Raw genomic sequence first — 72,089 nt, forward strand, 5'->3', positions numbered from 1 at the left:
TCACTCAGTCGTGTCTGACACTTTGTGACCCCATGGACTACACAGTCCATGGAACCCTCCAGGCCAGGATACTGGAGTGGGTAGCCTTTCCCTTCTCCAGGGGATCTTCCCAACCCAGGGATTGAACCCAGGTCTCCTGCATTGCAGGTGAATTCTTTACCAACTGAGCTATCAGGGCAGACCCTTGCCACTAAAACCCTAATTGAAATTTTGTTGATGCTCTCTTAAGTGGCATTCTCGATTAATTGAAGTTAAAAGTATTCTAAATGATGCCCAGTCCTATATTCTATTAGTTATCTATTGCTACAATGTGCTATGGCCAACAACTCAGTGGATTAACACAACATTTATTCTTGCTCATTTGTCTGTGGGTTGCCTGAGAGTCAACTGATCTAGGCTGTGTTCAGCTGACCTTAATTCTGAAAATGTAGATTGACTCTAGCTCAGCTCCATACATCTCTCATTCTCCTTGGACTACCCAGGGCTTGTCATCTTATGGAAATGACAATGGTAAAGATGGCAAGACCAACTGTGCAATTCTAATTCAAGCCTTCCCATGTTGGGTCTACTAATATCCCAATGGTCCACAACCAAGCCCAACATCAATAAAGCAGAGAAATACAGTCTTTGCTGCTGCTAAGTCGCTTCAATCGTGTCCGATTCTGTGCGACCCCATAGATGGCAGCCCACCAGGCTCCCCCATCCCTGGGATTCTCCAGGCAAGAACACTGGAGTGGGTTGCCATTTCCTTCTCCAATGCATGAAAGGAAAAGTGAAAGTGAAGTCGCTCATGTCTGATTCTTAGCGACCCCATGGACTGCAGCTTACCAAGCTCCTCCGTCCATGGAATTTTCCAGGCAAGAGTACTGGTAGTCTCTACTGAACTGCAAAGCACATGGCAAAGGGTGTGACTAGAGAGTGGAATAAAGAATTGGAAACAATAATGAAATCTACACCAACCTGCACCCCATTCTTATCCCTCAGTCAAATCAAAATGTTAGCTAATGGCTGTGTGTGTATATGCATGCTAAGTCATTGCAGTCGTGTCCGACTCCTTGCAACCCTATGGACTGTTGCCCTCCAGACTCCTCTGCTAGCTAGTGATGATGTAATAGTTTTTGGTTCATAGCTATTGAAGTCTTGTCAGAAGAGATCTTAGACACACTGTTTTCAGGTAAAGAAGTGAATCTCTATTATGTCTCCATGATGAGGCAATGATAGAATCATAAAGTGATCAGGTTGTTATGGATGTTAAAGGCCCCTGTTGACATATTTAAGATCATTTAGAAATCAAAGCAGAGTAACTGTTGTTTGTGCATCTAAAATGGAGCTGGGTGTTCATTGTGGGGGATGTGGTTTCAGACACATTCCTGCATCACTGAGAACTTGAATTTTCTGAACAGTATCAAAGTCAAGGGTACCATCAGCGATTTTAAAAATAATATCTGCTAGCAGCTGCACACCACCACACAGGACCCTCCCTCTGCCACTTTTTAATTATTTGGAAAGCAAACCAGTCCTTGCTTAACAAGCACCTTACTTCTTGCCAGCTCTAATCATAACTCTAGACAAACAATTCATGTAATTGTGGGTTTTTACCTTTACAATCCTGCTCCATTTTGTGGTCCAGCTGAACACAATTCAAGTGCTTTCCCGGATTTGTGTTTCCAGGGCTGCCGATCTAACAATTCCCAAGTAAACACTTTAAATTTTGTGTTTTTTTTTTTTTTTTTTTGCTTTTTGCCTCAACCAGTTCTCTTGGAATCCTTGATTAACACCCTTTAGTAAATCCTATTGCTTGATTGATAAGGAAACTAAAGCATTAAAATGTGAATGACTTGGTCAAGGCTGCATATCTTGAAAATGGCAGAACAATGAATATAATCGGTATATTATGGATGTATTTCAATACATCAATATAGCAATAGAATGTACATTGATTGACTCCCAGATACAGGCCTCTGACCCTTGTCTATTTTATTAACATTATATTGGGGCAGGAAGTTTTCTGTATTCCTCAAATCATTTCTTCCTTCCTCCATATCATGCCAGATAGAAGACTGGATATGTGTTTTGGACACCTCTGTCCAACTGCCCACACTATACCACTCAAAGTCCTGCTGATCCAGGTTAGAAACCTTCTAGGATTCAAGATAGCTGAGGACCCAAGCTGATATGGCAAAGTTCTGCCTAACGAGTCCTCTTGAGCAGCACAAGGTGTCTGTGCTCTATTTACAAATGTGTTGGCAATTACAGTCGTTATAATAAAATCCTATGTGAGAGACACATTTTTAAAAATCTTTACAAATCTTCACAGGACACTCCCAGTAACAACAGCTTCTGTTTTTCCTTTCTAATTAAAGATGAACAGAGTTAATCCTTTGCAAAATTTAGTGTGGGAAACAATTGACCTTTTAAGGAAATTCCCTGGATGGGCAGACAAGACAATAGTAAAGTGAAAGTCTCCCAGTCGTGTCCGACTCTTTGGGACCCCATGGACTATCCAGTCCAGGGAATTCTCCAGGCCAGAATACTGGAGTGGGTAGTATTTCCCTTCTCCAGGGGATCTTCCCAATCTGGGATCAAACCCAGGTCTCCCACATTGCACGTAGATTCTTAACCAGCTGAGCCACAAGGGAAGCCCAAGAATACTGGAGCGGGTAGCCTATCCCTTCTTTAGTGTGTTTGAGGACAAGGGGAAGATTTTGCTGAGTTTAATCAGGGGAGGGTTACGATCTGATTCACACCCACTTCAGGGCTTGTCCAGTTCTTCCTGACATTGAAGAACAGGATTCCTCCTTCCCAGACCTATGAGGGTCCAGAGAGCTGTTGGCCTTGAATGTCACATTCACAGAGAAACTCCAGTGGACAGTTCAATGTTTGTATAGACTTAGACATACAATCCATCAATTTCCCATCAATATTCTTCCATGTTAAAAGCATTAGTTTACTAACATCATTTAAAATATACCATAATTTGTGAAACCCTATTTAGCCTTTTCTTCATATTTGAATACATTCAGAGCTTCAAAAGATAGAGGGGACTGAACCTTCCCTGACTCTTGAAACCCCTCTAAACATCCTACCCCTTACCTTCTCTCCTAATCTGGCTGTACTTGGCCTCTCATCCTTATTTTTCTCTTGACCCTGGTATAGATGCTGACTTCCAGCACATTTAATATCACTCTGTTGGTATTTCCTGCCTTTAACATGTGTCATAACCACAATTCTACTTCTGGTTTCTAACAGTGTTTCTAAGACAGTTTTTCTTTGAAATCTCACCTTTTTTCTTTGCTATCTCACATCTCTTCTCACTTCTCTGCCTGGCTATGTCCCGAGCACTCCCACTCATCTTTCTTCTGATTCAAAAAACTCATTCACTCTAGGACCTAAAGTTCGTAAGTATGTTTAAAAAGTATCAGATTCACATAATGTCTAAAACTTTTAGGTGGAAAAAATGCTACCTTGGCAATTCACCTGTGTCCAAAAGGAGCTTACATTTTAAAATCTGATGTTTTGACAGGGGAAAAATTAAGATTTGAAAAATATTCTTTTAAATGTAGATAGTTGATTCATACACAGCTAGAAGGCCAGGGTAGGAAGTGATGATTTGGGGGTGACTGAACTCAGGGCAGTGCTGAGGTTCTCCCTAGAGCAGGCATCCTAAACTCTAGGTTCCAAGGGGTCTGTGCTTGCTGAAAATGCAGATTCCTAAGCCCACTGCCAGAAATGTTAATTCAGTGGATCTAAATAGTCAGAAAATGCTGACCGAGATATAGGGACCCTATATATATAGCTGGGTAAATGTATAACTCCTAATAGCCTAGATCATGGGCTAGATCCTGATTCTGAGTATAATGGACTGTATGACCTCGGCAGGGAGGATGAACTTCCCTGTCCCTGATTTCCTAGTCTGTAAAAGAAGCCTAGTAGCCATGAGACACAGAATGTGAGGGGGATAATATTTTGGAAAATATCTGATTTTCTCTTCTGCATTTCTGAGAGTGTTAATTACTCCCTACCTCTCTGGATTGACCCAGGTGTGTTTGTCTATACCTACAATGTATCTATATTTATAAATCTAAAATCTCTGGTAAATCTAAAATCTCTGTTTATATTAAAGCTCTTTTGTTGGAGGTGAAATGGGGGTGGGATAAGGGTGGTAGGGGAGGAGATTATTTTTTTCCAGAAAGTGAAGAGAACAAAGGAATTTATATTTAGACTCTGACATTTAAAATAAGATTATGTGGCAAGACAATGGCTATGAGAAAGTATTTCTACTTTATCCACTCTCACCCCACTCTCTCCCCACACCTCACAGGGGCATAAGAAAAATCAAGGATGGAAGTTTCAATTATCAAAAGTTCTCTCATTTAGAAACTAGCCCTTCTGCTTACAGTAGCTGGACCATGAAACTTGGCACCCTAAGGTAGAATGAGGCTATATGGCAGGGGAAGTTAAAATCCCCCTTCTTTGGCTGAAGGGATGATAGAATGATAGAAAGAGGAGAGAGAACAAGAAGGACTTGGGTGAGTGAGGAGAAGGGACTGCAGAATGATAGAAAGAGGAGAGAGAACAAGAAGGACTTGGGTGAGTGAGGAGAAGGGACTGCATAAATGCTGAGGGCAGAGGGGGAGGTCTTCTCTTGTGTCCCCCTCAATATCTAATAACCTGCTGCTGCTGCTAAGTCGCTTCAGTCGTGTCCGACTCTGTGCGACCCCATAGATGGCAGCCTACTAGGCTCCTCTGTCCCTGGGATTCTCCAGGCAAGAACACTGGAGTGGGTTGCCATTTCCTTCTCCAATGCATGAAAGTGAAAAGTGAAAGTGAAGTCGCTCAGACATGCCTGACTCTTAACGACCCCATGGACTGCAGCCTACCAAGCTCCTCCATCCATGGGATTTTCCAGGCAAGAGTACTGGAGTGGGTTGCCGTTGCCTTCTCCGATCTAATAACCTACTCCCCACAATTCCCAGTAACGGAGACAATAGATGAGGACCTGATTAATTAATCAGTGTTCCCCAAGTGGCAACACTTTTCAACAGACTTCTTGATGATTTTAATGTGCATTTGGTTAAGAACCACTGGACTAAGAATTAAACAGAATGAACATGTATGTTCCCCTACCCTGCTTCTTCATAGGAAGCCCTCATGAAAATAAACTGATTAAACAGAGGTAAATTAAAGAAGTTAGTTCTCAGAACACCCGAGCACAGTGCAGATTCATTTGTCACACAAACATACAGGTGGAAATACTCTATGATTATAAAGAGCTCTCTTCTGGAAATTATTATTTTTTAAATTTTATTTATTTATTTAATTGAAGGATAATTGCTTTACAGAATTGTGTTGGTTTCTGCCAAACATCAACATGAATCAGTGATAGATATACATATGTCTCCTCCCTCTTGGAGCCAAGTTAAAGCCCTGAGTAGAAAAGTAGTGCTGTAGTTAAGACGCTGATGCTTTAGACAGCATCACCAACTCGGTGAGTTTGAGCAAACTGCTGGAGACAGTGGAGGACAGAGGAGCACGGTGGCGTGCTACAGTCCATGGGGTCACAAAGAGTACGACACGACTTAGTGAGTGAACAACAGTAACAACAGTTAAGACTCCAGGAACCTGGGAAAGGAAACTAGACCAAGGTTTTAGCTAAAATGACTACAGAAGAGTTGCGTGTTCTCTCTCTAGTAGAATAAAGTGAATTTTCCCCCTAAATGAAAGTGAGATAAGCCAGTTCAACAAAAGCACTTTCTTTTTTAAAAATTTTTATTTATTTATTTTAAAAACCAAAAACATTTTGTATTGGGGTGTACATGGCAAATACTGTGCTACTCCAGTATTCCTGCCTGCCTGAAAATCCCATGGACAGAGGAGCCTTGTGGGCTACAATCCATGGGTCCCAAAAGCTGGACATGACTTAGCAACTAAACCACCACATAGCCGATTAGCAATGTTGTGATAGTTTCTGGTGAACAGTGAAGGGACTCAGCCGTACATATACATGTATCCATTTGCCCTCGAAACTCCTTCTATCCAAGCTGGCACATAACATTGAGCAGAGTTTCATGTGAAAATCACTTTCTTAAGTAGCTGATTTCTCTGGAGTCAGAATAAATGAGGTTAGAATCCTGGGTCTGCCCTTAGTGTGTGACATTGGAAATTTTACCTAATTCCTCTAAAGTTCAGCATTTTAGTGACTAAAACAGGCCTTATTATATGGTCTCCCTTCACAGGGTTGTTATGAGGGAAGGTAACGCGTATCATGTGTTTAGGGCTAGGGTAGGAATTATGAATTATTCCTATGAATAATTATGAATTATTATTATTAGGGTAGGGCTGTTATGAATCCCTTTAGCTAAGAATTCTTAAAAGCAGAGAGACCTCAGCCACATGGTTTGAACCTACTGAATAAGAATGCCCAGAGGTATATTTTTAAAAGCCACAGAAGGAATTCCTGTGCACATAGAAGGATTGTTCTGGGGCAGGGGATCTCAGATTTCAGCATACATCAGCATTACCTGGAGGGTTTGCTGGGCCTGCTCCCAGAATTTCTGGTTCAGGACGGCTGGGGTGGGGCGCCTGAGAAGGTGCATTTCTGACAAACTCCCAGATGGCTCCAATCCTGCTGGGGACCACACTTTGAGAGCTTAGTCAGCCAACTAGGCTGCTTAGAAGTTAGCCTAGTTGGACTATTGTGTCTAAGACTGAAGTGTTGTGTTTCTTCAAATCTTGCTCTTGTTCTATTTGTAGATTTACACATTTTTAGAGTGAGTAGTTAATAGCTGGCTTTGAAATTCTAATAAAAGTTATATGAAAGATTAGTATTGATTATGCCATCTATTCCATTTTACTTTCTGTTCCTGTCTAATATTAGCTTAATTATCTATTAAGATGTCAATAATTTATTCAGAGGGTTTCATAACAGAATAGTGGGTCACCTAGGGGAACTTTTAAAAAATTCCTGGGTCTTACCTCTGGTACTTCTGATTCAAAGGATGTGGGGAGGGACCTAGGCACTGAGGTTTTTAAAACCTTCCAGATAATTCCAATATGCAGCCAGGTTTAAGAATCATAGACTGTATAGTAGTTAAAATGATTTGCTGATCCTGTTAGGCTGGGGCTTTCCAGGTGGCTCAGTGGTAAAGAATTTGCCTGCCAAGCAGGAAATGCAGGTTTGATACCTGGGTGGAGAAAATCCCGTGGAGGAGGAAATGGCAATCCATTCCAGTATTCTTGCCTGGAAAATCCCATGGACAGATGAGCCTGGCAGGCTATAGTTCATAGGGTGGCAAAGAATCAGACACAACTGAGTGACCTGTTACTCTGACAAATTGACACCTTCCCATGGCCTCTTGCAGTCTTGTTAGCAAGCTTACCCACCAGGGCTGGAGCTACCACCCAGTCTCTTATCCATGCCACATCCACAGCATAGGCTCTGCTCTTCACATAATGAAGTCTAGAGGTTGATTTTCACTGGGACAAGTAGTGATTTGTCAATGGTGAATGTTAGAAATGGTATCTCTTTGTTGGAATGAGTTGAAATTAAGGTACATAAGTGGGGTAACCTATTTTAGAAGTAGTCACCTTGCTCCACAAAGAAAATATAAGAATCTAGTGAAGCAACTAGGCTAGAGGTTAATACTCTTTCTTTAAAGTTCTGGATAATAAATCTTTTTGTGGGCCAAAAGCAAATCAAGTTATGTCTGCACCTCAGAGATGTGTTGTGTGTGGAGCAGCAGGAGGAAGTCATGAAAGCACCATGTACTATCTCATCCCAACTATTCCATCCCTTCGTTTCTGTGTGATGCTCACTCCCGCAATGCAGAACTGCCCTAAGTGATACACAAATAAGCAAAGCTACTTGAGTTTTTATCATTGTCATGTTCACAAAAGTATATTCATCTTTTGATTTCTTTTCAACCATTAAAAAATGTAAAAGTCGGGGCTTCCCTGACAGTCCAGTGGTTAAGACTCCATGCTACTACTGCAAGGGGCACAGGTTCAATCCCTGGTCAGGGAACTAAGAGCCTACATGCCACAGATAAATAAATTAAATCAGGAAAAGAGCCCCCCATCCCACCCCAAAATGTAAAAGTTAACAAGAAAAAAATTAAAATCATTCTAAACTTTGGGGGTCATACAAAAAGAAGCAGTCGATCAGATTTGACCTGCAAGCAGTAGTTTGCCAGCCAATGCTCTAGACTGAAACCTTACAAACCCCATCTCCTGCATGGCAGGCAGATTCTTTACCGTCTGAAACACCAGGGAAGCCATTAAGGACAACATCTTCGGCTAAATTCCTAACTCTATGTTCTATGTCTAGCTGTGAATTAAGATTCTGATTGCCTGGTGCCAACTAAAAACATAACAGAATCCAGCCAATGAAATATAGTCACTGCTGCCTTCAACAAACCTTTCGTGTAGGGTGACAGTCTGTGAATCTAAAATTTTAGAGGTCAGTTGTTCTCAACTTTGGTTGTCTGCTGGAATCATGGGAGGAGATTAAAACCCCCCATGTCTGAATCAATTACATCAGGGCCCAGAAATCAGTATTTACATCTCCTCAGGTAGTGCTCGCTTGGGCAGCTCGCTTGGGCAATTCTCAGGTATTTCAGTGGATAGACAAGCCTGAGAACACTTTTATCAAGAGAGGGAAAGGACTGGGCTTCCTCAAGCTGCAGAATAGGCAATATGGTTATTTCTGTTTGCTAATTAATGTTTGTTTAGTAGTATCTTCATATGTAGGAGAAATTGGTCTGAGCCTTACTTTCATTATAAAAGGATGACGAGGTTTCTAGGGGAGTAGCTTACATGCACATACACCTCAAGTATAGCAAACTAAGCCATCAAAAAATGAAAAGGAGATACCAACGGAAGGGGAGAAAATATTTGCAAATGATGCGACTGAAAATACGATGCTGTATTGTATATTTGAAAGTTGCCTGGAGTGTAGGTCTCAAAAATTCTATGTGTGGTATGGATGTTAACTAGACTTATTGCAGTGATCATTTTGCAGTATTTCAATATTGCAATCATTTCAACAAATATCGAATTGTCATGTTGTATACCTAAAACAATTACCGTGTCAATTTTACCTCAATTTTTAAAAAAATGAGCCAGATATTGCAGGTATGGAAACCTATGCATAAAAAAGGTTACACATTTCCAGGAGAGGAGCTGGAAACCTGTTTGTCTGATGGAACCACAGGCTGTTTACCCACTAGGGTCTGCCGTGTCAAGAATGGGCACTCAAGTCTAATACTCCTGCTCACCATACTGCCTATCTTTCTGAAAGTATTGCAAGAGGCCCTAGAAACAAATCTGTTCCAATATTCTTTATTTATGAGCAGAAATACATCCAGAGAGGTAAAATGACTTTTCTAAAATGACCAAGAGAGTTCGTGTTAGAAAGGCCATGTGTTAGAAATGATATCTAGTGTCTTCAAACAGAACCCAGGCAAAGGGCCATTCATAGCCTGGATTTTCCAAGGTTCACGAAAAGAAAGAAAAATGTAGCAATCAAATTTTTTCCTTGGAACCAAAACATGGGGATTGAGGGGAAAGAACTCCTTTGAAAAAATTTGTATATATGATATTCCAAGTGTGTCTAAATGCATTAAAGGTGAGGTGTTGTTTTATACCCCCTACCATTTTTCCAGGGGACCCTAACTGATGGTCCACAAGCTAAACCTAGATGTGCTTTGATTTCTTCTCCAGAGCTCTCCTGGCAATAACTGTCCAGAGTTGAGAGGGAGGGACCCCTTTTTAGTTGATACATGCATGCTCAGTTCACCAGCCCCCATTTTTGTGTTACTCAACTTTAATTATCTGTGTGACCTTGGCAGAATCTTTTCCTCTCCCTATAGGCCAGAATCTTCATCCTTTGAACTGGGATGGGGGTACTGATTATATTGTATTTCGTTGGTCACCTGCCTCCTCTCCCTAGAAGGTAAGCTCTAGGAGGTCAGGGATTGTAGTCTGCTGTTCAATGATGTCTACCACAGCACCCATGCCTGCAGTGTCATGTGTGTTAAACAAACATTTAAGGAGAGAATAAATAATCCTAAAAAAAAAAAGAACTTAGGCAAAGGGGTTAGAAAAACCTTATTTATTTATTTTTTAATTGGAGTATTGTTGCTTTGCAATGTTGTGTTCATTTCTGCTGCACAGCAAAGTGAATCAGCTGTATGTATACATATATCCCCTTTTTTGGATTTCCTTTTCATTTAGGTCACCACAGAGCATGGAATAGAGTTCCCTGTGCTATGCAGTAGTTTCTTATTAGTTATCTAATTTATGAGAAAGTGAAAGGGTTAGTTGCTCAGTCGTGTCCGACTCTGCCACCCCATGGACTATAGCCTGCCAGGCTCCTCTGTCCATGGAATTTTCAAGGCAAGAATACTGGAGTGGGTTACCATTTCCTTCTCCAGGGGATCTTCCCCACCCAGGGATTGAACCTGGATCTCCTGCATTGCAGGCAGATTCTCTACCATCGGAGTCACCAGGGTATCTAGTTTATACATAGTATCAATAGTATATATATGTCAACCCCAATCTCCCAATTCATCCCACTCCCCTTCCCCACTTGGTGTCCATACATTTGTTCTCTGTGCCTGTGTCTCTATTTCTTCTTCGCAAATAAGTTCACCTGTACCATTTTTCTAGATTCCACATAATATCAGCACAGGAGGGCCGCCATGTACAAGCATACAGAGACTCAAGTATATATTATTTGGCTTACTAGTTTAGACAGATCAGGAAACATTATCCCAGATCAAATAAGCTGAATTTAATTGAGATATTCCTGGGTTCACAGAGTATATCAACTCTGGATCAAACTAAAACAATCTCATTTGGCACAATGTAAAAAATTAGGACTGATGTTGAAGCTGAAACTCCAATACTTTGGCCACCTGATGTGAAGAGCTGACTCATTTGAAAAGACCCTGATGCTGGGAGATTGAGGGTAGGAGGAGAAGGGGATGACAGAGGATGAGACGGCTGGATGGCATCACCGACTCAGTGGACATGGGTTTGGGTGAACTCCAGGAGTTGGTGATGGACAGGGAGGCCTGGTGTGCTGCGATTCATGGGGTCGCAAAGAGTCGGACACGACTGAACGACTGAACTGAACTGAAAAAATTAATAGAAGACAAAGAGGACAAATGACTGATTAGCCTGGAAACTATTGTTGCCAAACCAAACTTGGGTCTGCTTGCCCCATGATCAGTAAAAACAATCTACTGACTCTGGATTTGGGGTGAAGGAAAGTGCAGCATTTATTGCAGGGCACTAAGCAAAGAATCCAGGGCAGCTAGCGCTTAAATCATGGATCAGTGGATTTTTGGAAAACTAAATCTTGTGGCCAGAAATTTTTATTTTGGCTGACCAAAGTTTCATTATTTCACTAACACTTTGCAGATTGACTTCCCTGGTGGCTTAGAGGGTAAAGCATCTGCCTGCAATGCAGGAGACCTGGGTTCGATCCCTGGGTCGGGAAGATCCCCTGGAGAAGGAAATGGCAACCCACTCCAGTATTCTTGCCTGGAAAATCCCATGGACAGAGGAACCTGGTAGGCTATAGTCCATGGGGCCGCAAAGAGTCAGACACGGCTGAGCGACTTCATTTCACTTCACTTCACTTTGCAGATTATTACATTCAGTAGTTACACATCTATAATATCTTCTCCAGCACTGAGTTTCATTTTCACTTTTTGTATCAGAATCAATCACTAAGGTTTTTTTTGTCTTTTTGTTGGTCTAATATTCACATCACCTGAGTCAAAAATATATTCTGAAGAACTATCTCCTGAGGCATTAATATATATGTTGCTCAGACAATCAAAGAAAGTATCTGCATAAAATTCACCGAAAAATTCTTGACTCAAAATTTCTCAATGTCTCATTTTCAAAAATTCAATGGTAATAAACTTGCATTTATAATATGTAACACAAGGTTGGAACAAAAACCTAGTGGAATAAAACATGAATGATAACAATCATAAATTGCATAATGAACCCTTTATCATTTTTAAGCTCTACCAGCTTCATGTAGTGATGTTAATTGTATTAGTCTCTAAAAATGTATTGATGTGTCTTTAGTCAATAATGTGTTTTAGAAGCTTGAACTTCCCTCCCCGCTGCCCACACACACAAGGCTTTCAGGGAAAAGTTTTTAAAGCCAGTTCGAGGGAGGGAGGGAGGGAGGGTTGTGGGGTGTCTGGTCAGCTCGTGGACATTCTTCCAGTTGGTTGGTGGTGAGGTAATTGGGAACCAACATCATCAACCTAGTTCCGACTCGTCTTGGGTCTACATAGTTGTGGGCAGCATACAGTTAACTTCTACCTGGTGGAGGTTTCAGTATCTGCAAAACAGCTCAAAAGACATGGCTCAGAATATTATCTACAACCCTTGAAAAGAAACGGAAGGTCCTTGACTTTGTTTAATGGCTAAAGTATTACTAATTTATCTTGGTTCAATGTTTTCCTTTCTGCATTTGCTCACTTTGTTAATCTTTGACCAAAGTTCTACAGACAAAAGGCAGGTAAAGGACATATTGGGGGAGTGGTCTGTTCTGGGAAGGCCCCCAAAGGGTCCTGCTTTGTTACACTATGGCTTATTTTGCCTTGAAGGGAAGATACGTACCTTTTAGCTGCCATGTATGCTTTTCTTTGGTGGCATTTAATTAAAACATTCAGTTAGTCAATATTTACTGAGCACTAACTATGCACTCAGATACAAGCCAGTCAGCTGCAAACTAAAGAGACAAAAACATGTGTCCTCATAGAACTTAAATTCTAATTGGTAAAGACAAGCAATCAATGAATAAAATACATAGAATGCCAGAAAATGTAAAGTGCTGTGAGGAATAATAAAGCATCGGAGCAAGCTTGGGGCCAGGACAGGAAACAGCAGATTGCAGTTACACGTGGGATGGCAAAGAAAGGGCTTGATGAAGAGAATAAAAATATAGCGATTAGAGCATCATTTGTGATAAAGATAAATATTGGCAGCAACCTAAATATCTATAGGAGACTGGTTAAATATTTTCTAATATTAAAAAATATTTTTTAATATTATTTTTGAAATATCTGGCTTATTTTTGGCTGTGCTGGATCTTTATTGGTGCACGCAGGCTTCTCTCTAGCTGTGGTGCATGAGCTTCTCTTTGCGGTCGCTTCTTTTATTTTGGAGCAGGGACTCTAGGGTGTTCAGGCTTCAGTAGTTGTGGTATCCAGGGCTCAGTAGTTGCATTTCCCAGGCGCTAGAGTACAGGCTCAATAGTTGTGGTGCCCGGGATTAGTCGCTCCTTGGCATGTGAAATATTCCTGGATCAGGGATCAAACCCATTCTCCTGCATTGGCAAGCAGATTCTTTCCCACTGAGCCACCAGGGAAGCCCAGGTAAATATTTTTTAATGCATCTATATAGTAGAGTATTGTATAGCAAAAAAAAGTCCTACAAATACAGAATGAATTCCCAAGATATTTGAAGTGATAAAAACAAGGTTGTATACAGTATGCTACCATTTAAGTCTATCATATACATTATATATATATATATAATATATTTATAAGTGCATGGAATCTTAGTGGAAAGATACATAAAACTGTTAATAATGGTTGTCTTCGGGGTGGAGAACAGGACAATTCGTGGCCAGGTGAGGGTGAAATACTTTGTACCCCATATGGTCATCCTTCAAGATGGTTGTTCTCTTGTTCTCTGTTCATCCCTTGCTCTACCAGACCCTGCTTCACTCATATGACTATTCACTCTTCTTAATATAGGGCTTAACCCCTGGTAGCTGATGAGCCCACCTCATATCCAACCCCTATAAATTATAGCCTCATTCTCCCCCTAAATAGCAGAAACCGTTGTCACCACCTGCCTGTTGCTGGCCACACAAAGTGAGGATGTCGCTACAGAGTTTTTGCCTCAGACATGTAAGACCCTCCTTCCAATAAAATGTTGATGTCTCTGTCACTGTCTCTGGGCTCTTTCTTCGATCGCAAGGCTTTCAGGCCTGCAGTTCAACAACTGATGAGTCAGCCAGAAGGCCAAAGAAACTCTTGTGAGTGCAGAGATGCAGGGAAACAAGGCCAGGAACAGAAAGTTGGAGGAATGATTGGGCAGAGGCTGTCAACTAGCATGTGGGGCCCTGTGGCAGTTGTCTTCCATCATAATGACAATATCCTGTAAACCCCAGAGTCTCTTTCCACTTTAAAAGTAGCAACCCCACACCCGTGGCTCATCTGACTTGCACAGGGATGTCTGGGGAATGCAAACAGAAAACAAGGACCTGGATCATCTTCAAAATACTGACATAGCCCCCCAGTGCACCAACCCTAAACAACTAGGAAGGTTGTTTAGGCTTTAGGCTTTAGGGATGGTAACTTAGGGACAGACTTATGAATTGGACATGGCCTATTACCCAGAAAGGTTTGGATGGGGCCTACGGCAACAGCAAAATAATGAGTGCCCTTGGGCTTCTGGTCCCAGCTGTGGGAGGGGGCAGAGCAATGAGTCAGTGTGAGGGAGCCGCAGCCATGTGTGTCTACAGTGCGTCACAACAGGGGCACGACATTACAAAAGGCCTACCTGAGTCGTGGAGAGATGCACAATCTCAATTCAGGGTCCAGAAGAGCTGTGTGTGATGTACAGGACCCCCAAGGACATCAGTATTGACCAAGGAACCCACATTACTGGCCTTGAAGTTCAGGAAAGGGCTGCTGGAAATGACCTGCACTGGTGTTTCCACCATCCTTACGGCCCTAATGCTGCTAGGCTACCCCAGAGAATGAGTGGGGTCACGTCAGCAACAAGTGAGACGGGAACCCCACTCTCAACGTGTGGACACACCCCAGGAGCAATGGTCCCAGTGCCCACGCCATGTGAACCCAAAGGCTACTTGAAGGTCACGCCATTCAAGTTCAAGGCACACTGCCATTAGGACTACCCATTAGGACAAAGCTTGCTTTTGTCCGGGCCACAGGATCTAACCCCAGGAGAACATATTATAAGCCAGCCCTGGGACTGGCATGTGAGTCCCTGGTGGTTTGGGTTTGCCACTTCATGGGGAATAGAACAGAAAGGGATTTATCTGTTAACTGCTCTACCAAAGACCAATAAGGTAATTAATCCAGGCCCCAGCTGGAGGAAGCCACCATCATGTTAACACTGAGGGTCTCTTTAGGACTCAGTACAGGCTCTGGGGACTGCAGGTGAATAGGCGGGATGGTACTGCCTCCCAGAACAGAAGCCTCAGGCAGACGTGGCACTATCTCAGGATAGTGCTTGTATGGTGGTTAATGGTCATAATTTTCCCTGTCTTGTGCCTGGCAAGCATGCTTAGTCTGAGTGGAGGCAATCTGTTTGCAGACTGGGCATAGTGGTGGCCTCGCTGGGAAATGAGCCTGTTTGCTGGGTCTATAGCAGGATGCCATTGTCGTCCTCCTCTGGACTTTCATGAAAACTTGAGCCTGTAACCAGCTGGCTCGAATGTTGGCCCACCTCTTAGGCTCTTGATACTCTTTAGCTGCTGTTGTCTGTATTGCATTTGTGGTGTCTGGTTGCAGTGCCCCTGTACATACCTGAGCCCAGGGATATCACAGAAGAGGGGTGGACCAAGATTGTAAGGGTCGTGCAAGGTGTGCAGGGGTGGACTGTACTGTTAAGCCATTCAGGATGGCTGTTCTCTTGCTCTCTGTTCGTCCCCTGCTTGACCAGGCCCTGCTTGACCAGGCCCTGTTTCAATCACATGACTATCCAATCCTCCTGATTACAGGGCTTCATCAGTAACTGCCTGCATGCTTGCCCCCACCCCATCTCCTGGTTTCCTTGGTAACTGATGAGCCCACCTAAAATCAATTTCCGCCCTGTCCCTCCCATCCATACATGGTAGCGTCCTTCTCCCCCAAGGAGCAAAGACTGCTGCCATGTCCTGCCTGCCATGGTGAGATGTCAGTCCAGGACATTTTGCTTCAGACATGTAAGATCTCCTGTCTACCAAACTATTGATGTCCCCATCACTGTATCCAGCCTCTTTCTTTGGTCTGGAGGCTGGGCAATCACAAGCTTTCAGGCTGGTGGGGTGTGGCCCAATAACTACCTAATCAAAATAAATAAAATGTAAAGTAAGAACATGAAGAATTTTTACACAATTAGAAAATGATGGAAAGACACATACTTATAAAACCTGATGACCTAGATAGACTCTAGCCTAAATAGTGAATGAATGGAATAGTTCACAGAAACATGGACTTGCTTCTGGTGCCCTTGTTGACAACGACCTTTTAAAACAAGCCCCAGATTTTGTTTTAATTAATGGATTGAAGTTATTATGATTGTAACACTTACAACTTTTTTCACTTTTCTAATCCAGTGGAAGCTATATTCACTTCCTAAGGCTGCCACAATGAAGTAGCACAAACAGAATTGTGTTGTCTTGCAGTTCTGGAGATTAGAAGCCCAAAACCAGAGACAGAGAGCCACGTGCCCCTGAAAACTGTAGGGACCTGCCTTGCTCCCCCCTAGCTTCTAGTCGTTTAGGATTAGTAGGCTTGCAACTGTTTTTTCTCCTCTTACAACTTTCAGTTTCAGTTCCTTTTACTAAGTAAAACTTATAAATTGGCTCCACCCTACAGCAGTCCTAATCTGCTGCTTGACTCACTCTGCAGGAGTCACATCCTACAGTGATCATGGCCCTGAAGCAGGCTCCGGGCTCCAGACTTGGGCAGATCTGCATGCCGATCCTCATCTTCACAGTGCTGCTGCAGGCTTTTGGTATGGCCGTGTTTTACATGTATTTCAACAAAGAGCTGAAGCAGGTCAGTACAATGCAAATGCTCCCTGACAGGCGCTCTCAGCACCGTTTGGCTGACTGCCTCTGTTGGCTCCTCTGTGAAGACTTTACAGAGGAAGAGAAGCCTCTCTTTCTCTGCCCTGCCCGGGGACCCTAACTGCTAATGCCTGTCATTACTGAGAACTTTGCAAAAGTGAGTTGAAGGGATTATGTGCACAAAGTACAGTTGCAGAACTGGCTCCACCAGATTCTAGCAGATGCAGGAAATGAAACTGCTGAGGTAGTTTTGTCGTTAACAGTATGTTATAATATTAACTGCTGTCATTCCTGAGTGCTTTCTGCTTAACGTTTTAGAGTTCTTGACTCAAATTCTTGGGCAAGAGAGGAGCTGCCTCAGAGGAGGACTGCGTCTGCTTTTGCTTTCTGTGACACCTCTAGGAGCTAGCACAGAGCTCCCACACTTGTTGAGTGAGTAATCAACCTTCACAAATGTGGTTCTACTGGGACATAGGGTACAGTCAAGGCTTAACCCAAAGACGGGCTCTAAGTCATCTGTAATAATGCTGTGGTGTGTTCCAAATGTTGCTAGTTGCAGTGGATTTTGAAAGCAAAATTACTGAAAATAAGCCAACTTCAGCTTTTGGCTTTCTATATAGTCCCTGGTACCTCAGCTGGTAAAGAATCCACCTGCAATGCAGGAGACCCTGGTTCAATTCCTGGGTCAGGAAGATCCCCTGGAGAAGGGACAGGCTATCATCTCATAGGGCTTCCCTGGTGGCTCAGATGGCAAACCATCTGCCTGCAATGTGGGAGACCTGGGTTCAATCCCTGGGTTGGGAAGATCCCCTAGAGGAGGACATGGCAACCTACTCCAGTATTCTTACCTGGAGAATCTCCATGGGCAGAGAAGCCTGGCAAGTTACAGTCCGTGGGGTCACAGAGAGTCAAACACAACTGAGTGACTAAACACAGCACACACATACACATATATATTTAATGTATTTTTTATTGGCATGTAGTTGATTTACAATGTCAGTTTCTGCTGTATGGCAAAGTGAGTCAGTTATACATAACCACTCTTTTTTCAGATTCTTTTCCCATATAACTGATTACAGAGTATTGAATAAAGTTCCCTGTTCTTTACTGATGTAAGTCATGCAATTATCTGTGTATGTGGTCAACTTTTTTTTTTTTAATTCTAAAAAACAGAAGCTTCAAAGCTTAACATCTTCCCACCTGCACACATTCTTTCTGATTATGTTTATATACTTGCAATGGCAGTTCAGCTGGTAAAGAATCCACCTGCAATGCAGGAGACCCCAGGTCGACTCCTGGGTCAGAAAAATCCCCTGGAAAAGGGATAGGCTACCCACTCCAGTATTCTTGGGCTTCCCTGGTGGCTCAGACAGTAAAGAATCCACCTGCAATGTGGTAGACCTGGGTTCAGTCCCTGGGTTGGGAAGATCTCCTGGAGGAGGGCATGGCAACCCACTCCAGTATTCTTGCCTGGAGAATCCCCACAGACAGAGGAGCCTGGTGGGCTATGGTCCATGGAATCACAAAGAGTCAGGCACGACTGAACAACTAAGCACAGAAATGTTTATATGTTTGTACACTTCTGTATAGATGCACAGAAGAATTTATTAAGAGTATCAAAAACAGGAGAATTGAGATATTGAGCAAATACTATGTTTCAGAAACTTTCAAAGTTTCATCCTCATAACAATTCTATAAAGTAAATATAATCATCCCATTTTATAGATGAGCAAACTAAGGCTCAGGGAAGTTAGATAAAAGGTAAAACCCAATTTTGAACCAAGGCATTAAATAGGTGCTCTGCTGCTGCTGCTAAGTCACTTCAGTCGTGTCCAACTCTGTGTGACCCCATAGACGGCAGCCACCAGGCTCCCCATCCCTGGGATTCTCCAGGCGAGAACACTGGAGTGGGTTGCCATTTCCTCAGTAAGTTGTAATTAGCATGGAGCAGTCTCTTGAAGTTGTCACCCTCTTCATCAGAAATTTTTGCAAGGGAAAATGAATTTGAATCTCTTTGAATGACTGTGTAGGGTTTGGAAAAGCATATTCAACACAAGTATTAATTTCCTAAATCAGATCACAGGTTCTACTCTGGCAAGGGAAAATTTGCAGAAGATACAGTGGGTGAGGATTATAGGGAGTGTGGGTTGAGTAGGGCTAAGGGATGTTGGACTGAACCCTCACAATGAAGCCTCAAGACCAGTAAGCACAAACAATAAATATGGGCTTAGCCTCTGAAGTCTATGTCTCTGAGAAAGTTTGACATGGGCATTATCTATTGCTGTGTCATCATAGATGGCGAAGAAAAAGGAGGAGGAGCCCCTTATCCACTGGGCTCCATAAATGATCCTTTATGCTATTTGGGATTTGCAGAAACTGATTGTCAGAGACTAATGGCTGGGCAGCAGAGAGGGTCAGGACTGGCATCTTGAGGTCTCTGAGCCAGCCAGCCAGCAAAGGAGTCCACACAGCTGATCTCAAGCCCTGCCAAGGACTGGTTGTACCTGGCCTGGACAACCACAGTGTTTGTGATGGCATCACCAGCAGTTGAGTGGAATCCACTTCTCAGAACCAAGGGCTCCTGGAACAGGAGCGCCGGCACCCAGTGCCATAGCTGTCTCTCCTCCTAGAAGTGTCTGAATTAAAAAAAGCACATTTATCCCCTTGCCCCCAATATCCAGATGTGGTTAGCAAGAGAACAGTCCCAGCCACTGAAGTGCTGAAGAAAATTCCTTCTCAAAGTGTGAATGGGTGTGGAAAGGAAGTGGGGAGAGAGATTAAGCATCATTAATCATTCCTGGGATAGCCACAGCACCTGCTTGCCCGTGTGTCATTCACCTGTATTGGCCCAGGTGTGTGAAGGAAACTACCAAATAGGAAACTGGGGAAGGCGTGCAGGCTGGCTGTGGCTTTCTGTTGTTCAGAAATCAATACATAAGCATAAAAATATCTAGGAGGAAAAATAAGCTGTGATCTCTAGATGATAGGATTATGGGTGCCCCTTTTTCCTTTTTATTTTTCTATATTTTATCAATTTTCTACAATGAATGTTGTAAAACTATCTATATCATCCATATGACCGTCATACAGATCTAAAGAAAATGACATTTTTATATAGTCTTAAAAGTAAAGTACAAAAATAAATAAAGTGAATCACTCAGTCGTGTTCGACTCTTTGCAACCCCATGGACTGTATAGTCCCTGGAATTCTCCAGGCAAGAATACTGGAGTGGGTAGCCTTTCCCTTCTGCAAGGGATCTTCCCAACCCAGGGATCAAACTCAGGTCTCCCGAGTTGCAGGCGAATTCTCTACCATCTGAGGCACAAGTGAGCCCAAACCATATGCAAAATTGCCCACACCCAGGCTGATCTTAACCCTATAAAAAAGAGATCCTCCAAAGGTAACCTAGGAAGTAGAATGAGGGTGGATGAAGGAGGATATTACTTGTTTTACTTTTAGGAAAGTATTCTATAATTTTCTGTTTTTCAGGGTGTCTATGTATCCTCAACATCTTCAGGCTTCATTAAATCTGGGTTAACAGTGGAGTCATATTAGCTTGTCAGACTTCCTCCCATGTCTCCTTAGGACCTTAGTTTTCGAGGCAATCCTTCCCCACGTCCTGAAAATGTTTCTGGAAAATTTCCAGAGGATCTCCAGAGGCCAGCAGTTGGTCCTGATCTGGGCTGGCCTCTGGTCTCTTCCACCCTCTCAAATTCCAATTGACTTCACAGGGGCTGTCAGCTACCCTGACTGCCTGATCTCAGCACCTCTCAACTCTGCCCTGTCCCAGCCCTGACCCTACCTCCTGGCACTTTCCAACTTCTATGATGTAAGAAGGCGAGTTGCTTTTTCCTTTCTGTGTCAGGCACATTGTTTTGTCCCAACAGGTTACGAAAGTTAGTTAAGCCTTTTTGTTTTTTTTTATCTTTTGGCTGCACTCCACAGCATGTGGGATCTCAGTTCCCCAACCAGGAATCAAAGCTGTACCTCTGCATTGGCAGCTGAAAGCCTCAACCACTGGACCACCAGGGAAATCCAGTTAAGCTTATTTATTCAGTTTCATCAAATAAGTACCTGACCAAGGAATACCTAGTCTTGTTGGACTGGACAATGTCTAATAAAACTATTCTTCTGGAACTTTCCTAAAGCCTTGCTACTAAATGCAGCTCTTTTCTCTGATCTTCCCTGCAGTTTGCTAAACATGCTCTTATATTTCTAAATTGAGTTCTTTCCTTGGAAAGGCTTTTAAGCCCCCACATAAATTGCAGATTACAGTTGAAGAACATGGAGGTGGGTAGGGACAAAGGAATGGTGCCTAATTTCATCTCCAGTCATAATTTAGGTGGCCCCCACCTGTCACCCCCGCTACATCTCCTAGGCAAATGTTTTACTCCTGTAATCTTAAAAAGGAAGAAAGAAAATAAGCATTTACTTAAAAGCAAATGAATGTTCTATGCCAGTGGGGAAGGAATTAAGTCAGGTTTGTCACTTCTACGCTTGAGAGACCTGATCAAATGTGCAAGGAGCATGTGGCTGACGGTACAGGCCCACATGACTCTCGCCAAAAGTTCTCATCAGTATTTAAGTCATTTTGATTTGGAATGAGGTTGTCTTTCTATAGAAGGAAGCAGATCATTCTTACGTTTGATCTTTCCTTTAAGCTTGGAAGTCCCCTTCATTCAGAGAACAGATAAAATGACTATTTTCCCACTTATTTCTCCAGAGAAAGGCATTTCAGTGGATTTGTATATGGAAATAATATCTGAATCCCAGTTGTTAAAAATGAAAACAGGAAAACAGACCCATCTGAACTTGCATGAACATCCTGTTTTTCTTCATGAAGTTAATCAGTTGTCATCCTGGAGTGTCCCAGATGGATTGGAGTGTATAAGCTGTGTGTGCACATGTGTATGTGTGTGTGTTACATCAAGTGCAAACTTAGCAGAAAATGATCTAGTCATTGTAAATGTTTACCCTCAATCAGAATGAGGGAGCCTTCAAATGGTATTTCAAGTCTCTGCGGGTAAATCCCTAACTGGTGTAAACTTTTAATGAGGCAAGATTCAAATATCTAATGGCAATGTAGTCCTGATTCTGCTATCCAGAGGAGCAGACATCACAACAATAGCTAGAATCTGCTAAGACAGTTGGACTATAAAGAAGGCCGAGTACCAACGAATTGATGCTTTCGAACTGTGGTGTTGGGGAAGACTGTTGAGAGTCCCCTGGGCAGCAAGGAGATCCAACCAGTCAATCCTAAAGGATATCAACCCTGAATATTCATTGGAAGGGCTGATGCTGAAGCTCCAATACTTTGACCACCTGATGTGAAAAGCTGATTCACTGGAAAAGATCCTGATGCTGGGAAGGATTGAGGGCAAAGAGAAGGGGGCGACAGAGGATAAGATGTTTGGATGGCATCACGGACTCAATGGACGTGAGTTTGACCAAACTCAGGGAGAGAGTAAAAGACAGGGAAGTCTGGCGTGCTGCAGTTCATGGGGTTGCAGGAGGGTGACACAACTTGGTGACTGAACAACAACAAAAACCACCGAGACAGTCAGAGCTAAGATCAAGAAATAGAACATTCAGCTCAATTGTGTCCGACTCTTTGTGACCCCATGAATCGCAGCACGCCAGGCCTCCCTGTCCATCACCAACTCCCAGAGTTCACTCAGACTCACGTCCATCGAGTCAGTGATGCCATCCAGCCATCTCATCCTCTGTCGTCCCCTTCTCCTCCTGTACCCAATCCCTCCCAGCATCAGAGTCTTTTCCAATGAGTCAACTCTTCGCATGAGGTGGCCAAAGCATTGGAGTTTCAGCTTTAGCATCATTCCTTCCAAAGAAATCCCAGGGCTGATCTCCTTCAGAATGGACTAATTGGATCTCCTTGCAGTCCAAGGGACTCTCAAGAGTCTTCTCCAACACCACAGTTCAAAAGCATCAATTCTTCGGAACTCAGCTTTCTTCACAGTCCAACTTTCACATCCATATATGACCACTGGAAAAACCATAGCCTTGACTAAACGGACCTTTGTTGACAAAGGAATGTCTCTGCTTTTGAATATGCTATCTAGGTTGGTCATAACTTTCCTTCCAAGGAGCAAGCGTCTTTTAATTTCATGGCTGCAGTCACCATCTGCAGTGATTTTGGAGCCCAGAAAAATAAAGTCTGACACTGTTTCCCCATCTATTTCCCATGAAGTGATGGGACTGGATGCCATGATCTTCGTTTTCTGAATGTTGAGCTTTAAGCCAACTTTTCCACTCTCCACTTTCATTTTCATCAAGAGGCTTTTTAGTTCCTCTTCACTTTCTGCCATAAGGGTGGTGTCATCTGCATTACCTTTGCCCTAAAGTGTTTGATTAATTTGGCGGGAGGATCCTGGAACGTAAACAGATTCCACTCCTACTTTGTACCTGCATGGGTTTCCAACTGTTGAGTGGGAGTCATACCATGTCAGAGCTGGAAGGGACCTCAGAGCTCACCACAGGGAACCAGCTTGAAATGCAAACGAAGAAGAGATTTTGAAGTGAAGAGGCAATTTGTTGAGCAACACACAGCTATCCAAAGGCAGGGGCCGCAAAGGCATTGTGACCCCAGATGTCTGGGCCACACCTGTTTCCTCTCTCCCACATTCAACTGCTTACCTTTATTCAAAGGATGGAAGACTGCGTGCTTACTTTTACTTCAGACAACGAGCTTATGCAAGGTACTAAGACTCCTCTGAACATGTCATCAGTTTCTGTTATTTTAACTTGTAAATGAGCAAAAAGAAAAAGCACTTGTGTGTAATACTGTGTTATATCCATCTAAACCCAGATGCAGAACAAATACTTCAAAAGTGGCTTGGCTTGCTTCTTGGAGGAAGATGACCGTTCCTGGGACTCCAGAGATGATGAGAGTATAATCAATCCCTGCTGGGAACTAAAGTCCCAACTCCATCTGTTTGTTAAAAAGGTAGGTGAACCACGGTGTCACTTTACCAGTGGGCATAGGAGGTTCAGAGGAGAAAGAACATTTTACATCATGAAGTCTAGAGTCCTCATTTTGTAAAGGAGAAAGTTGAAACCCAGTGTGTTTAAGTGATTGTCCTCAAATTCACAGAACTAGGGAAAGGTGGGATCCACCCCACAGTGGGTCCTGATTGAAGCCTGCTCTAGAGTTTATTCCTCTCTTCCAGAGAGCTTCCTCATCTAGTCTAAATATTTTATCTTTTGTGGAAATGAGGAACGGACAGAACAACAGAGGGCACCCAGGGCAGGTGAAAGCGTAGCATAGGAGGGGAAAAGACTTCCCCATATTTCCAGGTACCATATAAACAAACAGATCACTTTCCATAAATGTCCTTTATGGACATTCCACATGTTATTAACATCTCCCCTAATCCTCAAACAGCTGTGAGGAAGGAATCATTATTATCTTCTTTTTTCTTTAAAAAAAAAAAAGATATAGAAATTAAAATAGTCCATATCAGTTAAGTAACTTGAGAAAAGTTTCCCAGGGCTGATAATGAACAAATTTTAATCCAGTCCATCTGCTTATATTCTAACCATTCTGTTTTTTTGTTGTGTGCTTTTGATTTTGGCTGTGCCACATGGCATCTTATTTCTTGGGCATCTTTTTTTCCCTGTCCAGGGATTGAACCAGTGCCCCATGCTGTCAGAGGGCAGAGTCTTAACCACTGGACAACCAGGGAAGTCTCATTATAATTGTTCTTTTTTTCTGCCTACCACACTGTAAGAATTAGCCTTTTCCTTTTCCTGCTCCTCCTTTTTCCTTTCTGGCTCAGAAGGCCAGTGGCAGAGCTAATGTGCTGAGACCCTTGCTTCCCTTCCCACACATCAGTTTCCTTTGCCCCAGAGGAGCCCCAACCTGTTATCTGTGGTCAGGGCTTTTTTTTTTTTTTTAATATAAATTTATTTATTTTAATTGGAGGTTAATTACTTTACAATATTGTATTGGTTTTGCCATACATCAACATGTCAGGGCTTTTGACAAAGGAAGATGCAGATATGGGGCTGGAGTACAGAGGAAGTTTCTGACAGTTATGTGATTAACAAGAGTGAAGGGAAAGGTGGGCAGGGACGGGCAGAAGGACTGAATAGAGAGGAGTTTAAAGCCGTGGGTGAGTCATGTCAGAGTGGGCTCATTGAACAGAAGGGCTCAAATTCATTCTTTGTTCCTGGTTTTCCCCACTGGTTAGCAAGTAGGGAAAGAAAATGATATGAGGTATTTAGTAAGAGATGAAAATTTGGTAAGATCTCTTTATGGTGAGAATGTCTCAGCCACATTCTCAGAAATGAGAGAATGACACAGTGCTAGCAGGTCACCACTGGATGGGCTGTGCATGTCTGTGGGTGTCATGAGAGAAAGGGAGTGTGCCTTACACCTTCAGTCTTGGGTCTGTCCAATAATTTAAAGCCCCTGGAATCTAACACACACATACATTCAGAGACACACAATGCACTTGTACACATGCTTGCATGCAGACACGCCTCCCAGAAAGTGAGGTGACATGGCCATCACGTCTGTTAGCCACAAGGAAGTCTGGGCACGTTAGGCTGACCTAACTTGGAGAAAAATGACTCTTCCTTTCTGTGGTGTTCCAGGTATGGCATTTCAAAGACTTCATCCAGAAACAGAGGTCTCTCAGACAGAGGGCCATCCTTTCATCAATAGTAGGGACAGCTGACTCTGTATTTACCCCAGATCCCATCCTACCCCACATGCTCTTTGCTTGAACAACTTAAAGCTGCCTAAGTTGATATCTTAAATGCAGAAATTTCCTGTTAGACATCAGCAAGAAGAGCCATAGGCATTCAATAATCAATTTAAATGCTTAGGGAAATTAACAAGCTTTATTCAATACTATTTGCAGATGACTTTGAGAACCTTTGAGGAAATGATTCCTACAAATCCAGGTATTATTTTTTGTTGTTGTTTTAATTTTCTAGTGTCAACCTCCTGATAAGCTGAGTACTTCTCCATCCTCTTGCTCTCTACTCCCACCCAAACATCCCACCTCTGACTGATGCTCAGTAACTCAAGATGCTTGATTCTGTTTCCCTTTTGGCATTGGCATTTGAACCAAATCTGAGGCCCACCTCAGGTATGAACTTTATTTCCTGGAAATTTTATTCTTCCAATGTGGATTTACCTTTCATCTCAACTTCTTCCATTCTTTGCTTTTATCTTCTAATGTGGGTAGCTTTCTGGAGCATAGCTGGAGAAAAAATAAGGGATCCAAAGTTACCCATCTTCTCTGCTTCTGACCATGCCTAGGCTCTAAGCCTTTCTTTATGCAAAAATTTCACTCCATCATCTCTTTCCCAACAATCCTTCTCCCCACCCAAATTCCTCATTCTGTAGTCCCCACACCTTTGCCATCTCCACTGATGGTCAACCAACTGCTCTTAACCCACATCCCCTTTCAGTGGGTCTTTCAGAGAAGACCAAACTGGCTTCTCTGGTCCTCTGTCTGGCTTCTCCCATTCTTGGATTTTCACATCTCCTCATCCTCCATCCTCATCACCTCTTCAGAGAGAACTTCTCTGATCAGCTTTCTAAGAAAGTTTCCCCACATCCTGTTTTTCTGTCATACTTATTTTGTTAGTTTCCTTTGATAAGTACATGTGTATAAATCAAAGAAAAAATATATATATTCTCTGTGTTCTGATTCCCGACTACATAAAAGATCTACAAAGACTGAAAACATGCCTATTTCTCTCACCTCGCTATATCTGGACTTACCTCTATATCTCAAGCCTAGTAGATTCTCTTTTATCCCCCAGTCCTTACCCGCACCAACTTTGGCGTGCATGTGTGTGTGTGTGTGTTGTGTGTCTGCATGTTTTGACTGAGGTGAAATTCACATAACATATGATTAACCATCTTGAAGCATATGATTTGGTGACAATTAATGCATTCACAGTGTTGTCCCACCACCATCTCTGTTTACATACAAATTCTTAATACACATTTTGTTAATCAAGACATAAGTTAATGTAACTGATGAATTAAATTTGCTGCTTCTTCACATTTAGCTCACCATGACCACATTTTCCCCTACGAACAGTCATACAGGCCTCCATAAATGTACCACAGACTTAAAGTCCTGGAGTACCCCATCCTGGCAGAGAAGAAACAGTGTTTTTAAAATAGATATTTGGTTAATGATGTATTCCTATTTTTCAGCTATCCTTTCCCATTACAATCAGCATCCTCATCCCTTGATAACCCCCACCATCCTTTATTAAATATGAAGGCAAGACCTGGTCCCAGGATCTAAGCATTCTTTCTGGTCATTTCCCCAAAGCCAAAGGCAGTAGCAGGAATGATGAACATGCCATCTCTTCTTTCTTTAAAATATTTGTTTATTTGGCTTCCTCGTATCTTAGTCATGGCACACGGAATCTTCATTGCATCATGTGGAATCTTTCCTTGCAGCACATGGACTCTCTAGTTGTGGTGCTCAGACTCAGCAGTTGTGACACATGGGCTTAGTTGCTTTATGGTATATAAATCCTAGTTCCCCAATCAGGGATCGAACTGCATCCCCTGCATTGCAAAGCAGATTCTCAACCACTGGACCTCCAGGGAAGTCCCTCCAACTCTTCTAATGAGGAACACCAGATCCATGGTTTATAGAAGATGCATGTACTACTTTCAGTTCTGGGAGAAAAATATTCTTTTTTATACTCATCCCAGTGCGGTGCAGAAATCACACACTTCTCAGTATACCTAAATGTATCCATGACACCCAAATATACATATTCATAGGCTTCTTGTCTGGGAGTTGTTTGCTATAGTCTGTAGGAAATTTCCTCTCTTCAAATTTTGCTCTTATATCTAGGCTTTCCTATATCCTTGCATTGACCTCAAATGCAAGATATTCGTAACTGGATTCCATTACGGAATGTTTTAAAGCAAAGTGTTAAAGTCTCAGAGCAGATGCCAGTCCAGTTTCGATGCACGATACTGGATGCTTGGGGCTAGTGCACTGGGACGACCTAGAGGGATGGTATGGGGAGGGAAGAGGGAGGAGGGTTCAGGAGGGGGAACACATGTATACCTGTGGCGGATTCATTTTGATATTTGGCAAAACTAATACAATTATGTAAAGTTTAAAAATAAAATAAAATTAAAAAAAAAATAAAGTCTCAGAGCAGTCAAGACATTATGAATTATTTATCACTGGAGATTCAAAGTAAATGAACACACCAACTTTGAAAGCTGAGCATTCTGAGAGTAACGTAATTGACCCTACATCCCCAAGCTGTGTTGAGTCTTCAATATAGTACAAATACCCACTATCCTGAATAAGTAACAATACCAGATAGATAAAGTCTTCTTCCTATTTCTTTCTCCCCTATGGAATTTTGTCACCTCATTTCAGTTTCCTCTACTACTAGTCTAGACGTAGGCTTCCTATTCTCAGACCTTGATCAATTACAATTGTCTGCTAACTCACCAATCTCTAGCCCTCTCAATTTCTAGCATCAGACCTTACTATGAGTTAGTTTAGCCTAAAGCACAACACATATCTTTTTGCTTCCCTGGTTAAAACTGTTTAAAGTCTTCTCATGTCTGTAAAATCCAAATCTCTTAGCTTAACATTCAAATCCTCTATAGTTTAACTCCTCATTCAAGCCTGAAACTGAACTCCTCCGATGCCTGTGTCCCAGGAATGCTGTGTGCATCTTGTCTTGGGGACACTGTTCTAGATCTCTGTGAACGCCCTTCTCCCATTGTTGTGGACTTTAAGCCTCTCCACCCTTTTCATTTCAGATAATTGTCCTGCACCTCAAATACTTTCTTGCTTTCATTTGTTTATAGCTATTTCTCTGTGTTCCTAGAAGAGTGCCTGGCATAGACATAATGGGCACTTTGGTTTGCTAGAGTAAGTGAATGAAGGGACCTTAGTCCAAAACTTCCCCTGACTCAGCTTTCCAACAAATAGGAATCTTTCATCATCCTTCCTTTCTATTTCACATGGGTCAATTTTCACTTTCTAATTTGTATCTTCCCTAAACACTTTAAGTCCCTTGAAGGCTCAGATTATACTATCACTGATTAATCTTTGAATCCCCCATGGAAGCACTGCCTTGTCCATGGACATATTTATTTGGTGAAACCATACAATTGATCTTAACAACCAATGTAAGCCTCCTGAGAAGTTTTAGCTGATTTTTAAAAGAGTAATTTGTTGAATTTGTGGTCATTTAGTCTGCTCTAGAGTACTTCAGATGGTGGTCAGTAAATGTGATTTGTTTATTGTGATCTAGTGAATCAATGATTTATATGTTCATATACTGATTATCATGACCATTATGTCATTCCATATACCTTTTGGGATGTGAGAGAAGTGACTGCTACTGCTGCTGCTGCTAAGTCACTTCAGTCATGTCCGACTCTATGTGACCCCATAGACATCAGCCCACCAGGCTCTCCTGTCCCTGGGATTCTCCAGGCAAGAACACTGGAGTGGGTTGCCATTTCCTTCTCCAATGCATGAAAGTGAAAAAGTGAAAGTGAAGTCGCTCAGTCATGTCCAACTCTTAGCGACCCCATGGACTGTAGCCCACCAGGCTCCTCCATCCATGGGATTTTCCAGGCAAGAGTACTGGAGTGGGGTGCCATTGCCTTCTCCAAGAGAAGTGACTGCTGGATATCAATTTGTGGCATCTATGGACATGTAAACCATGGAATCCTGTGGCCACAAAGAAAGTTGAGCCATAAACCCCATCTGAGATAGTGAATGATGTTTTGTAATTGCTCTTCCTTTAGAGTAGATAGTAGCTAGCAAAGAGGAAAAAATTATTGAAATGATGAGAATTGGTATCAGTCTTTTTCTACAAACAGCTCAAAGTGGACAGTTGCCAGTACCTGGTTATTTGTGCACTTTTAATGCCTCAGCAGGAGTATTATATGTCCACGGTTTGGTTACTATTGTTGTTTAGTAAAAGTGTCAGGATCTTCACTTTGTTATATTCTAGTAGAACCTTACCCCTGAGATGCCAATAAATTATGGCTAACGATACTCCCTATTCCTCCTATCTAAAGTACTTTGTGAATTAAACATAGGCTGAAGTAGACTACTCATAATACTAAAATGTAGGTTGGTTTTATGGAAACCCATATAATCAACTTTGGGAGCCCAGTGTGTTTGCTATGCTTGATTGACAAGTGCTGTGCACAGCAATGTATTTGTGAAGTAGCTTGACAAGTGCTGATGATTCTTTGTTACTTCTCTTTTAGAAAAGCAATATAATCCTTACCTAGAGAGAGAAAAGGGTCCTAAGAGGGTAGCTGCTCATATAACTGGAAGCAATCGGAAAAAAAGTACGTTGCCAGTTCCAGGTAAGAGAAATTATTAATATATGGTTTAAAGGAAAGGAAGGGAAGAATTTGTTCTAAATAATTTATTTTTGTATCTGAAATGTTTATATGGCTATCTACAAAATGGCCAGTAGTAATCAAGTCTCAGATTGACTCTTTTCAGAAGCAAGATTATAAGATGAGTAGCTTAGTTACTGCCCGGCACAACTGGCCTCAGGAAAATTCTGAAATGAGAGAACTTAGGGTTTCCCATGCCTTCATTTTTGCTTTTCTTATTTTTAAAAGTAATTTCTCACTCTTTCATCAAATCTTTCTCCTCTGCAAAGGTTCTAAATCAGTGATCTACTTTTCCAGTGAGTTACCAAACCCTCCCAGTGACATTTGCATTAGGTTGAACCACAAAAAGAAAAAATGGCCAATATTTGACCACTTTGCACTTATGGAAATGTCAGTTTCATATAATTTAACCAAATAGGTTAATTTATTTTCAAATAGTTAACCAATTATGTTAAGCCTAATTTTAACTGGAGAACAGGTGTTCATGTATTGCTGAAGTTAGTGTGTGAGTCTTGTAATCTAAACACCCCATGGGAATCCCAGCTCCTCCTTACCAAGTTCTTCATTTTGAGGAAATTACTTAACTCAATCAAGTTTCATTTTTTTTCTCTCTCTTTTTTTTTAAAAAAGATTTTTTTGATGTGGACCATTCTTAATGTCTTTAATGAATTTGTTACAATATCACTTCTGTTTAATGTTGTGGTTTTTTGGCCAAGAGACATGTGGGATCTTAGCTCTCCAACCAGGGATGGAATCCAAACACCCTGACTTGGAAGGCAAAGTCTTAACCACTGGACCACCAGGGAAGTCCCAAGCTTCATTTTCTTCACATAAAAAGTAGAGATAACGTTTAACTCACAAAATAGTGAAGATGAATGCAAAATGCTAGTGCATTGTAAGCACTCAGTAAGTAGTGCTTTTATTATTGTGAGAGATTTTGTCCTAGGTTAAAGGTATTTCAGGCATCAGTTAATGAATGAAAAGTTTGTTGGTTTTTTTGTTGTTGGCTGGTTGGCTTTTGTCTGGTTTTACTCTGAGCGGTTGCCTTCATGGTATTCCTGAACTGGTATTTTTGGAGGTAATTTATGTGTTCTGCCTATTTGCGAGATTGTTATTTCACTATTCCTATTTACAGTTCATCAGATAATATGGTGGTAGTTTTAAACTCTTGAAAAACTAAAATTTGCACCAATCATAGAGATGAGCCCAAAGTTTAAAGGAATATCCTATCTCAGTAAGGCCCATCCTCATTCAAAAATCTTCAGGATTTAAAGATCCAAAGATCTGAAGATCTTTAAATCTGGGCGTTTTTGCCAAACCCTATACCTTGCCTTATTGGACTTGAGATGCCTCCTGCTTGGAAGGTGATTTTGACACTGGGTTACTGAGAAAGACCAAGGAAGAATCCAAAAAGACCTAAAAGAGTAGCAGGAATTTATGAGCTCTAGGCTTGAGGAACAGATATGTTTCTTTTGGTTTCCTTCTACATTGTCAATCTGAGCTCACCAGCACAGGAAAGGAGGTAGGGGTTCTGGACAGAAATTCTTCCCAGGAGTAGACGGCTACCCTAATGAACCATTCCCATGGTACCATTCAGAGCTGACTGTGACGGTCGAGGCACAGCAAAATAGGGGACTTCAAACAGGTCACAGTGGCATGGGCGCCTCCAGATTTCTATATGATTAAAATTTAGACTCCTTGGAAGATTGAGGGAGCGTGAAGTTTTAAATTGACTTCCCTGGTGGCTCAGATGGTAAAGCGTCTTCCTACAATGCGGGACAGTTCCAACCAAAGCGTTGTCTAGCCACAGTTATCGGGAAACTCCTTACTTTACTACAAGTTAATTTTATTTTTCTCCAAACTTCATCCCAGGCTCCAAGAATGAAAAAGCTGTGGGCCATAAAATAAATTCCTGGGAGTCATCAAGAAAAGGACATTCATTCTTGAATAATTTGTACTTAAGGAATGGAGAGCTGGTTATCCTTCAAACAGGATTTTATTACATCTATTCCCAAACATACTTTCGATTTCAGGAACCTGAGGAAGTTTTGGGAACTGTTTCAACAGAAGAGAACAGAAAAAAAATCAAACAAATGGTACAATATATTTACAAATACACAAACTATCCTGACCCTATACTGCTGATGAAAAGTGCTAGAAATAGTTGTTGGTCTAAAGATTCAGAATATGGACTCTATTCCATCTATCAAGGAGGAATATTTGAGCTTAAGGAAAATGATCGAATTTTTGTCTCTGTAACTAATGAACGATTGGTTGACCTGGACCAAGAAGCCAGTTTTTTCGGAGCCTTTTTAATTGGCTAAATAATCTATAAAGAAAAAACAGTACCCCCAGTTTGACCCTTCACTTTTCAGAGTACTTCAAAAGCAAGGTGAAAGTAAGGCAGCCTTAGCAGAGCAACTTCATCCAAGAGATCTACAACACAAGCTTTTTTGGTATCCTGGATCCTTTACCACTTAGCTACCTGGGAAGCCCTCACTGGGGCTTTCCACCTTACCACCAGAAATCTAGCTCAATATCAGAAAAACAAACAACCCAATAAAAAATTAGGCCAAGGACCTAAACAGACATTTCTCCAAAGAAGACACAAAGATAGCTGCTGGGAGCCAGCGTGAGGAACTCTGCCCATGGCAAAGGTCATTAGGAAGGAGGCTCAGCATACACAAAGGCTGAATCGGCATACGCAAAGGCGGGATCGAGCCTCAGGAGTCCCCCTGGAAATTCTCGAGCTGCTGCTGCTAAGTCGCTTCAGTCGTGTCCAACTCTGTGCGACCCCATAGATGGAAGCCCACCAGGTTCCCCCGTCCCTGGGATTCTCCAGGTAAGAACGCTGGAGTGGGTTGCCATTTCCTTCTTCAATGCATGAAAGTGAAAAGTGAAAGTGAAACTGAAGTCGCTTAGTCGTGTCTGACTCTTAGCAACCCCATGGACTACAGCCCACCAGGCTCCTCCATCCATGGGATTTTCCAGGCAAGAGTACTGGAGTGGGATGCCGTTGCCTTCTGTGAAGCAACTACCTTTCAATAAAAAATCAATTATTTTTGTTCCTTTTTCAATAAAAATTAGTAAAATATGTAGTTTTTATGTATTTTGTACTTAACATTTTATAGTAACAAGATTAGTAACAATGGAGAAAAGAACTTCTAATGTCTTTTTCATGGTATCTTTTATCTAACATGTCTTACAGAAGAAAGAAAGAAACTGCTCATTTTTGTACAATGTGATTAAAATATTATCAGTCCTTTCCTTTATGGTTAATGCCTTTGTTACAGATTGAATTGTGTCCCAACAAAGGATAATGTCAATGTCCTACTCCCCAGTACTTCAGAAATGTGATCTTATTTGGAAATAAGTTTGTTGCAGATATAATTAGTAAAGATGAGGTCATAGTGGAATAGGTTGGGTCCTTCACAGAATGTGACTCATTATTTAAAGAAGGAGATTTAGTCAAAGAAAGACCCACAGGAAGAAGTCCTCACGGCAGCAGAGGCAGAAATTGAAGTGATGAAGCTGCAAACAAGGAACCCCAAGGATTGACAGTCCTCATCAGAAGCTCAAGAAACAAGAGAAGATTCCACTCAGAGCCTCAGAAATCTGCTGACACCTTGATTTTAGACTCCTGGCCTCCAGAATTGTAAGAGAACAACTTTCTGATGTTGAAAACCATCTGGTCTGCGACACTTTGGTTCAGCAGCCCTAGGAAGCTTATACAGCTTGCCATATCATGTTGAGGAAATCTTTTTTTACTGATGTCACACAGATATTACCATTGATATTTTTTTTCTGAAATCTTGAAGTTTAGTCTTTCATAGTTTGATAGTAGGATTCAACAATAATTTAATTCATGAATGATGAAGGGATATAATTTTATCTTTTACCATATCAGTGACCAATTGTCTAACACTATTCAGTGGCTAGCCCACTCTTTCCCCATTGATTTTAATGTCTAACATCATACACCCAGCTCCCAGGGGGTCTGTTTCTGTGTTCACTTCCCACCCTCCCCCCAACCCTGCATTGGATTGGTTGTCGGTTCTTGCACCCATTCCATCCATTTTCTAAAAATTGTGGTAAAATATAGGTAACTTAAAATTTAACATTTAACCATTTTTGAACATAGAGTTCAGTAGCATTAAATACATTCACATTGTTGCACAACCTTCGGCACTATTCATGTCCAGAACATTTCATTATCCCAAGCTAAAACTTTGTAACCATTAAGCAATAACTCTTCATTTCCCTTCCTCCAGGTCCTGGTAATCACCATACTATCTTTATGAATTTGACTGTCTTAGGTAGCTCATGTAAGTAGAATTATGCAGTATTTGTTCTTTTATGTTTGACTTATTTGATGTAGCATAATATCTTCAAGGTTTAATCCATGTTGATGCATATGTCATAATTTCTTTTATTTTATTTTTTTATAGTTTTCTATATATAGGTCTTTAGTTTCTTTAGGTAGATATATTCCTAAGTATTTTATTCTTTTCGTTGCAATGGTGAATGGAATTGTTTCCTTAATTTCTCTTTCTGTTTTCTCATTATTAGTGTATAGGAATGCAAGGGATTTCTGTGTGTTGATTTTATATCCTGCAACTTTACTATAAGCATTGATTAGTTCTAGTAATTTTCTGGTGGAGTCTTTAGGGTTTTCTATGTAGAGGATCATGTCATCTGCAAATAGTGAGAGTTTTACTTCTTCTTTTCCAATTTGGATTCCTTTTATTTCTTTTTCTGCTCTGATTGCTGTGGCCAAAACTTCCAAAACTATGTTGAATAGTAATGGTGAAAATGGGCACCCTGGTCTTGTTCCTGACTTTAGAGGAAATGCTTTCAGTTTTTCACCATTGAGGATTATGTTTGCTGTGGGTTTGTCATATATAGCTTTTATTATGTTGAGGTATGTTCCTTCTACTCCTGCTTTCTGGAGAGTTTTTATCATAAATGGGTGTTGAAATTTGTCAAAGGCTTTCTCTGCATCTATTGAGATAATCATATGGTTTTAAATAAAAGTATAGTTGATTTACAATGTTGTATTAATTTTTACTGTTCATTACTTTTTAAGACTGAACTATATTGCAGCATTGGAAAATAGGTACTACATTTTGTTTATTCGTGTATCTGTTGATCTCTGGCTTTAATGGTTACTATTTGCTTTTCTATAAAGCTTAACGTTCTCCTTCTTTAAATACTTTGTTCCCAAACAACCCAGGCATTTGGGTGTTTAATTCACAAACTTTCTGCAACATAAGTACCTTTCATTGTGACATTTTAAGGCAAAATTTAGAAGGGAAAAAGTTACATTTGCATGTGCAGAATTCAGTTGGCAGTTTAAATAAACATCCTGGGAAGTCTCAAATTTCATTCCAAGTACAACTGATACAGTATCAGAACTATATGTAAAATTTTCAACAGTGTGAATAATGACTATAGCCACCCAAAAGGAAAACAGCCCATTTGACCTGAAGCAGAAGGAGATAGGAAGGAATGAAAGAAAGTAGTCAGACTTCTTAAACTTTATAGGAGAGGCACATAGAGCTATTGAGCTATGGATATGTGGTATTCCTCAAAACAAGGGAAGAAGGACCCCAAAGACAATTTAGAGATCATTAAGGCTTCCTCTTTGGTATCAAAAGTTGGGAATATATCACTTGGATTTTGACAGACCAGACAACCCTTGCCCATGAATGTGGGGGTGGTGCCACCCAAAGCCATGAGAGCAATGCTACCAAAGCTGTGAAGGCCAGGCCCCTGCCCAGCAGAACCCTCAGAGATGTCTGCCTCTGCCTAGATATCAAGGAATGGAGCCATCTAGAGATGTGGGCACTCAACCCAGGCAGAAGACCACAGAGAGGATGAGGTTACTACAGGGAGTCCCTGCCAGGAAAATGCTCAGTGGAGCCATGTGGATATGGTTTCTCCCATGATCCAAGTCAGCAGAGTCCCTGGTGTGCAGTTCCAGACAGAGACAGCTACAAGCATGCAAGTTAAGCCAGTGAGGATTGCCATGTGGGTTGCCTGCAGCAAAGCCATGGGGGCAGGTATACCCCAGTGTGCACAGAAGGTCATTTCCATATCCCAGTGGACCTAGCAGGGAGAGTATCTGATGAAAGAGTAGTCTCAAGCCTTGAGATTTGATGTTTGCCTTGTTGGGTTTGGACTTGCTTGGGACCTGCCACCCTCTTCTTTCCTATTTCTCCCTTTAGGCTGGGAGAGTTTGCCTAACTGCCTGTCCCACATTGCATTTTGGAAGCACATAATTTTTTTTTTGTTTCACAGATTCACATCTGGAGAGCAATTTATCTCAGAATCAATTATACCTTGAGTCTCATGCACATCTGATTCAGGTGATATTTATATGAGACTTTAAACTTAGATTTTTTTTGGTTGATGGTAGATGAAATTAAGACTTTGGAAGCTGTTGAGATGGAATGATCATGTTTTGCATGCAAAATGGACATGAATTTTGGGGGGCCAGAGATATAATGCTATGATTTGAATATTTATTTCCTTCTAAAAGTTCATATGTAATTTTCAAAATTCATTGAAATACTAATACCTTATGTGATGGTATTAGAGCCAGGGTCTTTTGGAATTGACTAGGTCATGATGGGTCCACTCATGAATGAGATTAAGGTCCTTATCAAAAGGTTCAAGATAGGTCTCTTACCTGTTCAGTTATGTGGGGATACAATGAGAAGTTTGTGACCCAGAAGAGGGTCTCTATACGACTGGGCTGGCACCCTGATCTTAACTTCTAGCCTCCAGAACTGTGAAAATTTAATTTATTTATAAACCATCAATTTGTGACATTCTCTAATCAAAGACAAAAAGTGGTTGAATGAATTGAAAAATAAAATCTAGCAATATGCTGTCTACAAGGGATTCACTTTATTTTTTATGGCCATTTCTTTTCAAAAAATTTTTATTTATTTTACTTTTTTTGGCTGTGCTGGGTCTTTGTTGGTGTGCACAGGGCTTTCTGTAGTTGTGGTGCTCAGGCTTCTCATTGTGTGGCTTCTCTTGTTGTACAGAACAGGCTCTAGAGCACAATAGAATAGTTGTGGCACTTGGGTGTAGCTGCTCCAAGGCACGTGGGTTCTTCCTGACCGAGGGATTGAACCAGTGTCCCTTGCATTGCAAGGTGAATTCTCAACCTCTGGACTACCAAAGAAGCCCAAGGGACTCACTTCAGATTTAAAGATACACGTAGATTGAAAATGAAGAAATGGAAAAAGATATCCCGTGCAAAGATGACCAAAAACAGCATGGGGCTATGCTCGTATCAGGCAAAATAGACTTTAAGTCAAAAGTTGTCTCTAGAGACAAGTCATTATATACTGATAAAATTCAATTCAACAGAAAGATAGAGCAATTATATGTACATATCCAGCATCAGAACCCCTAAACCTATAAAGCAAATACCAATAGATCTGAAGGGAGAAATTGACAACAATACAAAAATGATAGGCTTCACTATTCTACTTACAATAGTGGATAGAACACCAGCAGGCAGAAAATCAATAAAGAAACAACTGACTATTGTTTGACAGAACATTGATGAAGGAAATTGAAGATGATACAAAGAAATGGAAAGTTGTCCCATGTTCTTGGATTGGAAGAATTAATATTGTCAAAACGTTCTTACTACCTAAAGCAATCTACGTATTTAATGAAATCGCTATCAAAGTTTCCGTGACTTCTACCTTATCCTATAAAAAAATTAACTTTAAAAGGATCATTTTGTTGTTTTTTAGTTGCGAAGTCAAGTCTGACTCTTTGCAACCCCATGGACTGTAGCCTGCCAGGCTCCTCTGTCCATGGGATTTCCCAACCAAGAATACTGGAGTAGGTTGCCATTTCCTCCTCCAGGGGATCTTCCCAACCCAAGGATCAAAGCTGCATCTCTTGTATCTCCTGAGTTGGCAGGTCGATTCTTTTCCACTGCACCACCAGTGAAGCTCTAAAAGGATCATAGACCTAAACATAAGATCAATGACTATAAAATTCTTAGAAAACATAGGGGCAAGTCTTCTCTTTTATTTGTATTTGACAATGGATTTTAGATATGACACCAAAAATATGAGCAACAGAAGAAAAAATAGGCAAACTGGATTTCATCAAATTAAACACTTTTGTATATAAAAAGACACTATCAAGAAAGTGAAAAGCCAACCTATAGAATGTGAGAAAATATTTGAAAATCACATTTCTGATAAAGGACTTATAGTGGACAACATAAACAACTCTTTCAACAACAAAAAGACAAGGCTCAGTCTTGTCTGACTCTTTGCGACCACACAGACTGTAGCCCATCAGGCTCCTCTGTCCACGGAATTTTCCAGGCAAGAGTACTGGAGTGGGTTGCCATTTCCTCCTCCAGGGGATCTTCCTGACCCAGGGATCAAACCCACATCTCTTATGTCTCCTGCATTGGCAGGCAGATACTTTACCAGCTGAGCCTCCAGGGAAACCCTAACAAAAAGACAGATGACACAATAAAAAATTGGACAACGATTAAAACCACAATGAGACATGAATGTATACCCATTAGGATGACTACCATTAAACAACAGGTAATAACAAGTGTTGTGAGGATGTGGATGTATTGGCACCATCACACTTTGCTGTTGGGAATTTAAAATGGTGCCGCTGATGCGAAAAAATTAGTGACTTCTCTGAAAGTTAAACATAAAATTACCATATTACCCAGAAATTCCACTCATAAGTGTGCTTTCAGGAGAATTGAAAACAGGTAACTTTAAATGAATGCTTGGACACAAAGGTTTTCATACGTCTTCATATTTCATAGCAGCGCTATTCACCACAGACCAAAGGAAGAAGCGATTCAACGTACATTTTTATTTAGATGATCAAATAAGCACAATGTGATATATACATACAATGAAATATTACTCAGCCAGATATATATTGTTTAAGGTGAACATGTATGAATCCATAAAGAAAATCACCAGTATGAAGAAGACAACTCCAGAGTAAAGGGAGGGGAGGGAGTACAGAGGATCTCAAGGGAGCATCAGAAGTAATAGTAATGTGCTATTTCTTAATCTGGACATGGGTTCACAGTGTTGGTTCTCTATAGCATAATTTTTCATACTGTATACATATATTACTAGTATTTTATAATTTAAATTTTATCTGAATGGTAATGATAATCATGCCAAACCAGAAATTTGGAGGAAGAATATACTACTCTTTGATCCACCAATGTGTTATTAAAAAATAATTTATTGGACTTCCCTGGTGCCAGTGGTTGAGACTCCATGCTTCTATTGCAGAGCTCATGGGTTCAATATCTGGTTAGAGATTTAAGATACCACATGCCACTCGACATGGCCAATAAAAAACAAAAACAAACACAAAAACACTTTATTGGGTCTTTTGGATTACCCCCCAAAAAAAAAAATTCACATTGGTTGTGATGAGTGAAATGTGGAAATGTATAAAGAAGTTAAAAATCCTCGCACTCCTCCCACCATGAAGATTTCAATGATAAAATTATGTGTTCCATCTTTCTACTGACACAAGTATATGTAGTCAATATTCCAGCTTTATTAATTTTTTTCCTTTATAAATGGGAATATACATATATATACGCACATATGTATGTGTGTGTGTGTATATGAAACTCAGCAACTCATTTATTTAACAGTATTTGTGGGCTTCCCCGGTGGTGCAGTGGTAAAGAATCCACCTGGCAATGAAGGAGTCACAGGAGATGTGGGTTCAACCCCTGAGTCGGGAAGATCTCCTGGAAGAGGAAATGGCAACCCACTCCAGTATTCTTGCCTGCAAAATGCCATGGACAGAGGAGCTGGTGGGCTATAGTCCAGGGGATCACAGAGAGTCAGATTCAGCTGAGTGCACATGTGCGCACACACACACACACACACACACACACATACACATACACTGTGTAAAAAACATTCAGGCCTAATTGATTCTTAAATACTGCATAATACCTCCCTGAGTGACTAGATCCTAATTTAGTCCACCATCAGTTCATTCCCAGTTGTTTGTCACTACAAGTAATGCTATTAATACAATGAACTTACTTGCCCTTGGTCCTAAATTGGGATTACAAGCTGACTTAACATTTTAGATGCTAAAAATAACTGATTACTTTTAAATCTTTTGCTGCAGTTTACAGACTGGGCAGCAGAAACAATAGTGCTGTGTTTCTCACGGCATCATTAGAAAGGGGTACGGACTACTACTCTTCTGGTTTGCCAAGCTGGTGAGTGAAAACTATCTGATTTGTGTGTAAAGCACCAGCACTCTTTATTATGGTCAGTGAAAGTGAGCTCATTGCTTCTCAGCACCTTCTGGGGAACATTTAGAAATGCTGATGCCTGGGCTTCACCACAGCATTCACCACAGACCTATTGAACCAGCATTTCTGGAGAAGGGCCCAGGATACCGCAGGATACCACAGTGTCTGTGTTTTAATTTCCCCAAATGACTCTGATACAGCTAGTTGAGCACAGGTCCATCAACAATTAGAAATCATGAATAGAGCCTCTATCTAGAATTGAGAAAACTGAATTTCAAAAGCTGTGATGTATTAATTAAGTGTTTAAGAAAACAATGTACCCAGATAATGATTATGGTGAGAAATTCCAAAATTCAATTTATATGCAATGTTTTAATTCCATGAATTGTTTGAAATAAGGAATACCTAATCTTTCTCAGCTTTAGAGGTAAAACCCAAGATAGGAGGCAGCTATGAAGTGGATATTTTAGAATGACAGTTTTCTGGCCAACTGTGAATCTCTTCTTAAAGAAAGTATGAATACTGAATATCTAATCTTTCTGAAAATGAAATAAAATCAGGGGCATTCTGGCCCATCATTGCTGGACTCTGTCCCGTGAAACTTCCTCACTCGAAGAATAGAGAAAAAAAACTGCTACTTCAGTTTCTATTAGGCTGTATCTGGGCAGAACAAGGCAAGTGGTTTCTAAAGACAATCACCCTAGAAGAGAGGCCAGCTCAGGTGTGTGAGAGGTGCCTGAAGAGACTGGAGCAGTAAGGCAGAGCCCTTCTTTCTTCTTGATATCAAAGAGGGGCCCCTTTATTGTCACATACCAGGAACAGCCACCAGGTGGCGAGATTCTCCCATTTTCCCTAAAGATCGAAATGTTTAAAAGTGGCAGATTAAATGACTTCAAATGACTTCAAATTCTCTACCTGGATAAAACTCAAAGTGAAGGAGACAAGAAGGCACATGGTAGGCTCTCGGTGTCTCAGATAAGAGCACCCACCTTGCATGGGGAGTTGTGAGGAAATGTTTAATATATGAAGCCCTGAGACCCTGCCTAGCTGGTTCTAAGGACTCAGTAACTTCCTTTTAAAATATGTAAAGTTAAAAATAAGAAAACCTCTAGGATTATAAACTCGTGATAATTGTTTTTGTGTTGAGTTCCAGTGTAAGTTTCTGTTTATTAGTCAAATCCTCTACAAAGTCATATCTATGTCAAAATTAAAATAACCTAGATAAAATAGATATGTAAGTGTTATAGAAAACAGAGTTTAAATACTTCCTCTTTTGAGTGAAAGTCAATCAATATACAAAAGCCCAAGTTTATGTACCAGATAAATTCAAGAGATGGCCGAAGAGTCTTTATTTTAAAAAGAGATTCATGGGAAGATTTGGGAGAATGGCAATGAAACATGTAAAATATCATGTAGGAAACGAGTTGCCAGTCCAGGTTCGATGCACGATGCTGGATGCTTGGGGCTGGTGCACTGGGACGACCCAGAGGGATGGTATGGGGAGGGAGGAGGGAGGAGGGTTCGGGATGGGGAACACATGTATACCTGTGGTGGATTCATTTTGATATTTGGCAAAACTAATACAAGTATGTAAAGTTTAAAAATAAAATAAAATTAGAAAAAAAAAAAAAGAAGAAAAAAAAAAGAGATTCGTCACAGACTTCCTTAAAAGCTAAGTTTTCTTTCTACCTTAAGAAGTTGATTCCATTTGTTGAATTTGCTTCTGACTGCTCTGTAAAATGAACTGAAGGTATCCTCAGAATACACTGTGAGGTTGATGATTTGCTTTCTTATCCTTTGCTTCCCCTGTTGTGGGTTTTCCCCGTTCCTCTAAGCTTCCCATGCTTCTGTCTCCACACCCTCTCCAGGAGGGGTGCAGAAAGTGGATGGAGATTGAGAGGCAATGCAGCACAAAAGCCCTCACCTTCAGGACTGGAAAGTGAAGTGTGAGTTGGATGTGATGCTGTTTGTACTTGGGCAGCCTTCACATTGGGGCCAGGTTTCACTCTAGGGAGATAATAGAAAAGAGAAAAAGGGACCATTTATTGAGCACTTTCTCTATTTTGGGTGCTCTTGTTTGTATGCTCACTTATTTCCCATAGAAACCTTGTGATGGAGGGATGGGGATAATCATCCATTTACATATGAAGAAACAGATCACAGAGCTAAACAGCAAGGTTGTGACCCTAGGTTGGTCTGATTCCACAGCTCAAGTGTTGAACTGCGTGGGGTTCGATTATGTTAGAACAGAAGGAGTTAGGTGAAGAAGAGCCTTTCTATGTAATTCTGGGAAACAAGCAAACAAAAATAGTGTTAGCAAAGCTCCACCAGCTCGACTATGAACAAAACCTTCTTCTGTGACACTTGCCCCCAAACATATACAGAGTCCTTTGATACTACCTCATCTAAAATAGTCTGTTTTGTGCAATGTACTAGCATACATACATTTGTGTCAAATAGATCTGATTTTCCATATTTTTATGCTAATGAGATAATTATTTTATTATTCTTCATGACAATGCAATATGAAGTCATAGTCACCACATTTGGGGGACTCAAAAATGTGTCCAAAAAAACAAGAATTAAAGCACTTATTTGACATACACAGCATAGAGAAGAGCCTTTGTAACAAACTGAAAATATTTCCTGCTAGTAAAGCTGGGATAATAAGAACAAAACAGCTCTACCAAAAACTGCTTGTCATATTTTGCTTTGACAGTAAGGAATGCTGAATTAAGTAACAACAAGTCACCTGAAAATGTGAGTGAAACAATGACAAAAAATTATCTCATAAAAATTTTTCTGTATTTATTAAGAAACTTCATTATTTTAATAAAATCTCTGGTGCAAATTTTAAAGTGATTGATTTACCAGCCTGCATGTACTCTAAAGTATGGGCTTCCCTGGTGGCTCAGTGGTAAAGAATCCACCTGCCAATGCAGAAGATGTGGGCTCAATCCCTGGGTTTGGAAGATTCCCTAGAGGAGGAAATGGCAACCTACTCCAGAATTCTTGCCTGGGAAATCCTATGAACAGAAGAGCCTGGCAGGCCACAGTCCATGGGGTCGCAAAAGTGTTGGACACCTCTAAGTGACTGAGCCCGAGCGTTGTAAAGTATATATAAATTTAGGCTTGTCCTAGAGGTATAAAACATTCTGGGTTATTCATTAGGTTGGCCTAGGTGGCCAAGAGGAGTTACCCCACGCCCAAGGTCAGGGGAGGCGGCCAAGAAGAGCAACCCCACGTCCAACGAGCAACAGCTGTGTGGGCGCAAGAGGGCCAGGAGGAGCTACTCCACATTCAAGGTCAGGAGGGGTGGCCATGAGGGGATACCCCTCATCCAAGGTAAGGAGCAGTGGCTGCGCTTTGCTGGAGCAGCCAAGAAGAGATACCCCACGTCCAAGGTAAGAGAAACCCAAGTAAGATGGTAGGTGTTGCGAGAGGGCATCAGAGGGCAGACACACTGAAACCATAATCACAGAAAACTAGCCAATGTGATCACACAGACCACAGCCTTGTCTAACTCAATGAAACTAAGCCATGCCTGTGGGGACACCCAAGACAGACGGGTCATGGTGGAGAGGTCTGACAGAATGTGGTACACTGGAGAAAGGAATGGCAAACCACTTAAGTATTCTTGCCTTGAGAACCCCATGAACAGTATGAAAAGGCAAAATGATAGGATACTGAAAGAGGAACTCCTGGGTTGGTAGGTGATCAATATGCTACTGGAGATCAGTAGAGAAATAACTCCAGAAAGAATGAAGGGATAGAGCCAAAGCAAAAACAATACCAGGTTGTGGATGTGACTGGTGATAGAAGAAAGGTCTGATGCTGTAAAGAGAAATATTGCATAGGAACCTGGAATGTTAGGTCCATGAATCAAGGCAAATTGGAATTGGTCAAACAGGAGATGGCAAGAGTCAATGTCGACGTTCTAGGAATCAGCGAGCTAAGATGGACTGGAATGGGTATTAACTCAGATGACCATTATATCTACTTCTGTGGGCAGGAATCTCTTAGGAAAAATGGAGTAGCCATCATGGTCAACAAAAGAGTCTGAAATAAGTACTTGGATGCAATCTCAAAAATGACAGAATGATCTCTGTTCATTTCCAAGGCAAACCATTCAATATCACAGTAATCCAAGCCTATGCCCCAACCAGTACCACTGAAGAAGCTGGAGTTTAATGGTTCTATGAAGACCTATAAGACCTTTTAGAACTAACACCCAAAAAAGATGTCCTTTTCATTATAGGGGACTGGAATACAAAAGTAGGAAGTCAAGAAACACCTGGAGTAACAGGCAAATTTGGCCTTGAAGTACGGAATGAAACGGGGCAAGGCTAATAGAGTTTTGCCAAGAGAACGTACTGGTCATAACAAACACCCTCTTCCAACAACACAAGAGAAGACGCTATACATGGACATCACCAGATGGTCAACACTGAAATCAGATTGATTATAGTCTTTGCAGCCGAAGATGGAGAAGCTCTATAGAGTCAGCAAAAACAAGACTGGGAGCAGACTGTGGCTCAGATCATGAACTCCTTATTGCCAAATTCAGACTGAGGAGGAGGGTTCAGGATAGGAAGCACGTGTATACCTGATAAAAAAAAAAAAAAGAAAGTAGGGAAAACCACTAGACCATTCAGGTATGACCTAAATCAAATCCCTTATGATTATACAGTGGAAGTGAGAAATAGATTTAAGGGACTAGATCTGATAGACAGAGTGCCTGATGAACTATGGATGGAGGTTTGTGACATTGTATAGGAGACAGGGATCAAGACCATCCCCAAGAAAAAGAAATGCAAAAAAAGCAAAATGGCTGTCTGAGGAGGCCTTACAAATAGCTGTGAAAAGAAGAGAAGTGAAAAGCAAAGGAGAAAAGGAAAGATATAAGCATCTGAATGCAGAGTTCCAAAGAATAGCAAGGAGAGATAAGAAAGCCTTCCTCAGTGATCAATGCAAAGAAATAGAGGAAAATGACAGAATGGGAAAGACTAGAGATCTCTTCAAGAAAATTAGAGATACCAAGGGGACATTTCATGCAAAGATGGGCTCAATACAGGACAGAATGGTATGGACCTAACAGAAGCAGAAGATATTAAGAAGAGGTGGCAAGAATACACAGAAGAACTGTACAAAAAAGAGCTTCATGACCCAGATAATCACGATGGTGTGATCACTCACCTAGAGCCAGACATCCTGGAATGTGAAGTCAAGTGGGCCTTAGAAAGCATCACTACGAACAAAGCTAGTGGAGGTGATGGAATTCCAGTTGAGCTATTTCAAATCCTAAAAGATGATGCTGTGAAAGTGCTGCACTCAATATGCCAGCAAATTGGGAAAACTCAGCAGTGGCCACAGGACTGGAAAAGGTGCGTTTTCATTCCAATCCCAAAGAAAGGCAATGTCAAAGAATGCTCAAACTACTGCACAATTGCACTCATCTCACACGCTAGTAAAGTAATGCTTAAAATTCTCGAAGCCAGGCTTCAGCAATATGTGAACTGTAAACTTCCAGATGTTCAAGCTGGTTTTAGAAAAGGCAGAGGAACCAGAGATCAAATTGCCAACATCCGCTGGATCATCAAAAAAGCAAGAGAGTTTCAGAAAAGCATCTATTTCTGCTTTATTGATTATGCCAAAGCCTTTGACTGTGTGGATCACAAGAAACTGTGGAAAATTCTGAAAGAGATGGGAATACCAGACCACCTGATCTGCCTCTTGAGAAACCTATATGCAGGTCAGGAAGCAACAGTTAGAAATGGCAATGGAACAACAGACTGGTTCTAAGTAGGAAAAGGAGTACGTCAAGGCAGTATACTGTCACCCTGCTTATTTAACTTATATGCAGAGTACATCATGAGAAACACTGGGCTGTAGGAAGCACAAACTGGAATCAAGATTGCCGGGAGAAATATCAATAACCTCAGATATGCAGATGACACCACCCTTATGGCAGAAAGTGAAGAGGAACTAAAAAGCCTCTTAATGAAAGTGAAAGAGGAGAGTGAAAAAGTTGGCTTAAAGCTCAACATTCAGAAAACTAAGATCATGGCATCAGGTCCCATCACTTCATGGCAAATAGATGGGGAAACAGTGGAAACAGTGTCAGACTTTATTTTTGGGGGGCTCCAAAATCACTTGGAGAAGGCAATGGCACTCCATTCCAGTACTCTTGCCTGGAAAATCCCATGGATGGAGGAGCCTGGTGGGTTGCAGTCCTTGGGCTCGCGATGAGTCAGACACAACTGAGCGACTTCACTTTCACTTTCACTTTTCACTTTCATGCATTGGAGAAGGAAATGGCAACCCACTCCAGTGTTCTTGCCTGGAGAATCCCAGGGACAGAGGAGCTTAGTGGGCTGCCGTCTATGGGGTCGCAGAGTCGGACACGACTAAAGCGACTGCAGATGGTGATTGCAGCCATGAAATTAAAAGACGCATACTCCTTGGAAGGAAAGTTATGACCAAGCTAGATAGCATATTCAAAAGCAGAGACATTACTTTGCCAACAAAGGTCTGTCTAGTCAAGGCTATGGTTTTTCCAGTGGTCATGTATGGATGTTAGAGTTGGACTGTAAAGACAGCTGAGCTCTGAAGAATTGATGCTTTTGAACTGTGGTGTTGGAGAAGGCTTTTGAGAGTCCCTTGGACTTCAAGGAGATCCATCCAGTCCATTCTAAAGAAGATCAGTCCTGGGTGTTCATTGGAAGGACTGATGCTAAAGCTGAAACTCCAGTACTTTGGCCACCTCATGTGAAGAGTTGACTCATTGGAAAAGACCCTGATGCTGGGAGGGATTGGGAGCAGGAGGAAAAGGGGACGACAGAGGATGAGATGGCTGGATGGCATCACTGACTCGATGGACATAAGTTTGGGTGAACTCCAGGAGTTGGTGATGGACAGGGAGGCCTGGTGTGCTGCAATTCATGGGGTCACAAAGAGTCAGACACGACTGAGCGACTGAACTGAACTGAATATTTAAAATAAGTCTGCAGTCCATACAGTTTCCTTCATAGGTTCCCTAAAATCACTTGCCAGGCCATCTCTGAGAGAGAGAGAGATCAATATAAAAGAAACATCATGCTCTTCCTTCTTAACCTATTTAGACAAGTGGAGGAAACCAAATGAAATCAGCCCAAAGCAACTTATTGGTGAGCATTGCACTTAGTGTGGTTTCAGAAGCTTTTAACAAAAGATCCCTCCCAATTTGCACCAATAAGATAAAAAGCTTGAGGTAAAGTGATTCCGGGCTTGGTTAAGTCAGTGGCTCATTGTCATCACTGAAGAGCCAGGTCTCTTCGTTCTCTGCTGCACTTTGCTGGTAATATTGGCTTTCGAGTGCTGGCTTGCAGGATGACAGCAGCAGACTCGGGTCCTTCACAACACTAAAAGCTACCTTGTACCCCCTTTTAAGACTGAGCGTAACTCTTCCACACTCACTGTTCAGAATTATTTATCCAAGTCCTCTGTGGATTTTCCCAGTTGAAGACCCCTTTTCTACATCAGTTCAGTTCAGTTCAGTCACTCAGTCATGTCTGACTCTTTGCGGCCCCATGAACTGCAGCACGCCAGGCCTCCCTGTCCATCACCAACTCCCGAAGTCCACCCAAACCCATGTCCATTGTGTCGGTGATGCCATCCAACCATCTCATCCTCTGTTGTCCCCTTCTCCTGCCTTTAATCTTTCCCAGCATCAGGGTCTTTTCAAATGAGTCAGCTCTCCGCATCAGGTGGCAAAGTACTGGAGTTTCAGCTTCAGCATCAGTCCCTCCAATGATACCTACATAAAGTCAAATCATTGACACTCCCAGCAATTCATGCTGCTTATACAGGGTCCCTCTAGTGGTGGGCTGGATCCAGTTGGTACTCTCTTGTATGAGCCGTTTGCTCGCTTGGCTTTCAAACTCTGCCTTCAGTGGCCTTAATAGTGAAATTGACCATGGTGGGGAGTAGAAATTGGGAAACAATTAAATTGAGATTGTTGGTTATTTTTATTTTTTTGTTTTGTTTTGTTTTCCCTGAATATCTAGTTGTCAAATATTTACCAACACACTGTAGCTCCAGCAGTGATGAATACATTTCACATACGTATCTCTGTTTTTTAACCACATAACAGAGAATACCAGTAGTGATTAGGGCATTGCCAATACATTATCAGTTTGAAATGAATTTGTCATCTGAAATAGTTAAATCCCCCTTGTAATGAAGTAATGTAGCCTGTGGTTTAAGTTTTAAGCTTATGATTTGCACAGGATTTTTTCTAAGTAAATATTTTCCTTAGATAGAACTTACAGATGAAATAAATGAAAGCAAAATATCTTCCCCTAAATCATCTGAAACTACAAGCATATTTATATTTTATAATTTATGTAAACTACTCATGTGTGAATAAAGCAGAACATAGCTATCAATGTACAAGGATCAAGTGATCTAAATTCTCACTTTGTTCTGGAATGAGTATGCACTAGAAAGTCCTAGGTTTAGAGAGCACTGCCTAAATAAAAAGTGCCCTCATTCATTTAAACAAGCATTTATTAAGAATCTAGTAAGTCCAGGCAACAATGACTTACAAAAGACCTGGGCCCTGCTCACATAAGCCTTACAATCTAAGAGGGAGAGGAATGTTAAATAAATACATAAATGAGTACAAATTTAGCAGTGGAACAGTTGAAAAGACATAGAAATCTTCTTAAGCTTGGGAAACTGATCCAACTGGGTTGCAGAGAGTAAGAGGGAAAGAGCTCCAAGTTAGAATCTATATTCTGGGGAAATCTGTTTTCCAAGAGATTCTGGGAAAACTTGCCAGCCATTTTGGCCTCAAAAATAATGGGGAACCATTTGAAGGGTTTTAAGCACAGGAGTGTCAGGATTAGATTTGCATTTTCAAAAGATTGCTAGTTGAAGAGGCAAAATGATCTTGGCATGGGAAGAATAAACAGAGGGAGAGCAGTCCTTTGGCTATTGTAGCAATTTTAGTGGGATCGGGGCCTCAGACCAAGGCATTAATGGAGGATATAATAAGAAGTGTCTGAAACACATCTGAACTGACAGGGCTGCCCGTGAAACACTTTAGCTGCCTTCAAGGAGCTTATAATATAATTGGAGAGGCAAGTCACGGATGTAAAATCACAGAAACAGTGTATAATTAGGAAATAAACTAGGAAGTTCAAATTCTGAGGGACACAGGAACTGAGAGCAAGAAGTAGGTCAGGACTCCATGGTTCGGATTTGCAGAGAGAAGCCAGAGGTGAGAGGTGGCAAGAGGGAGGGCAGTGAGGGGAGAGGCAGGGCTGGCACAGTGGGATGAAGAACGAATCTTATTAGGTATGTAGGGTAAGGCCAAATGATGAGCTCTTGAGAAGGTCAGAGTTTGAAAGACTTGATGTGATATGAAAATGAGTCACCAAAAATGTTTTACATAGGAAGGATACCAAATTAAAGTAAGCTTTAAAGAAGTTTCAGATCAGATCAGATCAGATCAGTCGCTCAGTCGTGTCTGACTCTTTGCGACCCTATGAATCGCAGCACGCCAGGCCTCCCTGTCCATCACCAACTCCCGGAGTTCGCTCAGACTCATGTCCATCGAGTCAGTGATGCCATCCAGCCATCTCATCCTCTGTCGTCCCCTTCTCCTCTTGCCCCCGATCCCTCCCAGCATCAGAGTCTTTTCCAGTGAGTCAACTCTTCGCATGAGGTGGCCAAAGTACTGGAGTTTTCAGCTTTAGTATCATTACTTCCAAAGAAGTTTACCAAATTCTTGTAGTTAATTAGACTGAGAACTTGCCGCCTACATGGTTGTTGAGTGGGGAATTGGACTTAGATGTTGCTGATTAAGATTGGAGGTGAGGCCTAGGAAATAACATAAACAGAACACTCTTCAACATAAATCGCAGCAACATTTTTTTGGATCTGTCTCCTACAGTAAAGGGAAAAAAAGCAAATACAAACAAATGAGACCTCATTAAACTTAAGTCTTTGGCACAGCAAAGGAAACCATTGACAAAATGAAAAGACAGCCTACTGAATGAGAGAAAGTATTTGCAAATGATATGTCAGATAAGGGATTAATATCCAACATATATAAACAGTTCATGCACCTCAACCCCCCAAAAACAGACATTTTTCCACAGAGGAAATGCAGATGGCCAACAGGCACATGAAAAGATGCTCAACATTGCTAATCGTCAGGGAAGTGAAAATCAAAAACCATAATGAGGCGTCAATTCACACCTGTCAGAACAACCCTATCACGAAAAGGAACACAAGTAACAAATGTTGGCTAGGATGTGGAATAAAGGTAATCTTTGTACACTCATGGTGAAAGTGTAAGGTGGTGAGCCACTGTTGTGGAAATCAGTATGGAGGTTTCTCAAACAGCTAAAAACAGAGCTACCATGTGACTCAGCAACTCCACTCCTGGCTATATGTCTGAAAAAAAAAATTCAAAAAGATACAGGCACCCCAATGTTTATAGCAGCTTTATTTATAATTCCCAAGATATGGAATAAACAAGTGACCATCAACAGATGAATAAATGAAGATTTGGTGTGTGTGTGTATGTATATATGTAATGGAATACTACTCAGACATTAAAAAAAAAGAATTTCCCATTTGCCGCAACATGGATGGACAGGAGAACATTACGTTAAGTGAAATAAATCAGACAGAGACAAATACTGCATGATATCACTTATATGTAGAATCTACAAAACACAACAAACTACAGCAAATACAATGCATATAAGAAAAAAGAGGCAGACTTACAGATATAGAGAACAAACTAGTGGGCAATGTAGGGGTGAGGGAATGGGACAAACTATTGGATATAATTATAAAAATTATCAAGGATGTATTTTACCACCCAGAGAATATAGCCAATATATTGTAATAACTGTAAATGGAAAGTAACCTTTACAAATTGTATAAAAATTTTTTAAAAATGGAGATGAGGGATGGATATTAGGAACACTCGGTGGGTTGGAGACGATGAATTTGCTTTAGACATAAAATGAGCTTGAAGTGGTGATGAGCTCTCCAGTTGTAAATGTCCAGTAGGCAGTACAGACTGAGTGGTTTTTATCCATATTCTTCTGCATGGCTCACACTTCCAGGTTGTCTTTCCTCATTAGCGTTCTCAAAAGTAATGTTCCGTGATTTATACAAAGGAAACATTTTGCTTTGTAAAGCACCTGGCAAGACTTTACATAATGAAATATCTTGATACATTATCTTAATAGCATATTAAATAATATCTTAACATAATAAAATCGAATTACCCAAATGGTCATAGATTTTTTTGGTATTCTTTACTAGTCTCAATAAGTAATTATGAATTTTTAGGAAATTAGAACTAGAGGTAGACTCCTATTTTAGGGATCTTGGTGAGATAATTTATAGTATTTAGCTTTCATTAAAATGAATATATATTGCAATCTATTGCAAAACAGTTTCAAGATATACTGTTTATTTTTATAAAGAAACATATATTCATGTTTCACAAATCTTGTCTAGTTTATTAGCAATCTACCTTTTTGTCAGAGATTAATGTCCTCTTTATCCCTCCATCCTCCTACCCCTCAACACTCCTAAAATAAACTGCCACCCAAACACCAATAGAGTATTTTGTAGAAAGTCTAGAATTTCAAAGATCCAAATGCTACAAATAACAAACACCAAAAAAAAAAAAGTCTTTGCTTCAGAGATTAGCTTCAGAGAAGACAACAATTATTGAAGGCATCTGCTAAAAGGATTTTTAATTTAATGGAATTTGTTGTAACTCAATCAGTATAGCACAATTGCTGTGCACCATCTGTTGAAGCTTTGAAACTGCCTCGGATGTTACAGTCATACCCATTAAAATGGAATACTACTTTTTACAAACTTTCCTTCTTCCCATTTATTTTCCAATGCTTTCAGAATCATTAGAAGATGAATTGACAAGGAAAAAAAATCTCAAGAGTCAAAAGGACAACTCAACGGGAAAAAAACCCAAATAACTTGATTTTCAAATGGGCAGAGGACTTGAATAGACATTTCTCCAAAGAATATATACAAATATCCAATAAGTATGTGAAAAGGTGCTCAGCATCACTAATTACTAGGGACATGTAAATCAAAACCATGATGATATACCACTTCATACTCATTAGGATAACTTTACAAGACAGAAAAATAAACAACAGGAAAAAAACCAGGGGATACATATTGTCAAGGATGTAAAGAAATTGGAATCCCTGTGCACTGCTGGTGGGAATGTAAATAGGGCCACTGCTGTGGAAAACGATATGGCAGTTCCTCAAAAAATTAAATATAGAATTACCATATGACCCAGCGATTCCAATTCTGGATATATACCTAAAAGAATTGAAAGCAGGGAAGCAAATAGATGTTTGTATATCAATGTTCATAGCAGCATTATTCACAAGAGCCAAAAGGTAGAAGTAATTCAAGTGTCTCTTGGTGGATGGACAGATAAGCAAAACGTGGTCTATATACGTAGAGTGAAATATTACTCAGGAAAGAAGAAGATTCTGGCATAAGCTACAACATAGACAAACCATGAGGACATTATGTGAAATGAAATAAACCAGTCATAAAAGAACAAATACTGGCAAGGGGCAACTAGAGTAGTCAAATTCAGAGACAGAAAACAGATTGTGGTTGCTTGCCAGGGCTGGGAAGAGAACATTCTTCTTTTTATTAAACTGTCATTTCCTTATGTTATTCTGTACTGTACCTGTCAACATATAAAATGCAACATTATTTATAATAGCAAAAGATTATTAAAAACATACAAGCAAAAACAATAAAATGTTGGTTGAATAATACTAAGGTACATCTTCATAATGGAAACTATGTAATTTTCTCAAGATAGAGTACTACAAAACATCCAAGAAAAGAATATCGGTATTAGAGAACTCCAGGATACTGTGTTACATTAAAAATGAAGAGAGTGGACAGTGTATAGAGTACATCACCCTTTATGTAAGCTACGTACACACACATACATATTTACAGAAACACACAGGATAGGTAAACCAGAGGCTAAATTTCTTTTAATGATGTCAGTTGAGTATGAAGAAGGTATAATATGTTGCTGAATATTCTTTGGTTTATCATTTTAAATTTAAGACCATGCTTTGTTTTAAAATTTTAATTGTTGAATCACATGTCAAATTTTAAATAATTCCTAAAAGTAACTAAAACAAATCTAACTACGTCAAATTTGTCACTTAACCACACATAAAAAAGCATTATTTCAATTACTCTTAGGACACATAGTTGTATACATTTGTAGACTCGTGCATGTGTGCTCAGTTTTGTCCAACTCTTTGCAACCCTATGGACTATGGCCTGCCAGGCTCTTCTGTCCTTGGAATTTTTCAGGAAAGAATACTGGAGTGGGTTGCCATGCCCTTCTTCAGGGGATCTTCCCGACCCAGGGATCAAACCCACATCTCTCTGTCTCCTACATTGGGAGGCAGGTTCTTTACCACTAGTTCCACCTGGGAAGCCCTGTACACACTTAGTGGGGTATGTTCTAAGGACAAAGAGAACTACAAGAAAATCTCAACCTTTATCTGCCAAGTTTACTATTAACAGTAGTGCCAATGTTATTAGTTTGAAATCATTTAATGCATATTACAACATAAATAATTATGCTTATGTTGTTAGAAGCCAGGATATTCAGTAGGAATATAAAACCAAGTACATTAAGTAAATAATCAGAAGTTGAATTGAAACATCCCTACAACTAATGACTTCTTAATATTTTATATGGGAATAATTTCAAACAAAGAAAAGTTGCAAGAATAATACAAAGAAATCATTCTACCCCTTCCCTGGATTAATTGATTATTCATATTTTTCTCCATTTGCTTTATCATTGGAGAAGGCAATGGCAACCCACTCCAGTACTCTTGCCTGGGAACTCCCATGGGTGGAGGAGCCTGTTAGGCTGCAGTCCATGGCGTCGTGAAGAGTCGGACATGACTGAGTGACTTCACTTTCACTTTTCACTTTCATGCATTGGAGAAGGAAATGGTAACCCACTCCAGTGTTCTTGTCTGGAGAATCCCAGGGACAAGGGAGCCTGGTGGGCTGCCATCTATGGGGTCGAACAGAGTCAGACACAACTGATGTGACTTAGCAGCAGCAGCAGCTTTATCATTGCCTCTGTTTATCTGCTGCTGCTGTTGAGTTGCTAAGTTGTATCTGACTCTTTGCAACCCCTTGAACTGCAGCCCACCAGGCTCCACTGTCCATGAGATTTCCCAGGCAAGAATACTGGAGTGGGTTGCCATTTCCTCCTCCAGGGGAACTTCCCAACCCAGGGATCAAATCCAAGTCTTCTGCTTGGCAGATGGATTCTTTACCACTGAGCCACTTAGGAAATTCTCTGTTTATCTACACATATCTGAAACATAAGCATAGGTCATGGTTAAGTATATTTTTAAGAATATTTTCTTTCACATAGTTATCAATTCCAGTAAACTTAACATTGATTCAATACTTCTATCTAGTCTATCATCCATATTCTAGGTTTGTCACTTAACCCAATATTGTCCTTTATAGAAGTTTTTATCCTCCAGTTTAGGATCCAGTCTAGGATAGAAATTCCAGTTAGCTGTTACATCTCTTTGGTTTTCTTTTGTCTGGAACATTTTCCCAGTCTTTCTTTGTCATATATAATGTTGACAGTTTGGAAAAGAATTTTAAAAATAGAATATTCCTCATTTTGAGTCTGTCTGATGTTTCCTTGTGATTAGTTTGAGATTGTACATTCCTAGCTGGAATACCATGTAAGGGACTTTGTGTCTTTTACAGAGCATCACACTGGTGATGTTAATTATGATCATTTGCTAAGAGTGCGTCTGATATCTAATGTATTATCATCATCTCATGACACTTTCAAAAAACATTTATCCTAGCTCTGTTGATAGACAGGGTCTAGGCCATAATATTATAGGAGCAATAACCATCCCTACTGCCCAAACTTAAGTTTCTAAATTCCATTCCCCACTATAAGGTACCAGGAATTCTTGGAGAAATAGCTGCTCCCAGGTCTAGAGTAGGGAACTTACACACTAAGTTTTACAAGTGGTGTTTTACTGTTACACACATTTTGGCAAGGAAGTTTTCAAAATCTAAGCAAGTCATGTCAGAGACCCTGGAGCCAGCTTGAAAGGGATCTCATTAGCCAAAGATAGGATAATTTAAGCATCATAAAGAAAAAAAAATACTGTAATTTGGACTGCTCCTCACTGAATATATGAAAATCTATGAATCCGTAATAATACTCCTCAAAGGATAAGGTATGCTGGGTTTTTATGCTCCAGTGTGGTTTTGTACCTATCTGAACAGTTTAGCATACTCTACTTCACCTACTGGAACTCAACTTTGAAGATCCAGCTCAGGTGGTACTTCCTCTGAGAAGTCTTCCCTAAAACCTCTATGAAGTTCATTGTTTCTCCATACTTCAGCAGAGCTCATTGTACATGCCTCTTTAAATGCACATATCAAACTGTACTGGAATTGCTTGTTTAACTGTACTTTTCTCTCCGTAATGTAAGGTTATAAATACAGGACCTTTCTGACTTTTTTTTTTTTTTTTTTTTTGGTCATTCCCAGTACCTGACACCTACTAATAGAAAGTTTTATATATTTTAATAATATTATGTGTTGTAAATGAATGAATCAATTTCAATACTATCCCCTGTTTTTTTTTTCTTCATCACACAATACAGATTTGTCTTTATTTTAGAAAATAATTGAATGCAGTTAAAAATCTGGCTATTTTGCCAACATGCCAAATTTTTGTTATAATGGATTTTTAAGAAAAATTTCACCTATTTATTAGCTATTGCTTTCACACTCAGTAGATTAGAAATACGTCCCCACAATCTTTTCCTGATTCTTATTCTTAGGCTATAGCCTCCTGTGGTATTTTTATTTATCCCACTGTTTTCTCCCCCTAGAGATTTGTCTGCACACAGAAGACTACTGATAATGTAGAGTGCATGCTAAGTCACTTCAGTAATGTCCAACTCTTTGTGACCTCATGAACTGTAACCCAGCCAGGCTCTTCTGTCCATGAGGTTCTCCAGGCAAGGATACTGGAGTGGGCAGCCATGCTCTCCTGCAGGAGATCTTTCCGACCCAGGGATGGAACCCACGTCTCTTAACCTGATGCATTGGCAGATGGGTTCTTTACCACTAGTGCCATATGGAAAACCCGATAATGTAGGGTGGGAAGTGTTAAAGTCAAATATAGTTGCTGTGTGAGGGCTTCTCATTTTGATGGCTTCTCTTGTTGCAGAGCATGGGCTATTGAGGGCAGGGACTTCAGTAACTGCCCCCTGGCATGTGGGATCCTAGTTTCCAGACCAGGGATTGAACCCGAATCCCCTGCATTGGCAAGCAGATTCTTAACCACTGGGACTATTAGGCAGTCCCTCATCTTTTCCTAAAATAATAATTGTAATAGATCTTTGCTCCAACATCTGTAACACAGCAGTAGTAACCTATATAGCATTTTCCAGTAAGTTGCCTGTACTAAACTTCCAGTCTCTCTCTGTGTGTGGAATCTTTCATGCACATATGCATACATCCAGCCTTAAATTTTTGTGGACTTTAAAGCATTAATGATTTAGTCAGTAGAGGTAATATAAATCATCTGTCAAAGCCATATGCAAAGGCACTAAAATGCTTCAGGAAAGCTGTCTCTCATACAAAGTCAATTTAGGCCACAGGTAAATGAGTGTGAGTAGGCGCGGTCAGTGAAGCCATTTAATATGAGTCTGTTTTTGGGAGGAATCTCCCGACTCCCTCGTGGAGCTGGACTGAGGCCCTGAGGCCAAAAGTGAAAAAGGTGAGAGCCGGCAGGCCTCCGCGGGGTGAGCAGTGCCGCGAGGTAGGAGGAGCCGGTCGCTGGCCGCGGTGCTGAACACGCTTGTGAGCTGCCCCCAGGTTGGCCCGCCGGAAGAGGCCCGGCGGGTTAGTGAATAAGAGAGCAGCCTCCAATTTCGCTCCTTAGTTTGCGGATTCCTGGCTCCGAGCAGAGGACACAGTGACTGCGTCCAGAGACAGTCACCTGGAGAGCGTAGAGGCAGCCTCTGACCCATACCCACGGAGCGCAGCCCCTACCCCTCAATAGCAATAACAGCAACGCTGCTGCCTATATTTATGTATTGAGCTACAACTTTGTCCCCAACACTCTTGACATCCATTCTTAGTGGTTTTCACAATGTGAAGCAAAAAGGTTGATGATTTACCTAAAGGTTGATCTTTCTTATCCAAGTCAGAAAATGTTTACTGATCACCCTCAACGTACCAACCTTACAGCCTCTGCTACGCCCCCTTTACCAGCTCCCCCCACCTCTGCCATGCTAGCACGCCCCTTAGATTTCCCTCCTCCTCCGAGGTTTGCTGCAGCAAAAGTAATCTCCTACACAGCATATGCCCTACCACCGCCCAGTTGGGAGACTGCACAAAGGGCTGGAATTCACAATTTATTCACACATCTTGCTCCTTCGTTCTCAGAAGTCCACCAGATGGGATATTCAAATCTAGTACCTGAGTCCCCCTATCGCTGTGCGACCTTGGACAAGTGGTCGCACCTCTCTAAGCCTGCTTCTCCTCGCGAAGACGATGGTAGGTTCTAGGACTGTGTGAGGCTCTTCCCAGGTGCGCAAGGTCTCCTCTCCCGTCGGAACACTCCCTACCTCCCTTTCCCAAGCTCAGTTGTGCACTCTCAGTTTTCGACACCAGGTTTGTAGCCAACTCTAACCCTTGTAGAGGCAGGTCCTGAGAACGGAAGGTGTTCTCCCCACTATCCCCGCCCCCATCCTCGGGTGTGATCTGCCTTTGGGGCCACACTGGGCACGCAGCGCCCAAGGCTAGTAGGGGAGCGCTCCCGCGCGCTCGAGCTTCGCAGTGCTGGGTCTCCGCTTCGCAGCGCTTTGGGAAATGCGAGATGCAGCTGGAGCCTGAACGCAAAAGGGAAGCAGAGTTGGAGAAGCTACCCCAGTGACAGGTACTTGTGTGGAGGCTTGCTGGAGGCTGGGTTGGGAGAGAGGGTCTTTGGGGGAGAGAAAGGGGTAAACGAGAGGTGCCAGGGCTGTGGGTCACTCTGTCCATCTCACCACCTGTGTGTGTGTGTGTGTGTGTGTGTGTGTCTTCCTGCCTCCATCTCTCGCCCTCCTCCCCGCCTCAGGCTCTCAATCTCACCTTCTCGCTCAGCTACTGCCTCTCCTCTCTCTTTCCTTTCCAAGCATCCTCCCTGAGAGCCCGCGCGCGCTCCTCCCTCGCACTCTTTTGCGCCTAACTAAGGAGACCTTCTCCCGGACCAGCAGGATCCAGCCTCTCAGCGCAGTCGCGTCCCTGAACCGGTTAAGCAGAACCGGCAGCATGTGGAATGCGACGCGGAGCGAGGAGCCGGGGCCCAACCTCACGCTGCCGGACCTGGGTTGGGACGCTCTCCCCGACAATGACTCGCTGACTGACGAGCTGCCACCCCTCTTCCCCGCGCCGCTGCTGGCGGGCGTCACAGCCACCTGCGTGGCGCTCTTCGTGGTGGGCATCGCGGGCAACCTGCTCACCATGCTGGTGGTGTCGCGTTTCCGCGAGCTGCGTACCACCACCAACCTCTACCTGTCCAGCATGGCCTTCTCCGACTTACTCATCTTCCTCTGCATGCCCCTCGACCTCGTGCGCCTCTGGCATTACCGGCCCTGGAACTTGGGCGACCTGCTCTGCAAACTCTTCCAGTTTGTCAGCGAGAGCTGCACCTACGCTACGGTGCTCACCATCACCGCGCTGAGCGTCGAGCGCTACTTCGCCATCTGCTTCCCGCTGCGGGCCAAGGTGGTGATCACCAAGGGCCGGGTGAAGCTCGTCATCCTGGTCATCTGGGCCGTGGCTTTCTGCAGCGCCGGGCCCATCTTCGTGCTGGTCGGAGTGGAGCATGAGAATGGCACCGACCCTCGGGACACCAACGAGTGCCGAGCGACCGAGTTCGCCGTGCGCTCCGGACTGCTCACAGTCATGGTGTGGGTGTCCAGCGTCTTCTTCTTCCTGCCTGTTTTCTGCCTCACTGTGCTCTACAGCCTCATCGGCAGGAAGTTGTGGAGGAGGAGACGCGGCGAGGCGGCGGTGGGCGCCTCGCTCAGAGACCAGAACCACAAACAGACCGTGAAGATGCTGGGTGGGTCTCAGTGCGCCCTCGAGCTCTCCTCTCCCAGAGTCTTCCCCTTCTCCCTGAGTCTCCCTCTCTCTCCTGTTTCTTGAAGTATATGTTGCCCTATAAATGTCTCAATTATTCTCTCCAGTGTTGGTCTTGAGCCCTCTCTTTGGTCTCTAGTTTATCTGTCGTGTGTCATTATATTTTTTTGTTTCCCATTCTTTTCTCTGTCTATATATCTCTGTTTTCCTCTGTCCTTTCTCCTTCCCTCCTCTCGCCCCTTGACTTTCTCCTTTGGTTTCTTTCTCTGTGTGTATGTCTCATTTCTGGTCTCTCCTTCTCTCTTTCATGGAAAAATGTCCCATCTTTGTATTTCTCTAAAATGTAGTGCGTATTAGTCTAGAAACTTCGTGTCAAAACTGAGATCTTTCATTAAATAATCTATTGTGGTCTTAAAGCATTAAAGTTGATGTTAAGCTTCCTGCCTCAATATGGAGATAAATAACTAAGTTGCATTAAGAAAAGCAGGTACTGGGAGTGAAAAAATCAGGCGTTGACTCTAGAAAGCATTCATTGGTAAATTTAACCAAAGATGGGATCATTTGGATAATTCTATCAGAGAAGATTGATTTTTCTTTCAACACTGTGATTTGCTTTCTGACTTGTATTTTTTTTTTTTTTCAGATAATTGCCTCAATTCTGTTTATCCTGATGCTGTTTATATAGCTTTGGAAGGAAGTACTGGGATCTCTGTTTTCATACTTACCTTTCTCTCCAAGTAGGAAAGGCTAGATAAACTAGGATAGGCAGGCTTCCAACATGAGAAAAGGAGACGGGGTGGAAGCTGGTAGGACTTACTATCTCTCCCCAAGTGAGCCTTCAGAAAACATCTGGATGCAGTGCCACACTGGAGTGTGTATGGACTAGTTATTCCATAAATTCAGCTTCTGTAACTACATGTGTTTGGTACAAGTAATACAAAGTGTGTTCACAGCCAAGTGAAATTTTAATTCTACTTGCTTTTTTCAAAACCAGAATCTTTACATTTTATTATTTGGACATTGTAGTCAACATTTTGTACTTATTTGCATATTTAGTGCTTCTTAGAAGTCATTCCAGGATGATTTTGCATTGTAATTTTACAATTCCTGAAATCCTGTATATTAAAGTGAAAGAGTTTATCCAAGACCAGTGATTCTCATAATATGACTAGATTGAAATCTGCTGGTGCTCCTCAAGGGACTCTAAATTCATGCTGATGCTGGGGCAGTCAGTTGCTGCTATGCAACTTAGTTTTGAGAGTACATTTAATAATTTCCTCTAATTTTATTTTTGAACTGTTAATTATCCTCACTGGTGTCTCAACACCAATGCTAATTTTGTTTTGCCTTGACAACTGGAAGGGAATCAATCACTTAGTGATTCCCTAAAGTGGTACAAGGACCAGAATATTTTTTTTCTGTTATTTTTCCTCTGATTTCTGAATTTTAAAAACTTAACCTAGAAATGCAAAGGTCTTAAAAAAAAAGCTACCTTACATGGGCAAGATTAAAACTTGGATGGATGATCATTAATGTTAGTTGGTTTTATGGCCTTTTATTCCTTACTTATGTCTATTTTAGGTGGAAAAGTCTCATTCATCTCTATGGTTCTCAATCCTGACTGCATATTCAATCTTTTATGAAACTTCAAAAAAGAAAAAAAGAGAACAGGTGTCCTGGTCTCCTTTCTAGAGATTTTAATTTAGTTAGTTTGTATTATATCCAAGGAATCTGTGCCCAGGGAAACTCTGATACATAACTGTGGCTGCATACAACCACATTATCTCATATAGGTTTGATCTAACACATATATAATAGTGGACTATTGAGACTAGATTGTCAAGTTACTAGAGTCAACATGTCAACTCAAGCACAAAATTACTAAAGTAGTTGTTAAATAGAAATGATTGGAAAGCTTAGTGAAAATGGTTGAACTGTTGGTCCAAACAGAGTCAATCTTGGTTAAAATATAGGAATGGGGAAGAGCAAAACATGATATTTTTCTGAAGTCAATTGTCATACCACACATAATCAAAACAAGTCCATGTCTTCAAAAGAGATTGTGGTTTGCTATGACATATCCTGAACTGACGTTCTCTTTCTCATTGTCTTTTCAGCTGTAGTGGTTTTTGCTTTCATCCTCTGCTGGCTGCCCTTCCATGTAGGACGATATTTATTTTCCAAATCCTTCGAGCCTGGCTCTGTGGAGATCGCGCAGATCAGCCAATACTGCAACCTCGTCTCTTTCGTCCTCTTCTACCTCAGTGCCGCCATCAACCCTATTCTCTACAACATCATGTCCAAGAAGTACCGGGTGGCAGTGTTCAAACTTCTGGGATTTGAACCCTTCTCCCAGAGGAAGCTCTCCACTCTAAAGGATGAAAGTTCTCGGGCCTGGACAGAATCTAGTATTAATACATGATCAAGCACATTGCTCAGTAAAGTCAACGTTCATTATTCTATACCAGAAGCCATAGTACAGCGGAACTTGGGAGGAAGTTTGAAGGTTAATTTTGGAATTAGGGACACATAGGTCTGAAGACAATTGGGAGCAAGAAAAGATAGACTTTGTAGTGTGTGAGCAGTTTGATTTGATTGCACACTCATCAGTGCTATCATACACGATTTCTGCATATTTCACTGCCTATCATTTTTGCATTGTGCTGTTGGTGCTAGCAAGGGCTCTGCAGTTTGGAGAAGGGAGGTAGTGTAGAGAGGGCAATTAGGTCACTTTTTACTAGACGAATTCTAACTCTAATTTCTTTTTCATAATGAGAATTTTTTAGTAAAATAATAAAAAACTTAAAACATGACTTTCAGAAGCTAGCAAATTTCATGGGGTCCCAGATCAGTGCTGTCCAGGAGAAATATAATGCAAAGTACTTAAGCAATCAATATAAAATTGTTAATAGAATTTTATGCTTTTTATGTTAAAGTCTTTAAAATCTGGTTTGTTTTTTAAATTTTAAGTTCACCTTAATTTGGACATTGGGTGTTCATCAGCAATACTTGATTTATTGCAATTTCATAAATTTTGCCGAAGAAAAAGTAGATTCATTAACCTAAGTTGTCTAAACATACTTAAAATTTCTCTAATAACTAAAACAACTATAAGTTCTTAACTTTAAAATTAATTGAAAGTAGAAATTCAGTTCTTTGAGTTGCAATAGTCACATTTCAAGTGTTTCAATAGCCAAATGTGGCTAATGGCTACCATATTGCACAATGCAGCTCTAGAGTATATGGAAAATTATTGTTAATCTCATAAAAATGCTAAAAATAAATACTCATTTCCTAAAATGTTTTTATAGTGAAATTAGCATAGGAGAATGTTAGAGTGATAAATTCTAAGGATTATACCTGAATGCCCTGTAATTTCTGCTTGGGAGAAAAAGGATATGAACTATAATATGCATGCATTTTTAATCAAGTTGGGTTGCACGTGTGAGTAATCAGGAAATGAGACTTTTTAAAAACTGTAGAAAATCACAAATTACCTTATTTGGCTTAACAAAAATACTTAAGCCAATCATAAGCCTTTGATTTGTAAATAAGGAATAATTTACAACTTACTCTGGAAAGTTTACAGAAACTTAGTAAACATAGTAATTTTTCAAATGGTGAAAAATTCACAGTCCCTTAAATGCTACTGTTGATTGATATTCAACACTTTAAAAAAACCCTTATGACCATTTATTTCAAAATGCCTATGCCATGCCCTGTCTCCAGATTAGTCATGCTCCTTACATCCCACTGCTTATCTGATAGATATGTTTACTTAGATTTCCAGTATTCCTCTTAACCATAATTATGAATGATTAGACACTGTCAACTAAATATTATACACATTGGTTATAAATCTAAAACTTTCATTTATATTCCTATTAGTCCTCTTATAGTCAACTCTTTTATATTAAATATAATATTCCAAAAATGATTTTTTCATAGTTCTCTGTAATACTAAGTCATATAAGCAATTCCTTCATGAAGTTATTGGTTCAGTATGGAACTGATTGAACTAATTAGGGAAATTATTGCCATGACTGGTTTTCCCCACCCAAAGTATAGATTATTATGCCAAAATAATCAATTAACTATTTTTTAAAAATGAAAACATAATCATAATTAGAATAATTTCTCCAGAGAAATATTTCTAAAGTTATTCTTGACACTAAAACTGTTTTATCAATATAGTCTAAATGCAGAACTTCAGCAAATTGATTACTCAGTTAATTCTTTGGAGTATATCTTTTTTTTAAAATACTGAATCATTTAAGCCCATTGAATCCTAATTAGGTCATTCAACATTATTGTTCTAAATAGGTCCCAGTAAATCTCAAACAGGTAATTCAATTCCCTGAAACCTTATTGTTTCGTTCTACAAATATATCCTATTTGAGAGGAAACAAGCAAAAAAAAGGCTTGACTTGATCACATAGTTGATTGCTTTGGAGAAAAACAACCCGACTTTTAATTATTCAGTGCACCCCACTCTCCACCCCCCACTTTCTTGTAGGTTCATGTCCATAGTCTCAGTACAACTCACAGGGAATAATTTCCATAGCAGGGACCACTATTGTCCTTCATTAGAACTCAGAGAATATTTCATTGCCATTCTCCCAAATCTTCCAAATCTCCCAAATCTTGGGAGAATGGCAATGAAACATGTAAAATATCATGTAGGAAACGAGTTGCCAGTCCAGGTTCGATGCACGATGCTTGATGCTTGGGGCTGGTGCACTGGGACGGCCCAGAGGGATGGTATGGGGAGGGAGGAGGGAGGAGGGTTCGGGATGGGGAACACATGTATACCTGTGGCGGATTCATTTTGATATTTGGCAAAACTAATACAGCTATGTAAAGTTTAAAAATAAAATAAAATTAGAAAAATAAATAAATAAATAAACAACAACAACAACAACAAAAAAAGAACTCAGAGAATAGTTTTAGAGAAAGGAATTGTTAATCATGCTCTTATATGATTGCCTTTTTATTTTTGTAACTTCTTTGTTTCATCATGGTCCATAAATTATCTCAGACTCAGGGAAAAGAGGAACTTACATGAGGAAAAATGTTCCTAAAAGTCCCTCAGTTCACATTTAGTATGTGCCTGGTATGTTCTAAGTGCTAGAGATTCATGAGTAAAGTATTTTTATCCTTAATGAGTTCATGACCACTTGTGAGTTGTGTTATAGCAGGTAACTAATATATTTAAATTATAAAGTAAACATCTTCAGTTGACACTGTGCTGTGCACCTCTCTCTATTATTGTGTATTTGGCTCAAAATAAATTCAGAACAGGCTGCTAGTACACAAACTAGTCAAATTTGTAGATGTAGTTATTGTCTGCCAGTGCATTCTTTTTCAATGTAAAAAAAGTAAAGAAATTGGTTTCTGTTATAATCTGTGTTTCTATTTTTCTGGTTACCTAGAATCAAGGTTTCTATTACCACACCTTACACTGTGTCACAAAATCAAGGGTTGGATTATTTTCATTTTTGGAAGTGACTGTTGTTTGAGACAGAGAAGGCAATGGCACCCCACTCCAGTACTCTTGCTTGGAAAACCCCATGGACGGAGGAGCTTGGTAGGCTGCAGTCCATGGGGTCGCCAAGAGTCAGACACAACTGAGCGACTTCACTTTCACTTTTCACTTTCATGCATTGGAGAAGGAAATGGCAACCCACTCCGGTGTTCTTGCCTGGAGAATCCCAGGGACGGGGAGCCTGGCGGGCTGCCGTCTATGGGATCGCACAGAGTGGGACACGACTGAAGCGACTTAGCAGCAGCAGCAGCAGTTGTATGAGAAAGAACTTTTGAATAATTGCTTTTAGGAAAATACTCATTGCTACAAATTATTTAAAATCGTAAATGTTGTGGCAATGAGAATGAGAAACACTTCTAATGTCTGGCCAGACCTTGAAAACCATTTCTTTATGATCAGCTTTTTATTGCAATCAAGTTTCTTGTGATGGGATTTGACTTGAAATTCCACCTTTTCCACTCCGATGGTTTTACTAAGAACCTGAAATCATTATAATTTATAATTGTTAGTTCAACATTGACAATTTTAGCTGTAATTATTTTGCTGTTTTTCATTTATTGACGTACTTGAATTTAACATTTTTTTTAAAACTGTGAGAATTTTTGCAAGATTGGTGCCTGAAAAATACTCCCCTGTCTTTTAAAAAAGTATGTTTTTAAAAAGTGTGTGCATCTGTAAAATGCGACATATATACATACATATATCAAAATTTCTTGTCACAGTGTCTAAGTTAATAGAATAGAGCATTCTGCTTTCGGAAACACTGTTTTCAGTGTAAATAATGCCCTTAAAAGATAAAGGTAGTGTCATTCATGGTTCATAATCTAACGATCCTTCTATGATTTATTTGCAACTTAAATTACATATTGTCATTTAAAAACTGTAAATTAAATTTCAATTTAAATTATCCAAGCCTGGATATATATAATTGGAACCTAACCAGATGATTAGTGACCGAAGTTAATTCACTGAATTGATGACATGTTTTTCATCCAGAGAATGATCTCCATGTCAAAGCCAACAGAAAGCAACGTGCTGGTCGTAAATGCTCACTGCTATAAGTTCATGTCACTTGTTTATTCATATTAAATGAATTCAGTCCTGTCGATGCTTGACAATAATCTCTTTGAAGCAGGTGATGGGGAAGGTTTGGGTGAGGCTTGTTTGGGTTTTTCCTTTTGAATGCAAACTCTGGCAGGGTGTTGGAGTTTAGCCATTTTGGTTGAGAGAATTATCATCATCCTTTGGAAAAAAAGAAAAAGCTGCCATGTCTATGTCCCTCCTAATTGCTTGGATATTTGCTGGAATTCCAATGAATAATTTATGTTGTGACACATACCCTCAAAAGACTACTGACTACCCTTAAAAGTGACAAACCATTAAGGCCTTCCAAAAGCATGTCTCATGTCAACACTCAGAAAATTCTCCAGAATGTTTATAGATTTTCTTTCCAGAACTATTCTGCCTCCAGCCCCAGATAAAGTGTTTGGGAAGAATAGTTTCAAAGATTTTCTGTGATTTAAGTGTCTCAAATCTAAAGATTTCTCTGGCTCAAACAACAAAAATATTTATATTTTTCAATTTTAACTCGGTAAATTTAGGATACTAAAGAGTGCTTGCTCATATAAATATATTCATACAGCATAATCTCCCAGTTCACTTATACCTGCCGTACTCTATGTCTGTGTAGAATTTACAACTTGGTTGATTTGTGTTGTCCCAGTATAACCTAAATGTGACTAATGATATTTTGTTTTGTGATTCTTTTTATTTAAGGTTTTTGTGGATATTAAAGAGTTTACTTTAGCTCTCCATGTAGTTGTATTATGAAATTTAGGCATCAGTTTTCCTTTCTTTGGGTGTCCTTAACCAAATAATTGCTTAATAAAAAAAGCCTACAGCTAATTTCCACTTACAAGGTTAAATCTTGGTGTCTGGGTTATTTAACCTCTACTTTTGTCCTAGATTCAGTATAATTTTGTCCTTTTAATTTCTGAAATATGTATTGTGCAGCTCTGAGGAGGTGTTTGTCGTAGTGAATTTTATTTCCCCAGGGACTCCAATGAGGTATACCATTCCTGTAAGTATTAAGACTCGGGGACCCTGTGATACACTGTGATTCCCATGTTCCCCCAGCTTTCTGTCGTTTACAGCCTGTCATCCCCAGAGACAATGGTGTTGCAGCTTCATGGTGTTATACTAATGTGTAACCCAGAGATTTCTGTTCATCTTGCACACAGCATCCACTCACTGAATACTGGTTGGACAAATGAAAGTTTCAAGACTAGCTTATGTGTCACTTGGACATTAGCTTCCAGATATATGGATTCCAGGTACCGATAAAATGTAAGACTAAAATTAGAAGACCAGTAAAGGTGGCCAACTTTTATTTGCCAATTAAAAGACTTTAAAATACCCTACCACGATTACCATTATTTCAATTTTAAAAGAACTTTAAAAAGAAAAAAAGTAACAAGGACATAATCTCAGAATAAAGGATCACCACGGTGTAAAAATTCAACATATTCAATATCCCACAAAATTCTATACATATACTGTTAATATGAGTTAATTACAACTTGGAAGTAGTGTCTAAAAATGTGGTAATTAATAACAATAAAGTAATCCAAAGAAGAAAATCATGGGATTTGTTTTTATTGATCTGATAAGGATTTTGCCACTGTCTTCTAATCTCTTCCATCTAACCTCTCCTTCAGTCTAGGGCCATTCAGTGCCCATCACGTTCTCTCAGGTTCCCTCCTATGGCAGACCCTGGACCTGATTCAAGGTAGAAGAAGAGAGGCCAGCAGGCCTGCCCAGGATTTGGTAGGTATTATGTGCTGGGCTCAGTCTACAAATGCCGATTGCTTCTTGCTTCCCTACTTATAACTCATCATCGGTTCCTGATTTCATAGCCACCTCTTCCAAGGGGCCATCGAATTAACTATAAATCAACACACATCTCTTGAAGAATAGTTTGACAATGTGTATCAAATGCACGTACACTCTGCATACCTTTTGATGCAGTAATTTCACATTAAGACATAATTATGGAGGACCACAAAGATCTATATGTAATAGTGTTCCTTGCCTCTTATTTGTGATAGTGAAAACCTGAAAAACCCAAATGTTGGAGGATAGGAAATCGGTACATTTCAGAAATGATAATAGTTTGCATGTATGCAGCACTGTGGTAAGGGCTTTCAATTCCATTTCTCATATGATTGTCCCAGCATACCTAAGAGGAGGGTCTGTTATTCTCTTCATTGGGTGGAGGGGTTTTGACATACGGTCAGGAAAGGGCAGAGCTGGAATTTGACCCCAGGCCAGTTAGGCATTTGGTGCTTTCATTCCTGCTCTTCTGGAGCACTGTGCAGGCATTAAACATGTTATTGTTTAATTGAGAACTTAATAAAATGTGGGAAAATGTTTACATAGTATTAGTAAGTGAAAAAGCATATTATCCCATCTTATATAAAAAAAAAAAATTCATGTTCAAAACTTGAAGATACTGCATTCTAAAGTTCTAACAGCATTTCTCTGATTCGCAGAAATATTTTCTTTCTATTTTTTTATGGTTTTCAATCTTTCTCCAAAGAATATGTATTATTCTTATAATAATAGCAAGTGGTAAACTGAGTTACTGCAGTTCAAAGACTGGCTATCTTTCTAACCCTGTCATCTCCCCAAGTCCCAAGGGACTTGCCCTCTGCTCTCTGCCTCTATCTTGCCTCTGTTTGCAAGTTTCTTCTCCTCCCTCCCAAGTGAAATACCAGAAGCTGGTAGATGCTCATTAAATGGTCATGATTATCACTAGTTACTTGGCAAAGCATGAGACAGCCCCATTTCGAGTCCTCCTCTCAGGGACTCTGCAGTCTAGAACCCTTCTCCTGACTTCTCTGTCTGCCCTGACCCCAGCCAGGCAGAGGTCCCTCAGCAGCTTCATGGGTCATTTACAGGAATTAGAGAGCCTGGTAAAACAGATTCAACTTTAGCTATGCTGGTGATTGCTCTGGCCAGGGTGTTGACAAGATGCTATCAGGTTTGCAAAATGCAGTAGACATACTTTGGAGTGATCCCTTGGACCCTCTCTCCCAGGGGACATTTGCACCTCTATTTATGGAAGGAAAAATAATTTCGGCTTCAGTCAACAGGAAGCAAAAGAGACAAGGCAAGTGCTTCTAGTTTCCTGAAAGGATAGCTCTAGTCATGGCCACATGTTCACTATCTAAGCCTGTTTAACTGCATCAGAATCTTTATTGAGCAGCTTTTTTCTTTCAAAATTTATCTTCCAGAAACAAAGCACATGACATGGTGTATGAAAGACTTTGGAACCAAAAAGTTACAGAATTTACTCCTGGCTTTACCACTAACCAGCCGTGTGACGGTGGGCAAACACTTATCATTAACCTCTCTGAGTCCTACTGTCTTGACACTGATAGCAGCCACTTTTCAGGAAATGTCCTTCTCTGCTTCACACTGGATGCTGAGCGACGTGGAGAAACATCTCATAGCACAAGCACTGGGCGCCTCCAAACATTCAAGGTGAGCAAACTCTCCTGATCCATCAAAACTCCATGGTGGTGTGTGGGGAGTCAGCTCCATTATTCTCTACAGAATCAATTTCAGGGGACTTCCCTGGTGGTCCAGTGGCTAAGATTCCAGGCTCCCAGGGCAGAAGGCTCAGGTTCAATCCCTGGTCAGGGAACTAGATCCCACATGTTGTGATTAAGAGTTTATGTGCCACAGCTAAGACTTGGCACAACCAAATAAATAAATAAAAATAATTTTTTTTTAAAGCTGGTGTTAAGGTTCTTAAAAAGAAAAAGAATCTATTTCAAACCTTCTCAGTGATCTGCAGACCCTGCCAGCCCCTCAGCAGACACCCTTGCATGTTGCTTCAAAAAGGAAATGAGAAGCCATTACTCAAGAACTCCCTTAGCTCATTGCCACTACTTGGAAGAGATCACGTGGAGCTGTCCATGCTCTTTGCCCCTCTTCTGTGTCACAGTGGGAGCGGTGCCCTCCTAAACAGAGCCCTTTTCTCCTCTGCCCTCTTCTCTCCTAAAGCTTCATCCTTCTCCTCTCTGCTAGCATCTACCATCAGCACTTAAGCCAGATCTGGACTCTGCCATAAAGCCTTCGCTTAACTGCTGCTATGAACTGAATTGTGTTCCTCCCAAATTTGTATGTTGAATCTCTAATGTGCCTAATACAATGGTTGGAGATGAAGTCCTGATGATGGTTGTAAGTACCCATACAAGAAGAGACACCAGAGAGCTTGTTCTCTCTCTTTCGCTCTCCCCACCAGTGAGGATACAGAAAGAAGGTAGCCATCGACAAGGCAGAAAGGAGGAGCTCTCACCCGAAACCAACCACACTGGAACCCTGATCTTGGACTTCCAGCTTCCAGAACTGTGAGAAGCAGTTTCTGTGATTTGAGCCCCTCAGTCTATGGTATTTTGTTACCCAGTGCAAGCAGACTACAACAACCCCAGTGTCCTTCAGCCTAGCTCTCTCGTCCCCTTTACAGCCAAACCTGCTGAAATATGCATCCTCCACTTTCTCTTATTCCACACATTTTATTAACCCACAGACATCCCAGGGTGATAATAGTACTGAAGAAAGAAAGTTTAAGGTAGGTCATACAGGCCAACACTGTGCCAGGACTGACTGGGTCTGTCCAATGGGGAAAACAAATGTGGAGCAAATAACTGCCTGATAATTGCTTAACCCTAATTGAGTTGTGTGCTCTGGTGGGGAAGTGCTGGGGTAGGTGTTGCTGTGTGAGCCCCCTTCATTCACCCAGCCTGGTGTGGGGCATGAGACCAAGGAGGGTATCCTGGGGTAATGAGGTTTACACCATATGAAGGGTAAGTGGGAGCTGATCAGATTGCTAGATAGATGCCTAGTATAAAAATAGTATGTTGATATGGCAGAAACCAACACGATATTGTAAAGCAGTTATCCTTGAATTAAAAACAATTTAAAAAATAGTACAGAAGAGATCCGAGTTGGGAAGGAATGTGCCACATCTGGGAAGGTGAAAGACAGTCACAGGGCTGGAACATAGCAGGCAAGGGAAAGAGCAGCATAAAGTGGGCACTGCCCAAGAGACAGGGCCTCAGCGGCCATGCCAGGGAACTGACTGTTATCCTAAAAGCAGTTTAGAGCCAGTGAAGGGTTTGGAGTGATGGGTCATGTTTGCACTTAAAGAAGATCACTCTGTCTGCTGGTGGAGTGAGGGTGAAGCAGGAAGAAGTGAAGATCAAGAAACTTCTCTCAAAGGGAGAAGTCTTTGAGACAATGTGCAGTATTTTTTCCACACATGTTGAGATCAAAGCGTTGGTCCATGAAACCAGTTCAGTGGCCTCTTTCAAGAAGCTTCCTCTTTCTGATAGTCTGCAAGTCCATCTTGCTTTAGCATCGATGAATCTCTGGTTTTCTGAGCCATTCGTATTCTGTCCCGACCGAGGCAGCCACCCTGGGAATCAGCACAGCAGATGGTGGTGTGCAGATTGGAATGGGGAAATGGAAACAGTTTCACTTTGTTTTCAAGGCCGCCGTCAGCCAGCGAGTGAATGTCAAGCCCTAGAGCCTTAGCTGGCTTGAAATTCCCCATCAATTAGGAGCCCAAAAGAAGATGCTAGAATATCTTGTTTATTCACAGAGAATATTTTCTTTTCCTTCCTTCCTTTCTTATCTCTTTCTTTAATATTTTTCTCTTTCTCTCTCTTTCCCTTCCTTCCT

General features: G+C 40.9%; 2 protein-coding genes across 5 annotated transcripts; both read left to right on the forward strand.

Annotated features, from left to right (window-relative positions):
• The first annotated feature begins 16,594 nt into the window (after positions 1-16,594).
• TNFSF10 (TNF superfamily member 10) lies at positions 16,595-32,861 on the forward strand. Of its 4 annotated transcripts, XM_061415670.1 has the most exons (6): positions 16,740-16,829; positions 17,159-17,272; positions 23,668-23,805; positions 25,727-25,769; positions 30,106-30,207; positions 32,116-32,861. In XM_061415670.1, the coding sequence occupies exons 3-6, from the start codon at positions 23,668-23,670 to the stop codon at positions 32,565-32,567; spliced, it is 735 nt and encodes a 244-aa protein (XP_061271654.1). In that variant the 5' UTR covers positions 16,740-16,829; positions 17,159-17,272; the 3' UTR covers positions 32,568-32,861. The 4 variants fall into 4 exon arrangements, with proteins under 4 accessions (XP_061271662.1, XP_061271647.1, XP_061271640.1 ...); XM_061415663.1 differs by lacking the exon at positions 17,159-17,272 and having other exon boundaries at positions 16,632-16,829; positions 30,106-30,189; XM_061415656.1 differs by lacking the exon at positions 17,159-17,272 and having other exon boundaries at positions 16,635-16,829.
• Positions 32,862-47,538: 14,677 nt separating this feature from the next.
• On the forward strand, positions 47,539-67,257 carry GHSR (growth hormone secretagogue receptor). Its single transcript, XM_061415693.1, has 2 exons — positions 47,539-59,777; positions 61,912-67,257. The coding sequence occupies exons 1-2, from the start codon at positions 58,982-58,984 to the stop codon at positions 62,214-62,216; spliced, it is 1,101 nt and encodes a 366-aa protein (XP_061271677.1). The 5' UTR covers positions 47,539-58,981; the 3' UTR covers positions 62,217-67,257.
• Positions 67,258-72,089: the final 4,832 nt, after the last annotated feature.

This window comes from Bos javanicus, chromosome 1, assembly GCF_032452875.1.
Source record: "Bos javanicus breed banteng chromosome 1, ARS-OSU_banteng_1.0, whole genome shotgun sequence".
Taxonomy (NCBI): domain Eukaryota; kingdom Metazoa; phylum Chordata; class Mammalia; order Artiodactyla; family Bovidae; genus Bos; species Bos javanicus.

Bases quoted from the DNA above. Each gene is read 5' to 3' on its own strand.
- TNFSF10 (XM_061415656.1), top strand. From the start codon at position 16,701: ATGGCCCTGAAGCAGGCTCCGGGCTCCAGACTTGGGCAGATCTGCATG. The intron at 16,830-23,667 runs GTCAGTACAATG...ATCTAAACCCAG, and splicing joins TCAACAAAGAGCTGAAGCAG to ATGCAGAACAAATACTTCAA. The intron at 23,806-25,726 runs GTAGGTGAACCA...TACTATTTGCAG, and splicing joins TCCATCTGTTTGTTAAAAAG to ATGACTTTGAGAACCTTTGA.
- GHSR (XM_061415693.1), top strand. From the start codon at position 58,982: ATGTGGAATGCGACGCGGAGCGAGGAGCCGGGGCCCAACCTCACGCTG. The intron at 59,778-61,911 runs GTGGGTCTCAGT...TTGTCTTTTCAG, and splicing joins ACAGACCGTGAAGATGCTGG to CTGTAGTGGTTTTTGCTTTC.